Source organism: Natator depressus, chromosome 20 (assembly GCF_965152275.1).
Source record: "Natator depressus isolate rNatDep1 chromosome 20, rNatDep2.hap1, whole genome shotgun sequence".
NCBI classification, from domain to species: domain Eukaryota; kingdom Metazoa; phylum Chordata; order Testudines; family Cheloniidae; genus Natator; species Natator depressus.
The window spans coordinates 6033422-6104955 of NC_134253.1; the positions used below are offsets into that span (position 1 = coordinate 6033422).

General features: G+C 47.6%; 1 protein-coding gene across 1 annotated transcript; it reads right to left on the bottom strand.

The window, feature by feature from the left end:
- Nucleotides 1–30697: 30697 nt before the first annotated feature.
- LOC141975022 (maestro heat-like repeat-containing protein family member 2B) lies at nucleotides 30698–58461 on the bottom strand. Its single transcript, XM_074935155.1, has 22 exons — nucleotides 58374–58461; nucleotides 57249–57400; nucleotides 56564–56707; nucleotides 53745–53837; nucleotides 53201–53270; nucleotides 52970–53083; nucleotides 52150–52223; nucleotides 49233–49356; nucleotides 47671–47780; nucleotides 46693–46845; nucleotides 45366–45520; nucleotides 44067–44229; nucleotides 43424–43617; nucleotides 38427–38564; nucleotides 38095–38206; nucleotides 36237–36383; nucleotides 34873–35055; nucleotides 33836–33991; nucleotides 33204–33338; nucleotides 32820–32922; nucleotides 31646–31711; nucleotides 30698–30812 (listed from the first exon to the last, which is right to left on the bottom strand). The coding sequence occupies exons 1-22, from the start codon at nucleotides 58429–58431 to the stop codon at nucleotides 30715–30717; spliced, it is 2742 nt and encodes a 913-aa protein (XP_074791256.1). The 5' UTR covers nucleotides 58432–58461; the 3' UTR covers nucleotides 30698–30714.
- Nucleotides 58462–71534: the final 13073 nt, after the last annotated feature.

Consider the following 71534-nt stretch of genomic DNA (forward strand, 5'->3'; position numbering starts at 1 on the left):
GGGAAGTGACCTGTCATAGCAAGTCAGTGCTAGAATCTGTTTGGATATAGATATTCAGGCATGTCTGCAAAGGCCTATACTTTAAGAATTTAGGTGTATTCTTGTCACTTAGCTAGTTATAGAGGTATAAAAGCAAGAATCAAAATCACTGTCTGCCAGTGTAAGGGCCTTCTCTTACTGTGACAGTCTGAGGCCCTGTTCAGAGGCAGCCAGAAGCTGGGAAGCGAGCGGTCACATCCTCACCAGTCACACTGAAATAAGGTGCTATTGGGCTGTCAGGAATACAATTCTATCCTGATAATGCCTATCTCCTCCAGAGAAAGGGAAGAGCCTAGAAGATGTAAAAGAAAACTTAGTTTGATAGCATCCTGTCTGGCAAGAATTCACCTATCAATAGCTGGGATGTGAAATCCTCATTTCTTTGTTGTTCTCTCACTGTAGTCCCCATTTCCCTATTGTTTGTCTGTATAATTTCTGTCTAGTTCCGTGATTGTTCTGTCTACTGTATAATTAATTTTGTTGGGTGTAAACCAATTAAGATGGTGGGATATAATTGGCAATATGTTAGGATTGATTAGTTAAATTTCAGTAAAATGATTGGTTAAGGTATAGCTAAGCAGAACTCAAGTTTTACTATATAGTCTGCAGTCAATCAGGAAGTAAGGGGGAATGGGAACAGGGAATGGGGGTGGGGGAATTGGAATCATGTTTTGCTAAAGGGGGGGAATGGGAACAGGGACACAGGAAGGCTCTGTGGTGTCAGAGCTGGGAAGGGAGACACTAAGGAAGGAGATTGGAATCATGCTTGCTGGAAGTTCACCGCAATAAACATTGAATTGTTTGCACCTTTGGACTTCGGGTATTGTTGCTCTCTGTTCATGTGAGAAGGACCAGGGAAGTGAGTGGGTAAAGGAATAAGCCCCCTAACAGAATCCACCTTCCATCAGCTAAAGGCCAGGCCCCTTAATCACTGGACCACCCCACACACTGTTTAAGTAGGCTGAAGTCCAAGGACGTGGGAAGAGGTGACAGAGCAGGCAGCATCATGGAAGCTGGAGTTAGGAGGAAATCACACCCTGTACATTTTACCGGGGTAGAGAACATTGTGGCTTAAAACCCCCTCGCATCACCCCAGCCCACTTCCTCGCTCCCTGTCCCAGTAAAATTCTCACCCCCAAGCTGTACAGATTCAGATGAAAAAAAGTGAAGCAGCTGCTAATGTACATGGTGTTTGACATTATCCTTAAATGAATCTTTATGCTTTGGCATTCAGGATTATGACCCACAAATGAGAGTGTATAAACATGCCCGCATGGTGGCGCTGAAAGTTAAAAATAAAAGTGCTAATCGAGCTGTCTGTCCGTCAGCAAAGTATTATATACAGTGGTTGTCAGTAAAAGCATTCGAACCAAGGTTTTGCAAAGTTGGGGGTCCAAAATCATAGACTTTAAGGTCAGAAGGGACCATTACGATCATCTAGTCTGACCTCCTGTGCATCGCAGGCCACGGAATCTCACCCACCCACTCCTGTAACAAACCCCTAACTTATGTCTGAGCTATTGAAGTCCTCTAATCATGGTTTAAAGACTTCAGTGAAGCACATCCATCCATATTTAGATGCCTAAATAAGTGGACGGGAGCACTCAACACCTTAAAAAAAAATCAGCACATTGAATGAATTGCCTACATGTAGATTTTAGATGCCTTTGGTCACTCAAGTTTGAAAATTTTAACCTAGCCCTATTGCATGCTGGAGGATTTTGCCTTTCCCGTGAGATTCTGCATCGCTCCCTTGATTGATTTCTGTTTAGCTGCTACTTGTTTGGCACTGACAATGCGCTCGGTGCTATGCAAACCCAAAGATCAAGACAGTCCCCACCTTGAAGAGCTTAAAGGCTGAAGCCCTGATCTTGCAACCTGCTCTGTGCAGCTGAATCACTGCACCTATGCAAAAAGAATGAGGAGGACTTGTGGCACCTTAGAGACTAACAAATTTATTTGAGCATAAGCTTTTGTGAGCTAAAACCCCCTGATTTTAGTAGGGGTCTGTGCAGCTGTTGCACTCTGGCAGCGGGCAGCTGCTTGCAAGGCCTAAAAAGGACAGACAGTGCACTTGGAAATCAAAAGGAAGGAAGCAGTTAGGCCCCGATCCTGTGACTGGGCCCACATGTGCAGAACCCAGTGCCATGCAGTGGCAGAAGGAAGCGGCTTGCTAGAAGTTTTCCTTCTCGAAACTCCGTGGCTATGATTCTTTTTCAAATATATGAGTCAAGAGAATGTACTCCCTGGGGTAGGGTTAAATCTTGCTCCAGAGCAAGGAGAAGACTGGTAACTAATGCTAATTAATAATTAGTGGGTTAATTATTAACTAGCAAGGTAGCATCAGAGACTGGAGTTTCAGAGTAGCAGCCGTGTTCATCTGTATTTGCAAAAAGAAAAGGAGTACTTGGGACACCTTAGAGACTAACAAATTTATTTGAGCATAAGCTTTTGTGAGATGCATCCGATGAAGTGAGCTGTAGCTCACGAAAGCTTATGCTCAAATAAATTTGTTAGTCTGTAAGGTGCCACAAGTCTTCCTTTTCTTTTAGAGACTGGAGTGGATCTTGGAGCTCATTTCCTGTAAACACTGGAGCCTATGGCCTCCCACTTCATTTTGCCCAGGGGATAGTTACCGCCTCCTAACCAGGAAACATCTTCAAGTCACACTATGCTGTGTGGGAGAGATCATTTTTCCATTGCAGTGAGTGTGGGATGATTGCAATAGTCACAAGTGGAGAAAATGCAAGTGTGATTTCGTTGGGATTGGTCCTGCTTTGAGCAGGGGATTGGGCTAGTTGACCTCTTGAGGTCTCTTCCATCCCTAATCTTCTATGATTTTATAGTGTCAGGCAGGTCAACTGGCCTCAACCTAGTGCCAATTAAAGCTACATGGCATGCCACATAACCAGCTATTTTGTTTATGCCCCACATTTTAGAGGGATAAGGGGGTATTTCATGATTTAGAACCAGGGAGAGGAGAATTGCTGGATCCATTGTGGACAGAACTTTGCAGGCCTTGAACAGCTACTAGGATGAACCGGTGTTCTCGAAATCCGATAAATAGCGTAGAGACCTGCTTGAGTAGAAACAGCCCTCTGAATGTTGTGCCCCTTAATATTGTGCCTACAAAAAAAAAATCCTTTGGCAATTCAGCCCAATGGCTCAGATGGACAAGCCGTCCCTAAAAATATATTTACACCTTTATGGGAAGTTTCAGAGTAGCAGCCATGTTAGTCTGTATCTGCAAAAAGAAAAGGAGGACCTGTGGCACCTCAGAGACTAACAAATTTATTTGAGCATAAGCTTTCATGAGCTACAGCTCACTTCATAAGTAACTGATGTGGAGGTCAAATATCACACCTTACATTCACCGGGATCACTAGCAATGGGTTTGATCAAGAATGCCCATACAGCTGGAGAACCCTTAGCCTGGAGTTCTATGGATGGACAGTGCTACACAAGAGTTAGGTGTTGTCATGATGGATAGAGAACTACGCCGGCTGATAGAGGAGATGATCACCTTTGCACCACCAATGGAACTGGCAGCATTGTTAGGTCAAGGTCTTGCCAGCAGCATTCCTGTAAAATTACCAGCGGCTTTGCCAACATTATCCCATAGGTTCTGCAGCTCCACTTCTGGTGGCTTATGCCTGACTGCTGTAGGTCAGAGATGCAATAATAAATGACGGTGCAGTGCAGTGATTTTACTGGCCCGCACTTTGGGATTATCGCATTCCTCACCAGGGGCCAAGACACTAATTACTAGAATCATGATTTTATTATTGGTTATTTTACTTACGACAATACTTTTCGGGCACGAAGAGCGTGAGTGAAATTGTATCCCTCTGATTCAAAAGTCACTGGGAGGCCCAGATTTCAGACAGTCTGGGCAACCAGAAGACCTACCGAAGAGCAGGTCTCTACTACAGCTGGGATCGACGCTCTGAGACTGATCCACCGGCAGCCGATTTAGTAGGTCTAGTGAAGACCCACCAAATCGACTGCAGATCGCTGTCCAATCAACCCCTATACTCTACCCCAAACGAGAAGAGTAAGGTAAGTCGATGGGAGATTTTCTCCCATCAACCGCACGCGGTGTAGACCCCGCGGTAACTTGACCTAAGGTACGTCGACTCCAGCTACTTTATTCACGTAGCTGGAGTTGCGTAGGGTAGGTCAACTTATAGGCGCCGACTCTGTGGGTGCTCTGGGGCTGCAGCACCTGTAAAGAAAAATTAGTGGGTGCTCTGCACCCACTGGGAGCCAAGCTCTCCTCCCTAGTGTGTGTGTGTCTAGGAATCAGGACTCCTGGGGTCTATCCTGACTGCGAGCGGAGTGGGGTCTAATGGTTAGAGCAGAGAGCTGGCAGGTAGGATTCCTGGGTTCTAGTCCAGGCTATGCAATTGATTCATTCTGTGACATGGTTCGTTCTGCCTTGTCCTCCTGTGACATGTGGAGCGCAGAGACCTGCCCCAGCCCTTCCCTTCCGGCTGGGTGGTGCAGGAATTAATGGCCGTAGAGCCTGGGCTCTAAGATCCTGGAGCAAAGCGTCCTGGAGAAGGAATTTGTTCCCCAAGCTTGACTGGCTTCCTGCCCCATCCCTCCCTCCATCAATCAGAACGAATCCCTCATGGCAGAGCTGTTGTCTGGTTACCCGCAGTGCAGACCCAATCTATTGCGTCCTGGCTGCTGTTCAGCTCAGGTTAACAGCATGGTCTGTTTCTGTAAACTCCCCCAGAGCTTTCGAATGGAAGTGAGAGTCTTCTTCACATCCTGCTCTAAACTGTGAGTAGTGTCGCTCTGTGGCTGTTCAACAGCTGCTGCATTCCTACCCCAGAGGTGGCATCATTTCAGTGCTGGGTGAGTGATCCCTGTGTAGTGTTGCTGAGTGCTGTTGCACATCAGCTATGCTCCATCCAGAGATGTCTGCATTTCAATGCCAGGTGAGTGATCCCTGTATTGTGTTGTGGGGGGGAGGGATAGCTCAGTGGTTTGAGCATTGACCTGCTAAACCTAGGATTGTGAGTTCAATCCTTGGGGATTGAAGCAGGCAGCAGTATCTCCCGTCAATGTAAACAAACTTGTTTGTCTGAGCGATTGGCAGAATAAGAAGTAGGTTAGGTAACCAAAAAAAAAATCTGCATTTGTAAGTTACACTTCGAGGTCTAGTGGGTATGAGTGGGGGGGCTGGGGGTGGGAGTCAGCACTCCTGGGTTCTATTCCTGGATCTGTGAGGGAGGGTTGTCTACTGTTTAGATCAGCAGATGGAGAGTCAGGACTCCTCCTGGCTTTGCAGCTGACTCCCTGTGTGACTGAGGGCAATTCCCCCCACCCCCCCGTGCCTCAGTCATACGGGGATAATGACACTGACCCAGCTCCTGGGGGTTGGGGCTGGATTCATTCCAGTCTATACAGCACCTCTGAGGGAGGTGCTAGGAAAGGGCAGGACATAAGTAACCAACAGACACTAATGGGATGCACCATGTGATTCTCTTTCTGTCCCTAGCGCGTGTGACTGTGGACCCCAACACAGCCAATGCCTACCTGCTCCTGTCCCGGGATCAGCGGAGCGTGAGGGTGGGCAACAAGAGGCGGGACGTCCCCACTAACCCCAAGCGGTTTGACACATGCACCTGCATCCTGGGCTGGCAGCAGTTCACAGCCGGGATGCACTAGTGGGAGGTGGAAGTGGGGGACAAGCCATGTTGGACACTGGGGGTCTGTGAGGAGTGTGTGAGCAGGCAGGGAATATTCACACCCTCACCAGTGACTGGCTTCTGGACGGTGTGGCTGCACAATGGGGATGAGTATGCAGCGCTCACTTCCCCCCTGCCCGAGCTTATGCTGAGAGTAAAGCCTCGGCAGATTGGCATCCTCCTGGACTTTGAGACCGGAGAGGTGTCCTTCTACAACGTGACTGGCAGCTGTCACATCTACACCTTCAGTGACATCTTCTTGGAGCCCCTGCGGCCATAATTCTACCCGGAGGTGCGGGCAGGCAGCCTGAATGATGCCCCACTGACCCTCCAACAGGGAACACAGCAGCCATGAGCCAGTGCAGCCGCCTTGGCACCTTGGGCTTTCAGGACTTACCAATGAAAGGCTTTCTTAACAACACATAATGCACCGGCGGAACTTACTGCCACAGGATATTGAGGGGGCCAAATGTCTAGTGGGATTCAAAAAAGGATGAGACATATATATGGATAATCCAAATATCACCAGCTAGAGAGGGCAGGAGACACCAGGACTATAAAACCATCTCCACGGGCCAGGAGCCAGCCACTGACTACAGGGGGGCACATTCCCCAAAGAGAAGGGTATTCCATAATTACACACTGCAGGGTCTCTGGTACCTTCCTTGAAGCCTCTGATTATGGAGACAGGATACCTGGCTTTTGGGCACTGCAGTGAGCTAGCACAGCAAATCCTGTGTTCTCTGGGTGCTGTTAGAGCAAGAAATTGGTCAGTGAAGCTGATAATCAGCCACAGAGCAGGAGCACTGACCCACGATAAATGCCCCCACACTGCTAGACCTTCCTGCACAGCCCCAGTAGGGGAGTCTCCATCCAGCATTGCCATTCCCCAGCACTGGAATGCAGAGTCAGCAGCATCTGCAGGGAGGCCCAGGGAGCAGGAGGGGATGGGTGAGAGGACCTGAGGGCCTTGCTCAGTTTGCAAAGAATCCAGCTGCATCATCTTTAGTAGGTGGTGTGGCTGGTGGAGACCTTGGGTCTCTGGCATGTCCTGCTCCTGGCCTAGCCGCTTGGTTCAAGGTAGAGCATTGCTGCCTGTGTCCTGTAACCTCCAGCAGCCAAGCTCCTTGGGGCAGCCATGGAAACATTGCCTTTGGCTACCCTTGTTTTAAAGGGCTCGGGGAGCATGGACACGAGGATGGAGTCATGTGTCTGTAAAGGTCGGGGCCTGCCAACACGAGCGAGCCAGCTCCAATCGGCAATTCGCCTCTGACCTATCCCCCCTTCTAGTGAAATACCGAAGCCTTCCTTCCGCTGGATGCTTCTGAGCCCAGCCCAGCCCGTGGGCCAGAGCTGTCCACAGCCCTGTGCGTGTGCTGTCCCTGGTCTCACTGACGGTGTGCATCAGCACTCAAACCCAGTGTAGACTGCAAAGCCTGTTGGCCCATCAACTGCACCTCTCTAGGTCATTTTCTCCCACCAATAAACAATGCATTCCAATAGCCTTGCATAAGCTGGCAAAGCATCCATTGTGATCTGAGAGCTGCTCACCCCCATCTTCTGGGGGAAGGGGGAGAGCTAGGAGATCCAGTCCAGCTGGAGCCGTGGTGCTCTCAGGACTCAGCACTCTCATGGGCCCTTCGTGTTGCATGTGTGATTCAGGGAATACTATGATTGTCTGATGGAGCTGCCCATTCCCTAGCCCTGTGTGCACCTCTCTGTGATGGGACTTCATCCCAAGAAGCCAATGTGCTGCATGCAGCTAAATATTCCAGCCCCCCTCCAGCCCCGGTAATGAAGGCAGAGTGAGAGGAATTTCATACACAGAGAACCCTCTAGACTGTTCCGGAGCTAGGCAGAGAGGGTGGGACGAGGGGGTCGCTGAGGCCCTCAGGCCGGGCCTAGATCACTGCCATGCCCCTCTCAAGGAGTGGTTTTGCCTTCTTGACATATATTCACCCTAACCCAAATAATGACAGGTTTCAGAGTAGCAGCCGTGTTAGTCTGTATTCGCAAAAAGAAAAGGAGGACTTGTGGCACCTTAGAGACTAACCAATTTATTTGAGCATAAGCATCCGATGAAGGGAGCTTTAGCTTATGCTCCAATAAATTGGTTAGTCTCTAAGGTGCCACAAGTACTCCTTTTTTTTTTCCTAACCCAAATGTATCCCATTGGCTACAGGGAGTTCCAAGCTGGGACAAGTTCATCTTGAAGTCTTTCTCCAGCAGGCGGATGGTTGCAGAATCTCTCCTGGGTTGCAGAATCGCTGCTAGCCAGGGCTGGCTTTGATGCAGCAGCCTGGGGACAGTGCCCCATCCTAGCTGGGCAGGGCTCATGACCTCCTTGCCCGGCCAGTCCCATCGGGCTCCCCTTGAATATGTCCAGGACGCGATGGCTGCAGCCCTGCAGCCGCTGTACAGCCATGGGCACAGTAGGCCTGTGTGTGGGTGTTGGTTTGGCTCCAGGGCTGGGGAGGGAGGAGGAGACCCGGGAAAGAGCAGCAGCAAGCCGTTCGCTGAGTAGACAGGACTGGGCTGGCAGCTCCAGGCGCGTTCCCAGCTCCGCAGAGAGGGACGTCAAGGCTGGCTGGACTGGGTCTGCGCTTCCCTCCGAGCCAGGCTCCGGGCAAAGCGTTGGTGACTGGGAGACCCAGCGTGTGTGTGATTACCCCAAACCTTCCTGCAGGTCCCAGGGGACTGGGTGGCACCTGGAAAGACCGTGGAGGTGTTTCCTTTGGGCCAGCTCCAGCCTGGCCAGGCTCCAAGCTCAGCGCTCCCCTGCCAGCCTCGTGAAGGGTCCTGGAGGAGCCAGAACACAGGGTAGGGGAGGAGAACGTAACCCTGCCATGGGGCTGGGGCTGCTTTGCAGCCGAGGGCGGTGGGGGGCTGCGTGGGGGCTCCCGCATGGGCACTGCTGCCCGCCAGGGGACGGACGGCTGGGCCTGCACAAGGGGGCCTGTGTTTATACCTGGCACAGACACAAGCGCTAGCGCCGCACAGCAGCTCGTGAGGATCTGACGGGCTCCATCCCCAGCCGCGCCCTGACGTGGCCCAGCTCTGTGCCTCAGTTTCCCCCTCTGTAGAACGGGAGGATAGCGACACCAACCCTCCGGCTGTCCCGCTGCAGGACTGGGCCCTTGGTGGCATGGTTCTGGAGGATAGATCCATGCAGCCAGGGAAGGCTGGCATCAAGCTGTCTGTGTTTTTCAAAGGCCCTCCAGCTCCCTCCCCTCCCCCTGCACTCTGGTGCGGATTACAGGGATCCCGGGGCGGTTGTTGATTGGGAACGCTTCCCAGCCGCTGCTCCAGGCCCAGAACACGGTGTGTTCGCTTTCAAACCTCGCACTACGTCTGTTAGCGTTAGCCTTTCACAAGGCCAAGACAAGAGCTGGGGACGCAGCCAGGGCTGGAGCTCTTCTCCATGTTCCTTTCCCGGGGTGCCAACCAGACGGCTGCACCGTGCCACAGCCAGCAAGTTCCTTTCCCTTAACGCTCAGTGGAAACCCTTCCTGCTGCCACTTGCCAGCCACGCCAGCGTCACACCCACAGACCCTGGTCGTCGGCGGGTGGGGATCCAACCTGGGGCCTCTGGAGCTTAGTGCATGAGCCTCTATTGCATGAGCTAAAAGCCCCCTGGCTGGTAGTGGCGGCTGCAGAGCAGACTCATCTTCTCTCTCTCTCGAATGGTCTTGGTGCCACTCGATGGGACACAACACCACACCCAGAAGGTGCGTGGGTTACATCAGCTGGCGGAGGATTAACTTTATATCGAGCTTCAGATCCCCGTCTTGGGCTTTGATTGATTGGGGAGGGGAGTCCCCAGGCATGCTGGGGTGGCTGGGAGGAAATCGAAAGGAGCTGTTTGTGCTGAATTGCCCCCCGCCCCCGTCACCCCACATTCTTCATCACAAACTCCGGGGCAGCAGCAGCTTCCAGTACACTGGGCTCCCCACAGCTCCCATCGGGGCAGACCTCAGCTGGGGCAGTTTGTCCCAGCCCTGTCCAGGGGCACAGCACATTCTCCAGCCCCGTTCCTGGAGCTGTGGTCACTGACACGAGCAGTGGATCTGCCCCAGTGACTTCAGTGCAGCTGTGGGACTCAGCGCTGCAGAACAGGAGGCCCTAGGTCACTGGCAGCTGAAGCGCCAGGATGAGAACCTGGGCCCCAAAGTCGCCCTGTATGACGTCCCCAACCGCTGTCCAGAGGAGAGCGCTTGCCCTGGCTCTGGGACTAGGGTTTTTAATCCGCTCCGGGTGGCTCCGTTCCCCAGCGGCGCAGGCTCGTTCCTACCAGAGGGGTTTATTGCAGTCTCTGTTTGCCTCCCGTTAACAGCAGGCGGGAGGGAGGGAGAAGCTAGGAATTGCACACCCGCCCCGCAAGGCAGGTCAGTCTTTCCCGGAGGCCTGGGGAGAGGCTCTGCTTTCACTTTGGCCTGTTCGCTCCATCTGACGCTGTTGTGGGCCGGATGTAAACCAAGCTGGCTGGGTTTCAGCCCAAAACTTATTGCAGGGCCTCTTGATGAGGCACCAAGTCCCAGGGTTAAACAGGGTGCCCTGGGGCTCCCAGCTCCCTGCACAAACAGCAAAATCTCATATCCAGTGTGATAAAGTGGGACTATTCTTAATGTTTCCTCTGAATAGTGTGGGGGTGCCTCAGTTTCCCCTATGCAGTTCTTAAGCATCTAGGTGGTGGGGAAAGGGTGTATGATCATTGCAGAGCCCTAGAGGGCAGGTGTGTGCAGGGCTCTGGACACAGAGAATGGCCAACACCCTGTTTCCTGGCCACTGATGGCCTGGCCCTTCCCCCCTGCGAGGTGAGAGCTAAAGGGTTGGAGATCAAAGGAATCAGGTGGCCTTCTGGCCTGGGAAAGGGACAAAGCCCAGAGGAGGAGGGGCTGGAGGGAGTTTCAGTTTTGGGGCTGGCTGGAGACATGGAGTGAAGGGCAGATGTGGTTGTCTGGTTCACTGCCCCCCAAAATGGGCCCAGCTGAGGGGTCCGGTTCTCTGCACCTACAAGCTCTGTTTTAGACCCTGTTCTTGTCATCTAATAAACCTCTGTTTTACTGGCTGGCTGAGAGTCACGTCTGACTGCGAAGTTGGGGTGCAGGACCCTCTGGCTTCCCCAGGACCCCGCCTGGGCGGACTCGCTGGGGGAAGCGCACGGAGGGGCAGAGGATGCGGAATGCTCCGAGGTCAGACCCAGGAAGGTGGAAGCTGTGTGAGCTGTGTGTCCTGAAGACAGGCTACTCACAGAAAGGAGACTTCCCCAGTGTCCTGACTGGCTTCATGGGGAGCAGTTCCAGAGCATCGCCCGGGGACTCCGTGACAACTGGTGGCAGTGGTGGGATCTACAGCACCCCGTGGACGGCGCTTCCTGCAGTAAGTGCCTGGGGAGCAGTAAAACGAAGGGGGATTGACGGGGACCAGGCGTGCTGAAGATTCAGAGAGAGACGGTTTCAGGGGGCGGTTAACCCCTGGGAGTGTGTGACCAGAGAGAAGGACTTTTGCAGTAACAGGGTCCCTCGGGGGATTGCAGCGAGCAGTCCCGGGGCGGAGGAGTCTGCAGCTCGACCCTGGCAAAGAGGTGGTGACCTCGAGAAGGGCTGGCACACTAGGGGTTCTCCCTGGAAACTGTGGGGAGCTGAGAGCACACAGGCCTGTGAATCCACAACAACTTGGGAAGAGTGGAGTGATGACCTGTCACCATCTCCTTAAGAAGGACATTGTAACCCTGTGCAGAAAGAGAGGGTTGAGCATTGGAAAGTTCACCAAAGCACAGTTAATCGTGCAGCTGGAGGAGGATGACCGCTCTAAGAAACAGATTCCTGACCCCAAATGGGGCTATAGCAGGATCTGGGAGCAGCTGGAGTGGGACCAGGCATCGCCAAGACTCCTGTCCCCGACCAGACGAGGGTCTTCACGATCGGGTTCCCCATCCGGGGATCAGAGACGGACGGGATTGGAGCTGAGTCCGAGAGAGCAAGAGGACTGTAAGAGACAGCGAGAGTCCAAGAAAGAGCTGCAGAAGTAGCAGCAGCGTGAACTGGCGGTGGGGGAGCGGAGAGGCCTAGGGAACCTCCCAGGGGTGAGTGGGGATAGACCGTGGGGTGCCAGTTCCACAGGGAACCTCGAGACTAAATTGCTGCCCCTGATTAAGGGGCGGGGGATGTGGATGCCCACCTCACTGCCTTTGAGCAGGCTGGCGATTTGAACCAGGGGGACCCTGCGGAAAAGCCCCGGTGTCTAGCTCCCCTGCTGGGTCCCAAGGCCACAGACTCTGCCATCCAGATGGGTGGAGAGGTGGACAGGCTCCCACTCCTGACCCCAACCTATATGTCTGTGTGGAGTTTCCTTGGGCCAGGCCTCTCGGACCTCCAGTGGGAGCAGAAGGTGATGGTCAATGGGGAGACATTCCTGGGGTGGCGAGATTCTGGGACAGAGAGAATGGTTGTCGGGCCCCGGGTGGTGCAGCCTCAGATGCTGAGGGGCTGTGTGAGCTGGGTGAGGGTCCCAGGGATGAAGCCCCTCACCCTGCCTATGGCCCAGATCCCTGTGCAGACCCAGGAGGGGCAGGGCTGGCTGGTTGTTGGGGTTCTCCAGGATACCAGCTGCGAGACCCTGTTGGGGAGTGACTGTATCTCTTTGGGACAGGATCCAGGCCTTGCTCCTGTAATGGCCAAGGGTTTGAATTTGAATCCAGGGAACCAATCGGTGGAGCGGGAAATAGTCAGTGAAAATGCAGATGACCTGGCTGGCAGCAGGGAGGAGCTGCTAGGCTCAGGCTACCTGCCTGCCTGTAAGCAGACCCCTGGGGCTCCCCGCCCCCCCTTGCACACCGGAGAGGGGGCTCACGCTGGCTCTGATGCAGTGAGAAAAGCAGCGAGCTCGCTGCCTACCCCCACTGGGACAGCAAGGGCAGCGCTGAGCACAGTGGGAGCTGAGACCCCAGCTGAGTGGGGGGAGACACAGGCAGGGCAGGTTATCTGTTGGGAGTGGCAAGGTGCTTGGTAAGGAAAGTTTGGATGAGCCTAGGCAGCCTTGTGAGCTGATGGCTGTGTCTAGTCAGCAGGGTAGGAAGGCGAGGAGAGTGGAAGATGAGTGTCCCTGGACCTTACCTGTTAGCTGGGTGGAGAATTGGGACAGTGAAGGAAATGTGCCTGTGTCTGTCAGGGGTATTGACTTGCCTATGGAGGGAGCTACCCCAGTCTCCAAGCAGTTGTCTGTGACCCGCCCTGTGTGCTGGGACAAGGGGGATGAGATCCCAAGCTGGATGTCTGGGAAAGGAGAAAGTGTGTCCTGCTCTTCGTTGTCTGTGGAGCAGACAGAAGGGGCCTTTCAGCCTGTGATGGCTGAGGGTACTACAGTTGTCTCAGAGTTGGGGAGGGATAGCTCAGTGGTTTGAGCTATTGGCCTGCTAAACCCAGGGTTGTGAGCTCAATCCTTGAGGGGGCCATTTAGGGATCTGGGGCAAAAATTGCAGATTGGTCCTGCTTTGAGCAGGGGGTAGGACTAGATGATCTCCTGAGGTCCCTTCCAACCCTGAGATTCTATGATTCAGCTAAAGCCCAGGAAGGGAATGGCCCTAAGTTTGTGTCCGCTCGGGAGAGTGGCCCTGTAACTAGATCGCATCCAGTTAGCGTCTATGTAAAATCCCAGAGCCCAGACAATTCTGGTGCTTGTATTTTGCCTGTTGCTAGTGTGTTGTTGGAAAGGATGTAGCAACTCTGAGTAATCAGGATGAGATCCTAGCCAGGGCACAAGGAGAGCATGAAGGTGATGTGATTGTGTTACCTACTGAGGGTGTGGAAACCTGTAGCAAGAAGGAAAAGTTTCCTGAACTTGTGTGTGGCAAAGTGAAGGAGAAGGCTTCTGACCTTTTATCTAGGAAGTCTGTCAGTTTGTCTGAAAGGGGATTGTGTAGTAATCCGCCTGATGGGCCAGAGGTAATTCTGGATGTAAGGGAGACCCAGAAAGAGTCTGTTGTTGCTCAGGAAAGTGTTCCTCTAGAGCAAGCCCTAGGTGAAGAGGGTAAGGGCAGAATTTCTGTGAGGGGTGAATTGTTGCATAGAAAAGCTCTAGGGAAAGGAATCCTCATGGAGTCTTTGCAAGCAGTTTACTGCAACGGAAGGGTGTGAAAGTGATTTAATCAAGAAAGTTTCAGTTCCTAACAGCCAGAAATTTTCCGTTGTGAATGAAGCCACTGACTTTCCTGTTGAAAGATCCAGTGTGGATTGCTTTGAGAAGGTCTCAGATGGAGTGAAAGCTGTTAAGAAAGTTAAACCGTCCTATAACCAAGTGTCTGTGTTTGGCCAGCTTGTTGGGGAGAAGACCCAATCCCAGTTTGACCCCCTGGGGTTTTGGGGGTGGCCAAAGGGCACGGGCAGCATAAACCTTCCCACATGCAGTCTGCGAGCGCTATCAACCACCCCCGACCTAAGGGAGGGCGTGAAACTGGAAGGGCCTGGTGTACCTCCTACCAAGGAATGGGAGAGGTGCTGGGGCATCCATGGGAACGTTGGTGGCTTCGAACTTCCCCAGGTCACTGGCTAAAGTGACCCCGCTCAGTTCGATCTCGAAGGAGGGGGAGAAGTTGTCTCGGAGTCCCTGGGCAATGCTTGAAATCAGCCCTGGGAGAGGGCTGAGAGTGCCAGAGGGATGCTGCTGCTAGGGAAGCAGCAAGCCTCGGCTGATTGGGGAAAGAGCCATAGAGGCGGCCGTGCCCCAAGCAGGTCACAGCTGGCCTGTATGAAAAGGCTGGGAACCAGGCATTCAGAAAGGCTCTGTCCAGGCTTGGAGGACGTAGGGCCTGGCTGTCTGCAGAAAGGGTAGTGGGAGTGAAGCAGGGCTGGGGAAAGGCCAGAGGAGCTCCAGGCTGCTGTGATGAAGTGGGACTGTTCTTAATGTTTCCTCTGAATAGTGTGGGGGTGCCTCAGTTTCCCCTAGGCAGTTCTTAAGGATCTAGGTGGTGGGGTAAGGGTGTATGATCATTGCAGAGCCCTAGAGGGCAGGTGTGTGCAGGGGTCTGGACACAGAGAATGGCCAACACCCTGTTTCCTGGCACCTGATGGCCTGGGCCCTTCCCCCCTGCGAGGTGAGAGCTAAAGGGTTGGAGATCAAAGGAATCAGGTGGCCTGCTGACCTGGGAAAGGGACAAAGCCCAGAGGAGGAGGGGCTGGAGGGAGTTTCAGTTTGGGGCTGGCTGGAGACATGGAGTGAAGGGCAGATGTGGTTGTCTGGCTCACTGCCCCCCAAAATGGACCCAGCTGAGGGGTCCGGTTCTCTGCACCTACAAGCTCTGTTTTAGACCATGTTCCTGTCGTCTAATAAACCTTCTGTTTTACTGTGGGAAGCAGCGCGGGGCGAGGGATGTGCTGGCCACGGCTTCCTGCAGCCCCCGTTGGCCTGCAGTGGGGAACCGCGGCCAGTGGGATCCGCGATCGGCCAAACCTGCGGATGCGGCAGGTAAAAAAACTGGCCCGGCCCGCCAGGGGGCTAACCCTGGGGGGCTGCGTGCCAAACGTTGCCGACCCCGGTGCTGCAGCAATCTCCCGTACAGCAATGGCTGTTACAAGCCAGCGTAATTTAGAACAACCCAGAGTCTAAAGCTCGGGTGTATTTGAGGATCTGGGCCAGTACTTGGCTGTTTCTATAGTAATGACCCCTGAGCAAGCAGTGTAATGTACATGCTTATCACTGAGCGTGTCCAGAGGCTGCACGTCCATCAGAATGACTAGATGTCCTGATGTGTAATAAAAACACCTGGAGTCATAAAAAATCAACCCAGCCTACTTTACAGGGCCTGATCCTTCTCTCCCTTACAGCATCTGAGCAGTAGGAGAATGGCTAATACGGGCCAGCGTTATGGTTGCTGTATTCTATTTATAAAAGTATAATACTGGCCAGTATTCTAGTTGCTGTATTGTGTTATAAAACAACAACAAAAATAGAAAAATAAAAAATACAAACTAATGTTTTGAATTAATTTGGGGAAAAGAACAATTTAAACAATTTAAACAATTTAAACAATTTAAACAATTTAAAACATTTACACAATTTAAAAAATTTACAACAATTTAAAACATTTAAAACATTCCTTTCTTTCTCTCCAGTATTATAGTCTCTCTTGTTCCAATTTTAGGTAGCGGGAGCGAGTAGTATAAGAGCCCGACCATCAATCAAACGTTAACCCCACCCCTTGACCCCGTAAGCCCTGCACACAGGTCACTGGAAGTCCCACCTCATGGGAGTATTACTTCCGGGGTCAAGGCGGACACATGTCCGGAAGCAAGGTGTGTCATGTGACCCCTGTAAGAACTCCTCCCACTGTCCTCTGCTGATCAGGATGGATTTTGCCCCGACAGGAACGCCTCGAGAGAAGATTTGACCAATCAGGGGGAGTTCCGGGGTTTGTGTGACCCCTCTAAGAACTCCTCCCGCTGCCCTCTACCAATCAGGAGGGTTTTCAGCCGCTGGGGACCACCCCGAGAGGAGATTTGTCCAATTGGGGGGAATTCTGGGGCGGGGTGACCCGTCAGGAAGTGGCTCGTGTGACCCCTCTAAGAACTCCTCCCACCACCCCTACCAATCGCGATGGGTTTTGGCCACAGAGGACAGCCCCGAAAGGAGATTCGACCAAAATAGGGTGGGTTCTGGGACGGGGTCAACCGCCCAGAAGAGGGTCGTGTGACCCCTCTAAGGACTCCTTCCAACACCCTCTGCCAATCAGAGTGCAGCACCATCACCTCATAAGTCCCAGCGCTGGGAAGAGGAGGCCATCTCTTACCAAGAAGACGTGGTTTAGAAATTGTGGAAAGGCTGAGAGGAAACGTGGACTCCTTTACCACCCCTGTGAGAACTTCAGACTTTGTTTTAGCCCCGAGGACCTTTGGAGTTGTGTGGAGAAAGCGCTACAGCAGCGACAGTTCTGAAGAGGATGAGAGAGAAGCCAAGGGGATTCCTTTGGCCCAGCCATTGATGGATATGCCAGAATCCGAACCTGAAGCCCAGCTCTTCATGAGACACCCCGATGAGCATGGTGGCCTCTCGTCATCCGCCACCCTGGAGGAGGAAGGAGATCATGGCTTGGGGGAGGCACTGGCAGACAATGTGAATGGAAAAGACGTAGCTCAGGTAAATGAATGATTAAGAAGCGACGGTCGATGATTGGGTGTAATGGGGTTAGGAACCAGGGGTTGTGTAAATCTAAAAACAAACAGTGGGAACTTACGCTTGTTTCTTGTCTGAAAATCTCTCGACAGCTTGACGATGCCTTTCTAGAGGACCCGGAGGCCCTGGACGGCGTTGCATCAAGCAGCGAAGGTGAACCAGGCCCGCCTTGTTTTTGCTCAACGCCGCTAGAAATTGTTGAAGATGACTCCGAGGAGGACGGCTAGGAGGAGTTTAGGAGGAGGCCTGGCATGGAACTCGCTGAGCCAGTGCCACGTCACGAGCGTAAAAATGGTATGCGGACTATTGTACGCGTTGCCGTTTATGCTGTTCTTCATCACTGTCTTAGGGAAAAGCTTTTTGAAAATTGTGAGGGCTGTGTCATAGATGCCCCAGCCCAATGGCACCATGACTGTGACTTGGACTTCAATGGCTAGAAACTGCAAGTTCTGGGGCCTGTGTGCTGAGCTGTGTTTGGAAAGCTTATTGAACACTATTATTGCCATAGGTTATGTTATGCAACGTCTGTGCCTAACCCAAGAACATTTAGCGCAAGGGGTGACCTTGAGAAATGCTGTGCAATTCAGTGGAGACCCTGACCGTGTTTTAAAGAAAATGTCCAAACCGGAAGATGCCTGCTTACAGCGTTACATTGACCGCCTGGTCCACACAAAAAGGGACAGAACCCTGCTTAAGAAAAAGACTATTTGTAAGAAATCTAAAAGGATTAATTGAGAGAATGATGAGGGGACAAACATGCAATATAAAACTTGGTCGCTGTACATTTAAAAAAATCGAATGAAAAGGGCTTTGTGATTATCTGTGTTTCTGTTAGAAGGTCTCTGGCCCTTAAGTGAGCTAAAAGTTTTAATGGAGCATCTGGGTTTGTTTTCAAGAAGCTGTATGACTTTTAAATTAAAAAAAATGGTTTGTGAGAACCTAGGTCTTGTGTCTTTGTGTAAAAGAGACCCATTTACAGCAAAAAGCTGTGAAGTGGGAGGGGAACAAATCCTAAAAATGTGTTTACAGTGTAACCCTTCTGCCCATCAGAGTTGGCCACAACAGGGGCTGGATTCAGTATCGAGGAGTTCCATTCCAGTAACACGACGCAAAACCGGGTCAAGCCCCCACCAGTGGGGCACTGAAGCTCCCCTACAACAAGCTGAAATCACTGAATACTGTGTTAAGTAGTAGGGGGGCCTCAGAGCTGGGGCACCATGAACCCAAAGTGAATTCAGCTCTGCAGTCTGTAACCAAACTCCTAATAGAATCAAAATTACCTCTGACATTACACAATGGCGAGAAAGTGCAATTGGTGTTTGGGGCCCTCAGAAGGGGGCTCACACCACTAGGCACAAACCTCCAAACTCTCTCAATTCACTGGCTTTTGGAATCCTTGTCCCTTGCCTAGCGAGTGCTACTTAGTTGATGGCGAGTCCCTCCGTCATAAAAGGCCAAGGACAGTTCCACTGTCCTTGATTCACATCATCAGGATAACAACACTTTATTCTTCCTGCCCCGATAACAGAGAAACTAGGGATCCCACAGCAGCCAAAGTGACTATTTGGGCTCCTGTGGGCTCATGCTAGGTGGGGTGAGTGTCCTGTGCAAACGAGATCAGCTCCTGAAGTCCTTTTCCACAACTCACCACCAGATGTCAGGGTAGAGCTCATCCTGCCTCTGCTTACAACACGAAAACAAAACAGGGATGGTTCAGACATGTGTTTGAGTACAATAGAGTTGACTCATCCTGTTGAACTCAATGGTTTTAACCACACCCCCCACTGAATAGCGAAGGTAACTGTGATTCCTTACCCTTGTTGCTATAGGGATAAATTTGATGGGTGTGCACCCATAGTAAGGGACGTGGGTGGGTGAGTTCGGATTAATATGAAATGAAATAAAACCGCAGGCATTCGCAGATGCTATTGGGCAGTTTAAATATAATCCCTGGAGTTGGTAGAGCACTATTGGACAGTGAAAATGACCCAGGAACTGGCAGAACTCTACTGGACAGTTTAAATATGAGCCAGGAGTTGTTTGAATGCTATGGGTCACTCTTTCTAGCAATTCAAAGCCATTAAAAGTTTGAAAAACTTTGAAAAACCCAAAACAACCAACCAAAAAATCCCACCACACACACACACACACGGGTCTAACCCAAAACTGAAATGTTTGAAGGCTTCACAAATCTTCACCATGCTTTAGAACAATCATTTGCTCGAAAGACAAATTTTTAAAAGCTGTGGGTGCTTAGTATGGTTGTGATACAACCATTTTATTTCAAGCCCCCACCCCAAACTTTAAGCATGAAAGAAACATGTTTAAAAAACAAGCCCCAAAGACATTTACTGAGATCTGCAAAGGGTCCCCACTTGGAAATGGGTACAGTTACATTACGGATTGGTGATTTACTGTTGAATACTGTAAGAAGGCCCTACAGAAAAATGTATTTTAACTAAAAGGAAAAAAATGGGCCAAAAGCAGCTCGGTTGTGCAGACAGCTTCATTTGTTGGATCATACTAAAGAAGTTCTGTATTAAAATCACAAATGAGTTTGATTCCCCATAGTTTAAATTCCAGGGTATTACTAATTAAGAGGTCTCTTGGGTTTTGGTACTGTTTCTCTCCCTCGCCGTGTGAAAGTTGCAAGCTGCTAATTGTGTTAGTAAATCCTAGACAGAGTCTGTTCTCAAAGCAATACTTTGTAACAACAGAAACAGCACACAGAGACTCCCCGCCCTTTTGTTGTATTTATCTGGCTTTGTTAACGATTGTGCTTTAAAATAGAGATAGAGGATGTATGTGGATGGATGCTTGGTGTGGATAATAACTGAATGATCAGGGAGGTGCCAGCCTAAGAATCCAGTGTCCGTCGGCCAAAGAAGGCGTCAACCAGAGGACCCCCGGAGGGCAGACTGGAATCCACCCAACAGCTTCAAGGATGGGAGAACCGAAGAACAAGACGGAGCCGTCAGGAATGTGCCATCTGCTGATTGATTCAGCAACAGCATGATGAAGCAATTCCCATAGGCTGGCATAGGAATAAATTCCTATAAAAATGGACTCTAGAAACGGAAAACTTTGGGGTCTGATTCTGCAAACCAACTTCCAGGAGCGTCAGATGTGCATCAGACAAGGCCCTGCTCCCTCCTCGTGTCCAGGCCACCTGGCCAGTGGCTTGGCATGAGCAACTCTAAGGCTGGTAACTATGATAACAACCTTGCAGAACCTCTGTGTGTGTGTGTATGAATGAATGTGTGAATAAATATGAAATTGAATGGAATGTTATACCTATAACTAACTGCTTACTATGATTCTTTCTGTATTCACAATAAATGTGGCATTTTGCCTTTTCCCTTTTAATAAGATCCTGCTGGTTTTTATTTTATTGGTATAACAAATTCCCCCACCCCAGATCACAAAAGGGAATGTTAGGGAGGGGTGCCTAACGTCCTTAAGTAGCTATTATTTGAGAGCTGTAGCGATCAAATCAACCTGCTAGCTCCTATTTTGAAGTCTGTTTGAAACAAAGGCTTAGGATGGTGTAAAAACCTCAGGTATTTTGGAGACTCTTTCAACAGAAACTCTCTTGAATGGCTGCTGGACTGCAAAAGGAGCCATGCTCCCTGTTTTTAACTCTGAAAATATATATTCTATTATACCACTCATTGGCCATGCTGTCTTAGTAAATAATGGTGCCTATGTTTCTTGCAGTGTGATCTGTTTAGCATGGAACCAGTCACTTTAAACTGCATTTCATCACCGGGCCAAGGTAAAAACCATTTTAACTGGAGTTTTGCTTAATAACTTCAGGTATTACACAGGTTGGATAGGGATTTGGGGGTAATACTAACTAACATTTTTGCTTGTTCTTTAATTCAAAGGCCCAAACACACATGGGGGGGGGGGGCGTAACTTTCTGCAATTGGCTTTTAAATGCATGTGGGTTTATTGAAAAGTATTTTGTTGCAAACTGTGTTTTAAACTCTCTCTCTCTCTCTCTCTCTCTGTAAAAAAAATGATTGTTTTTTTTTTTAAAGTATATGGCTGCAAACTGATGGTAATGGTGTGTTTCAAACTAACAGGGTGTTTTTTTACTGTGCAAAATGTGTTTTAAACTGGATTTTAAAAGTTGATTTTAAAAGCAATTTGGTTTTTATTTTGCAAAATGAGGTGTATTTAAAAAAATGTTTGCGGGTTTGTTGTTTTTTGTTTTAAAGTGGTAGAAATAAACTCAAAACTCCTCTTTGTTATACAGCCTGAAATGGATTATTTTGTTTTAAAACTCTGACTTTTTAAATAGAAAAACACCCTAATGAATATTTTATTTTTAAGTTTACAAGACAGTTTCATGTAATTTATAATAATAATAATAATAATAGTAATAATAATAATAATAATATTGTCTGCTCCAGAGTAGGGTCAAAACATGAGAGACCCTTAGACCAGAGGGTAAACAAGCTTAAAAGAAAAAGAAAAGAGACAGCTGAAAAGAAAATTTCGCCAGATGGATGGATGAAGCCCAGTAAATATACTGTGTTTGTGAGGTTATGAGGTTTTGTATTTTAAGTAAATACATCGGTGTGGGTGAGAAAGATGGTAAAGTTAAGTTTTGTTATATGTTCCTTCCCCCCTAATCGGGTATGTGCAGTTCTCCTGACAATGCTGTAGTCAGAGCTACAGGGACACGTCCACCAGACCAGCCAAAGAACCAGAAATCTGCTTTGAGACCTTTAACAACTCAAAACAGCACAAGAGTGCAGATGTAGCATCAGGGCAGTCCAAATCTCAAATACGTCAAACCCAAGGACAAAACAAAAGACTCTGGTAAAAACCAACCACGCAAACACAACTCCAGTTCCTCAGCGGCCACCTCCACACCAAGCCCTGAGAAAACCGTGAGTGAAAACGCCCACCTATGATGCTTCGTTCAGAAGACTGAGGGACGCTGTATCCTCGGGGGTTCTAAAAGAACGGTATTCTAAAAAGGTTTGGGGAAAATATGATGCTTCGTTCAGAATACCGGTAAACGGTGTATCTTCAGGGGGTCTAAAAGAAAGGAGGGCTGGAAAGCACATCAACAAAGCAAAAGCTTTGGTGGGTGACTTTTTGAAAAATACTTCAATTTTTGGCTCTGCGCAGGCGTGACTAGTTGTGGAAAGGGGCCTGGGTAAAAGGGGCACCCTCAAGGATACACATCAGCTCAGGTGTAAACAAAAGGGGGGACAGCGCTTGGTGGACAAACAAATGGCTGCCAAAAAGTTCCAGGCCAGGGTCGCTGGAAAAATTTTAAAAAGGGCTAAAGAGGTAATGGGGAGGGGGGACAAAAAGAGATGCCCTCGACTGGAGGCTCTCAAACTGGCATGTCTGAAAATGGGGAGGTGGAATCAGACTCTCACACAGAATCTGGTTTAGAAAATTCCCCAGAGGGCTCTCTAGAATGATGGGTCCCCATCTCCTCCCGATGACCCTCACGGAGGCGCCTCAGAGTCTGACTCTCAAATAGCATCTGATGTAGAAGATGCCACTGATGGTCCCATAGAGGAACCCCCCAAGTAACCCTGAAAATGCAGAGGTGTGTATGGAGAGAGTGAGAAGTTGGCAACGTGAATTACCTAGATTTGGGGGGTCAGTGTATTGTGAGGAATTTCATTTTGTCAATCTTGAGTGAATAAATTCAGCTCAGCAGGCTGTTGAAGCCATACACAGGGGGATACAGTTAGTTCTCGATGACGTTAATGGTAGGGTAGGCCCTGATAATTATGTTCAGTTACATTTAGAGAGCCGTAATTTAACTAACCTGTTGTTTTCGGTCTGAAGAACTAGGGATGAGCTGTCTGCTGAGGATTTCTTCAATCAGACCTCAAAGCTGCCACAGAGCAATAGAGTTGCATGTCAATGGGACATTGCACCTCGTTGTGACAGCTGTAAAAAAACAGGGGTGGGGGCCGCTCGTAGAGTTTTAAATTCTATCCTCAGTAGTCAAATCATCCATAAAAAAGAGACAATGTTTAGTAGACCTGACTTACACGGCTACCAATCTGTGTTTTGCGCGTGGGCTCTTGGCCGTCATGTCCGACCATAAACCTACGGACGCGGAATCGTTAGCGGGGGGCGAGAAAGTTGCATGAGAAACTGGGCTGGTCAGATCAAAAAAAGATTATGCTCAGTGACGTAGCAATGTCTGAACAGCATTTAGGAGTCAACATACAGGTGGTGCTGTATGTGGCGAAAGGGGCTTTTTTTAAACGGGGCGGGGGCAGTTTACCCCAAGACTTATTTCATCCTGTTGCACGATGAGCATTACTATGGGGTTCTGGTTGTGAAAAAGTTGTTTGGAGCAAAAAATGATGGTGAGTTTTGCCCCACGGTGCACAGTCACGGCCACTCTCGCAGGTACAGCTGCTGCCTCTGCTTGAGCGTAACATGCTCAGACAGCGTGGACGTGCAGCTGAGGTGTCCTCGCCGTAGACTGTATTGTTAGTCCAGAGAGCGTTTAGACAGACACATTGACTGGGCATCGACAGAACAAGCTGAATGCCTGTCTAAAACGTTGTGCGATAAGGGTCAGTCTTACGTGGACAAGCGGCACAGGTGTAAAGGGAGGCGCTGTAAGCAGGGTCAGGGTTTGATCGCTGGTGATGTAGACGGTCACCTCAGTTTTATGGACAGTCTTAGAAAGTCCGAATCCTCAGAAAAGTGTATTTGTTATGATTCCGAATACACACAGGAGACTGGGTTGCACACTCCCAATTACATTTTTGCTATGTCCCTCAAGCCGGAAAAGTCCTGGGAATTTAAGGGTGATGAGTGTCTTTCTATGTTTGTTCAGACCTTTATTGGCAAAGAGTTCCGGGTCTACACGTTCCAGGCGCACAATTCCAAAGGTTACGATGCATACTTCATCATTAGACAGTTACTGAAGGAAAAGATGTGCCTAGAACTGATCACTCAGGGTAGTAAACTAATGTGTGTGGAAGTTAAGGCCCTGGGCATTCGTTGTATAGACTCTTTAAACTTCTTGCCCATGAAGCTTGGTAAGCTCCCGCAGGTGATGGGGTTTGAAGGGTGCAAAGGGTATTTTCCACATTTTTTGAACACTTTAGAAAATCAAAATGACGTGGAGCCTATGCCCGGTGTGGAGCACTATGGTGTAGAAAGCATGATGCCCAGGGAAAAAGCAGAGTTTCTCGACCGGTAGCAGGCCCACAGGGAGGAGACGTTTGACTTGCAGAAAGAGCTCGCGTATTACTGTCAGCAGGATGTCAAAATGTTGAGACAGCCTTGTATCCTATACAGAAAAGAGATTATGAAAATGATGGAGAAGGGAGATCTAGTAGAGAGAGAACCTGGTAAATTCACCGAGATAAAACTGGGTATAGATCCATTCTGGTACATAACACTGGCATCTGTCTGCATGGCTGTGTACAGGTTTATGTTTCTGGAGCCTAACACGGTAGCTCTTCTCCCTCCAGACAATGATGACAGGCAGAAAAAGATATTCGACCCCATCTATTCAGTGGCTGTTGTGTACCTCTCACAAAGAAACTATACAAATACGGCATGCTTTACAGGGTGGGGAATTAGAGGTAGGCTCCTACTCTTTAGAGGGTTATGCCAGTGTTGACAGGGTACACACAGCCTTAGAGTTTAACGGGTGTTCTTTTCCACGCTTGTGCCACCTGTCATTGTGAAAAAGCACAAAACCCTAGGACGGGGACAACCCTTGGGTTTCTTTATTACAAGACGCAGCTCAAGACCGACTATCTGAAACCACTTGGTTTTGTAGTGAGGACTCTTTGGGAGCAAGAGTGGGAAGTGATGAAAGAAACAGACAGGGAGCTTGCAGGTATTTAAAATGAGCCCAGTTGCCCTAGCCTCTCGTGCCTAGGGATGCTCTTTTTGGGGGGAGGACAAACGCTATCCGCCTATATTACAAACTTAACTCCGGGGAAGAAATCCACTATTCTGATTTTACCAGCTTCTACCCTTTTGTAAAGAAAACCAAAGAATACCCTATCGGACACCCCGATATAGTTTAGGACAAATTTGGACCCCTTGCAAATTATTTTGGAATTGCAAAAGTTAAAGTGTACCCCACACAAGGCTTCTTTTTCCCATTGTTACCTGTCAGAGTGGGTGGCAAACTTATGTTCCCGCTATGCCGAACCTGTGCGGAAACGGAGCAGCGGGAGATGTGCATCCATACTGACTAGGAGAGGGCCATCCTGGGGACTTGGTGCACGGTGGAATTGAACGCGGCCATAGCGAAGGGGTACGCGGTGGCAAAAATATATGAAATCTGGCTTTTTAATGAAAAATCTGATGAACTCTTTCCAGAGTACATCAAATGACACCTCCGCCAGAAACAAGAGGCTTCAGGGTATCCCAGCTGGTGCACAGACGAAGAAAAACAAAATAAGTACATGAACTATTTCTACCAGAAAGAAGGCATGCGTTTGTGCCAACACGAGATCAGGTTTAACCCCGCTAAACGCCAAATCGCTAAACTCTTTCTAAATTCCCTCACGAGCGAGATCCCGCCAGATCAACACATCACCGAGTTTGTGTTGGCAGGCCCAAAAACATACGGGTATAAGCTGTCGGGAGGAAAGGCCTGTATGAAAGTCAAAGGTATTACCCTGAACTTGGCAAACTGTCAAAAGATCAACTTTGACAGTTTGAAAGATCTAGTCCTGGACTATTGCACGGGCCTGCGAGAAAACACCTCAAAAAAGAGAGAGGTGCAGCAGCCCTCTATCGTAAGGAACAAAAATCAGTGGTAAATAGAGACCAAAACCCTTAAGAAAACACAGAAAGTCATTTACAACAAGAGGGTCCTAGGAGAAGGGTTTAAAACCCTGCCCTACGGATTTTAAAATGGATACGAGGTGGAAACACCCCTTTTCTGCAATTCTCGCGGGGCCTAGCAACTGTGGGAAAAGTTACTTTATAAAAAATGTGTTGGATAATGCCAAACAAAACATTGTCTGTTATGCCTGAGAATATTGGATAACATGGCTATAAAAAGCATTGCAAGATACACGTCTGGGCTTGTTGAAACACATTTTGAGCAAGGCTAGGCATGCCCAAGAATTTAAATGTATTTTTTACAAAATTCATCACCATCCGGTCCTTTTGCACTAAGTCGTTAGAATACAATTTTAAAATCCGGTCAAGAGATAAACCCTTGCTCTGATGACGTAAGAAAAACACTCAGTGATAGCCGCAGGCGACAGAGCGGGGGTCTTGTAATTGTCTATTGTGAAACACAATGCCTGTGGCATTTTTGTTTCAACATTTCATAATGCTTTTAGGAAACAACATGCTCTTCGGGGGGTGCCCGTATGAGTCTAAAAACTCTCCACGGTTACGCTCCGCCAGACACAAGGCAAGCCAGTGTTCACCAGGTTGGTTGTGTGGATGCGCGATACAAACCTAGGGGTCTCTGAGACAGCTTGTCGCCAGGGAGCCAAATCCAAGGGAACACATCTAAGAAATTCTTTTTTGTGTAAGGCACCTTGATAAGACACACGAGAGCTGCACGGTGTCCATGTTCACATATAGTCAAGCAGAACGTCTCTCTTCTGATTTCTCTCTATGATGTTGTCAAAAACCCCATGCACGATCAGATTGATGGTGATGGTTAAAGCCTTCCCAAAACGTATTTCTGCTCTCAGGTTCCTGATTTTAATCAGGGAATAGTCATCGGCGCATTCCTGGTCGGGAGACAGGTCAAAGGCAAACAAGGTGTAACCCTGTGGAAACTCCTCATGGTCGATTAACAGAGAACGATCTGTCATGTGTTTACCAGTGTCTGTACCAGATTCATGTATTCTCTCATGCAGCATCCTGCCTCGAAGTCTGGTTGCAGAGGCTTGGTTGGTATCTGTTCACCATCCACATACAAGGCCACAAAATTAATATCATAATGTTTAAAATGAAAGGGATTTTTAGTGTAACTTCCACTCAAGGCATAAGACAAACCCTAGGACAAGCATTTTGGGTAACTGTCCCAAAAAACAGGTTCTCCTGGTTATTGACCCTGCTGCCCACGGGGATGCTAAACACTCTCATTCCCACACGGTCCACGGGATATTTAGCATTTGTGGTAAGCAGGGACTCCGCGTGCCCCAGACGAACGCTCAGGGCCACCCGTACTTTCTTCACAAAAAGGGATGCTGATACAATGCGCAATTTAAAGCCTTCGGCTGCACTGCCCATTAAACAGAAAGCGTCTTATCTGCGCGTCAGTTTAAATTTTCACATCCACTCCGTTCAACAAATGAGACGTATCTGTTCTGATCTGTCTTCATTTCAATGGTAATGGTATCGATGTGGTGTTTTCTGACAGGAACGTGATGAGGTTTATCGTAGGTGATGGTGACAAACTCATTGTTCCTTCCTCAGACAGGGAGACAGTGTAACAGGGGAACAGAAAAGTCCCTCACAAACGGGTGTTCTACAATATCTGTGTGCAGATACAAGGAATTAACCCCCCTGTGATGTCTGCCCAGAAGGGGAATTTTTGGACGCTGCGCTTGGGGCCCAAACCTAGAATGTTAGCTAGCTCCCTGCTGGTAGAAAACATAAAAGTAAAATCAGCGGATTTAAGGCTAACTTTTCTACCTCAGGCGGTGGGGGATGACGAGCCACGGTACTGTTCATATGATCCAATCATTCGGGTATGGACGAGTAATAACCTCGTCGTAGGATAAAACTCTATGCCATATCTTCAAAGGTGATTTCAAAAGGGGTGTCCTCGTTGATAGTGTTCCAGCTGTGCGGGTGTTGTATTTCCACTAACCCCACCTCCCAGGCACCCGGGAGATCCAAGGGCTTAATTAGCTGTATTGTAAAGTTCGAGCTGGTGTTCTGAGGAAAAACTGCAGAGCTGGCATTGCTGGGCAAAGTCATGTAAAACCCGCTGTCGCTCATTTTTCGCTCCCTCAGTCTTTGCAGGAGGAATCTTTTTGTTTGTTTGTGTCTAAACGTCAGAATTGAGAAGCTTCCACCCAGCTGGTAAACTTATCGCCCCCCCCGCCCCCCCGCAAACCATTTCACCAGTAGCTGCTTTTTTCTCCCTTTTCCTTTCTCCGCTAGAACTTTTTCGATCCTGCAAATCTTGTCTTCTTTGGGGTTTACTTTTTGTAAATCTTCAGGGTAAAAAGATCCAGTAACTGTCTCACCCTCGTAATCTTTTAATCGGTATACAGGTCTCGGGCTCCTGGTTAAGGCTTCATCCACTATAAATATCTCATTGGGAAACGTCTGTTCACAACCTTTTTCAAAAGCTCCTTTGGTTTTAGATAGTCTCACGTGGTCGCCTTTTCTAAAAGGGGCAACAACCGGTTTTATTTTAAAACCGTCTCTATCAACCGGTTTCCATATCTTCAGAGAATTGGAAGGGTTAACATCAGCGGGTCTGGTACGTAGAGTTCTGTAAAAGCTCTGGTTGTAACTCTTCATAAAGTCAGGTAACAGGTCAATGTGGCGAAAGGCGTTATGGGCTGTAAAATATCGCCACATCCTCCACATCTTTTTCAAGTTCTCTTAAAATCGCTCCACAACCCCTGCTTTGACTTCATTATCAGTAACAAAAAGCGTTAACGCTGTGCCGTTTCAACAATCTGCTAAAAGGTTTGTTTCAAAATTCTTTCCACCGATTAGTTTGTCATTTTTGAGGCACGCGACCTTGGCTAAAAATAGCTTTAAAGGCCTTGGATTCCTCACCGCTCATCTTGTCTTTTAGGCCTAAGGCCCAGGCATATTTGGATAGAATGTCTATCACTGTTAAGATGTACTTAAAACCGCTGTTGTGTTTGGAGAAGCGGTGCATACGGACCAAATCTGCCTGCCATTGCGCGTCCACATCTGAAACAACAGTCCTGGTTCTTTTAAAACGTATTTGAGCTGGTTTGTGTAAAGTGTAAGCATCCTGGTGTGAAAGCCAAGCTCTTACCTGTCTTCTATTTAAAGTTTTATGATGCTTTTTGGCCACTTGAAAAAGAAGACTGACCCCGTCAAAGCCCCCAACTTTCCTGGGGGTTTAACAGATTTTCTTTAACAGAGCCATCTGTGGAGACATGACTGTTCCTGGGACCGTCTTTTACGAACACAAGTATGGAGGGGGACACGTTCATTCTGACACATTTAAATAAGTTTTATTAATCACCTGGTTTAACACAATCTTTTACAGCCGCCTGAAACAAAGGACGCCATGATCCCTACCATGAGGGAGTCTGAGCTGGTTCATTCTTCCATTTTTGTCCTTTTCTGGATTTTCCTCGTGAGATCTGGGTCTCAGACAGGAGCAAAAACAGCTGATGTGCGATGGATTTACTCCCACAGGGCTACCGATGTGTAACTTCTCAAAGGCCTCTAGAAAGGCATCGCCGAGCTGTTGAGAGATTTTCAGACAAAAAACAGTGTAAGCACCCCACTGCCTGTTTTTAGATGTATGCAATGCCAGGTCGATTCCTAACCCCATTACACCCCCATGATCAACCGTCGCTTCTTAATCATTCATTTACCTGAGAGCTGTCTTTCCCGTTCACCTTGTGACTCCCCCAAGCCACAATCGCCTTCCAACTTTAGGGCATGGACAATGAGAGGCTGTCACACTCATCGGGGTGCCTCACAAAGGTTTGGATTTTGGGGTCGGGTTCCGACGTATCCATCAACGGTTGAGTCAAAGGGCCCTCCTCGGAACTGTCACTGCCGTAGCGCTTTCTCCACACAACTCCAAAGGTCTTCGGAGCTAAAACAAAATCTGAAGGTCTCACGGGGGTGGTAAAGGAGTCCATGTTTCCTCTCAGCCTTTCCACAATTTCTAAAACATGTCTTCTTGGTAAGAGATGGCATCCTCTGCCCAGTGCTGGGACTTATGGGGTGATGGTGCTGCACTCTGATTGGCAGAGGGCGTTGGGAGGAGTTCTTAGAGGGCTCACATGACCCTCTTCTGGACGGTTCACCCAATCCGAGAACCTGCCCCATTTTGGTCAAATCTCTTCTCGGGCCTGTCCTCTGTGGCCAAAACCCATCGCGATTGGTAGAAGGTGGTGGGAGGAGTTCTTAGAGGGATCACACGAAGCACTTCCTGACGGGTCACCCCACCCTGGAACTCCCCCCAGTCGGTCAAATCTCCTCTCGGGGTGGTCCCCAGTGGCTCAAACCCCTCCTGATTGGTAGAGGGCGGTGGGAGGAATTCTTAGAGGGGTCACACAAACCACTTCCAGACAGATCACCCCACCCCGGAACTCCCCATGATTGGTCAAACCTCCTCTCGGGGTGGTCCCCAGTGGCTCAAACCCCTCCTGATTGGTAGACCGTGGTGGGAGGAATTCTTAGAGGGGTCACACAAACCACTTCCAGACAGATCACCCCACCCCGGAACTCCCCATGATTGGTCAAACCTCCTCTCGGGGTGGTCCCCAGTGTCTCAAACCCCTACTGATTGGTAGACCGTGGTGTGAGGTATTCTTAGAGGGGTCACACGAACCACTTCCAGACAGGTCATCCTGCCCCGGAACTCCCCCTGATTGGTCAAATCTTCTCTTGGGGCGTTCCTATCAGGGCAAAACCCATCCCGATTGGTAGAGGACAATGGGAGGAGTTCTTAGAGGGGTCACATGACACACGTTGCTTCCGGTCATTTGTCTGCCTTGACCCTGGAAGTAATACCTCATGGCTTGGGACTTCCAGTGACCGGTGGGCAAGGCTTACGAGGGCCAAGGGTGGGGTTAACGTTTGATTGACGGTAGGGCCCTTCTACTACTGGAGCGCCTTGTTCTCTTTGTCTCCCGCTTCATTCCCCAAGCACTCGGCCAGGACAGATGTCATTTAGGACCTCAGTTGCCACCAGCTGGACAGAGGGACTTGGGTCTTTCTTGAGGACCTGGAGAGCTGAAATGACAGAGGACAACATGTTAGTGTACAGACTGTCAAATCACAGCTAAGCGTGACCACAGAATCTTGAAGTACCAGAGCAGAATGATCACATGGTAAAATGTGAAACTGGGCTCAGTCCTTCTATTGGGATGGAAAATACATGAGAGATGAATATGCCTCACTTTTCATATTGTCACCTGTGCCTGAAATAGCTGGAGACTTACTACCTCTGAATACCACGCTACAGAAGCTCTCCAATATAAAGAAAGCTTTAGGTTCCTCCATTGGCTCCCTTCCATGCTCCCAACAAGCGGGGAGGCCCTGACTCGACCAGAAAGTCATCCACTCTGCTGTAAATGGAAGAAGGTCCATTGTTTCAATAGCTTCCACTTTTAAGTTTATTTTCCTTCTCTATTCAGGAGCCACTGTCTGAGCTCCAATAACCCTGGAATTGAACAGAGGCCAGGTCCAAGCTGGTTTGTGCAGGATGCAGGGCACCTACTGGAAGAAAAATTGCTGGTGGGAAATTGGGAGTAGCAGAAAGTGGCTACAATTTCTCCTCACCTGGGGAGTCCACAGAGAGCCAATAAAGCCCAAAGAGTGGATAGCACTGGCTGCGGAGGGGGCCTTGCCAGAACAACCAGGAGATGCACGGACTCACATCACACCCTCTGCAGCTGCCTCCTTCAGGGGAAATTAAAGCTGACTTTCTACTGGGCAAGAGTGAATTTGTCCTTTGGTGTGTGGCTGATGCACTTTGCACCAGTGGTATCGGTTACTGCTGCTTGTCAGCTAAATTCCTTTAGAACTCACGGATGAGCAGAACTTCAGCTGTATTTATTACTTACACATCAGCAGATGTTCCAGGTCTTGCCATTTCATATGCTGCCTGTCTATGTGTTCCAGGATGATGCCTAAATACACAATGGAAAACAAACAACAACCATAAAACCTTCCCTTGTTGAGTGCAAAGTGATATTAGCAGCCCCTAGACAGGTCTTTGGCCTCTCCTACTGTGGGCCTAAGGGTGAGCTGTGGGCAAGAGGATGCTAGTGCAGTTTAGAGTCCACACTGAAGAGAATGAGAAAGACTTTTTTTTTTAAGAATGTTTACACAAAACCCATTTGCTTTAAAGAGTCTGTGTTCCTCTTGCCACTGCTGTCAGTTATTGGAGACATACTAAGCTAGTGTCTTGGTCTAGTGGTCTGAGCAAAGGACTGGGGCCAGGAATAAGTGAGTTCTAAGCAGGGATCCCACAAGGTGACTGATAGGTGAGACTTAGGCCACAATGCCTGCCTGTCTCACCTGGGTATGCTTGGGAGAAGAGGGCACAGGGCCAAAGCGGAGGAACCTTTTGCCTCCTTGACAAGGTGGTGTGGCCAGGAACCTGAAACAGCAGGCGCTGAGGGCAGGTGGGCTGCATGCCTCCCAATGATGAAGTAGTAGTGAAGAGCACTGAGCAACACTGTGGGTGGATCTGCACTTTGAGCGAGGGGAATCACTCCCAGTTCAATGGGACAGGCCCACTCTAGCTCGGACAGCGCTCGCATGCTAAAATTAGAATGTAGCTAAAGCAGCACGAGCAGTGGGAGGAGCTAGCCACCTTGAGAATCGACTTTGGGGTTTGGATGGGATCATACTTGGGGCGGTTAAACCTCCTGCTGCTCCTGCCATCGCAGCTACTCTCTATTTTTAGCACTCAGGGCTAGTGCGGGTATGTCTCATCAAGCTGGGAATTAGACCCCCAGCTCCAAGTGTAAACATGCCCTACGAGACAGTGTCCCAGCCTCTACAACTAAATGACTGCACCGTGCTCTCCCTGCAACAATCCCAAAGCACTTTATAGCAAGTCATGATTTCCTCCGACCACCACACTGGAGAGATAGGGATATTAACATCCCCATTTATGTATGGGAAGCTGAGGCACAGAGAGATTAATGGCAGCTCAGTGCTGCACAGTGGGATTTTTTTCTCTCTCCCTCAATGGGAATACCAAAAGGGACACTGGGCATCATCTCTCACCAGCTAACTTGGCTGCAACTGCCCGGATCTCTTCCCAGCTGCTACAGAAGTATGTGATGGTGCTTTTGTACAAGTTCTCCAGCAGCTCAGCATTCTCTTTGGCCTAGAGGAAATCAGGGACACATGAGCTCTCTCTGGCTAGAAGTGCCCTTTGACTGCCAGCACATGCTTTTACGAGCCACAGGTAAATCAGAGAAAGAACAGGTGACTGGGTGGACGTGGGAAAAATGGGGATCTGTGGCAGATTTACATTTCCCGTCACCCTCAGTCATATATCCCACTCTGACCGTTATTTCCATTACCCATCACACATCCTCCCCACACCTCTACACCACCACATGCCACTCCAGTCAAGAATCTCAGACACTTCAACAGCTCACTCACAAGGTGTCTGCAAATGTCCACCTGGAGCTCTTCAGGCTTCAGCTCGGCTGTACCATCAAGGTGTTGATTCACGGCAGCTTGGAGCCTCTTCAGTCCCAAAAACGGGACACAGAGGTGAAACGTAGCTCTGCATTCCTGAAAAAAAGAAAGCATGTCACACCATTTCATTGTTCCCTACGGAGTGCTATGGTCATTCAAAGGGAACTCATCTGCTTGACTGCTCATCTATTCCAGGATAAAAAGGGATTCATCTGGATGTAATTGGCAGAAAACATGCAGGAATGACTAATAGAGGGGAGAGCTTCCACTGCAACCTGGAGGTAGCATCAATGTCTTTTTGGAACAGATCTACCTAGGAAAGCTGCTTCACCAGGTCTCTCTTCTGTTCTGGGGAGGCAGGGGCCTGGGATGCAGAGACAGACAGGAATAGAGAGCTGTCGGGCTCAGACCCATGACCTATCCTGGATTCTGGTGAGGCAGCCATGGACCAACCTGGCGGGAACTGACTCAGCAGGAGGGCAATGAACTGAGGGGAGAATTTGGGCCTCCACAGCAGGCAGGAATAGCAGAGCTCCCCTGGCATTGGGAGGAAAATTCCTTTGGCTTAGTAAATAAGTCACTCTCGGTCTTACCACTGAAACCCTGGGGTTCGGGTCTTGCAGGTGCAGCAGAAGTGTGACCCAGCTCTGTCTAACCTGCTCGGCGAAATAGCCCTTCCATTTTCTTTTGGTCAGGCGGGCCAGGATGCCAAATAGGACAAAGGACAATAAACGAAGAGCATCGTCCTCCTACAGCCAAGAAAGCCCCACAAGTTAGTAACTAAGGGACAATCACATCATGTTCCTCGCACAGCCATCTCTTCTACGCTAAAGTCGAGGGATTCCAACTACAGCTAGTCGGAAACACTTTCATGAACTAATTTTTGATTCGAATTTGCTGATTCATCAAACTATTTTAGCGACAGTTCCATTTGGATGAAATTCCTCCAGAAGCCAGGCAGGGTCCTTAGAAACCTGCCTGCTGTCTTGCCAGTGCACCCATTCAGCTCCTTGGAAGCCCATCTAGCAGGCTGACTGGGATCGTGGGCTTCCAAACCCCCAGCGTCTGGGACCCTGGCTCTCAAATTTGCAACTCCCTAGCACTTCTAGCTCCCACAGTTTCCTGGGTTCCCAGCACCGGGATAGTCTGAGAGCAGACTGCCCGGACCCAAGGCTTTCAACAGAGCTCGGCTGAGAATAGTCATTGTGTTTCACAAAGAGTTTTGAAGTTTGGGGAGAGGGATTCCCACAAATAGGAACAAAACCAAAATTTGAAATCTCAAAATTCTCTGCAAAACGGAATCATTCCAACCCTCTCACGTAAAAATGGTATAGAGCAGGCCCAACACTCTCTATTGTACCTTGGAACCCACTTTTCATGGTTATCTAGCTACCTAATCTAGTATTCAGACTTTCTTTGAGGTTCTCAGTGGCAAGAAAGAAGAACAGAAGGGGGAGACTGTGGGAGCAGGGATGTCATCCCCATCCTCCTAATGTTCTCCTCCTCCGTAAAACACCTCTCTTCCCTGGGGCCGAAACATCTCTTCACTCTGACATGAGCAATGCCCAGGGAGTAAATGGAGTCTAATCAAGATCGGTTGAACTGGGGCTGGAGAGTTCTGGTCACATACGTTGTCAAAGTAGGTCCGGATCTGTTGGGTGAGGTCTCTGAAGGAAGAACCTATGTCCTTCTCTTTCAGCTCCTTCAGGACTTTGGCCACTGCTTTCATGCTCTCGCCAATGACTTCAGAACTGAAAGGGTCACTTAAGGCCCTGATCAGTATGACCATAAGAAACTTCTTGTGCTTTTTCACCTGGACAAACATACGACATTAAAGAACACTTATCACTGATCACACTTCTAATACGTTTTCTTTAGCAGTTATGAAACTGTGGGGATTTCTTCTCCCCCTCCCACCCCCCGGAGACCTATAGCTATATTTCAGACCAGCTTCGAGCTACAATGAGCCAAACTTGGTGCCATAATACACCTGTGTCATCCTATTATTAGATTCCTAGTTACTTAGATTCCAAGGCCAAAAGGAACCCTTGTGATTATCCGGTCTGACCTCCTGCATAACATTGAACTTCCCCGAAATAGTCTCTGTTGGAACTAGAGTGTATCTTTTAGAAAAACGTTCAATCTTGATTTTAAAATTGCTAGTGACGGAGAATCCACTACAACCCTTGGTAAATTGTTCCAATGGTTAATTAAAATTACCATTAAAAATCAATGCCTTATTACCAGTCTGAATTAGTCTAGCTTCATTTTCCCCCATTGAATCTTCTTATCCCTTTGTTTGCTAATGGGAAGAACCCATTCTCAAAATGTGTTCCCCATGTGAGTAGTTCTAGACTGTCCTCAAGTCACTCCTTAACCTTCTCTTTGTAAAGCTAAATAGATTGAGCTCCGTGAGTCTATCACTAGAGGTATCTTTTCCAGTCCTTTGAGAATTCTTGGGAGTCTTCTCTGAATCCTCTCTAATTTATCAGCATCCTTCTTGAATTGTGGACACCTGATCTGGGCACAGCATTCCAGCCGTGCTCACATGAGTGTCATATTCAGAGGGAAAAGAACTTCTTTACTCTTAGTCAAGATTCCTCTCTTTATGCCTCTAAGGATCATTTCAGCCCTTTTGGCCACAACTTCGCATTGGGACACCTTATGTTCAACTGATTCTCTGCCATGACGCAAGTGGTTTTCAGCATCATTGCTTCTTGGGATAGAGTCTCTCATCCTGTAAGTATGGCCTGCATTTTTTGTTCCTAGATGGAGACATTTACACATGGTCATATTAAAGTGCACAGATTGTTTGCTTATGCCCAGCTTAGCAAAGGATCTAGCTTGCTCTGTATTGACTGCAAAGAGGTTACTCGGGTATGTGAGAGAGCAGAATTTGGCCTAGTGCATTGTGTGCAGCCTCTGTAAACTCCGAACAACTATTTCCCTTGGTTTCTCTAGTTATGCTGCATTCTAGTCAGTATTCTCTCTTACCTTCTCAGGCGCCCCATAGACTAAATTTCCCAGGCCTCTTACAGCCATCTGCCGGACAATGCTGTTCCTATCATGGGACTTTTCTTCCAAGATGTGTAAGACTGGCTTAAGGAACTTCTTCTCCCTGAGCATGGGATCACTCATTAGCTGAAAGAAAATCAACCTGTCCATTAGCCCCAATAGAATCATTAAGATTGGGAATAGAATTTGAGCAGACATGTCATACACTAAAAACAACAAGGAGTCCTCCTACAGCCCCACTCTTGAGGATACAGACAAATATGGCTACCCCTCTGATACTTGGCACATAATACACTCTAACTTTAGTATTCCACACAAATGAGAAAGGTCTACAAAACATGGAGCTTTCCTTTTGGGCACTAGAATAGGGATCCACTCACCTCTTGAGAGCCTCTTAGTGGCTGGGTATGGTATCACAGTCCTTTTCTCACCCCTGGTGCACCCTGCCAGCCGTCCTCAGTGAGTCTTCAGGGGCTCAGGCCTCTGGCTGAGTCCCAAAGTCCAAATGAACCCCTTCTGGGGTAGTCAAGAACAGTCCCATTGCCCTCACTAGGGTCTCCAGCCCCAACTCTGGGTCCTTTACATTCTGCCCTTTGTTCAAGCTCTCCATTAGCATTGTCCCCTCCATGGGGCTTAGGCCACTGTTGGTGGTAGGGGAACCTGGGCCTGCCCCTAACTCTGGGTTCCAAACCATGGATCCTATAAACAGGAGCTAGGCACTGCTTGATTTCAGTTCATTGTCGCTTCTTCCTACCGGCCACTTTTAGCTTCACCCTCACCTCAGGGTTAAAGTTCTTTGGGACTCTCTTCCTGAAAACCCAGCTTAAGTAAAGGCTGCCAGAATCAAACTCTGGCTGTCCCCTGAATTTCTGTGGCCAGAGAGCAGCGCCCTTTCTTGCCCCTCCAGTTCCTGCCAGGAACTGACCTGCTAAAGCCCTTCAGCGCCTTTTAGCCGAGCCTGAGGGGCTCGGATTGGCTGCTTTCATGAGGCCTCTCTAGACAGACCCAGATTGGGGGCTCTTTTCCTGGGGCAGGGTGTAGTAGGACCACGGGGCCTCTTGTAAGGAGCCTTAAAGCCCAGGTACAGCTCATCACAGGCACAGAGAGGTTGTTTTTCTTAGAACCAGATAAGCCCCGAAGATAGTTGCTTAGCTTAAGTGGGAAATATGATGCAGATGTTGGAGGAAGACTGTGGAAAGGGAGGATGCTCCAGCAGGTATCCCCACACTAGTCTAGGACTTAGGAGACCCAGGTTCCATTTCCTGCTCCCTCAAAGACTTCCTGTGTGACCTTGGGCAAGTCACTTAGCCCTTCTGTGCATCAGTTCCCTGCCTGTAAAATAGGAAACATAGTGCTTCCCTACCTCGCAGGAGTGTGGTGGGGATACAGACATTAAAGAGTTTGGAGGTCCTCAGATACTAGAGTAATGAGAACCTAAGATAGACATTAATGTAGTTGTAGGTTGCTTGGTTGGTAGTATTAGGACGCTCGGTTCATTCAGAAGATGTGCTGAGCTAAACCAAAATCAGGAGCTGTTGGTTAGGATCAGCACTAGGACTTGGCAGAAGAGGTCCACTCATCCAAACTCTGTCCGTATCTCTCTCAGCCAGCACCTGTGGCTGTGTAGCTAGTATAGGCAATGACGGCAATAAAAACCACAGAGAGGGAAGGACTCAGAAAGGTATCGTGAAGTTCCTGGTGAGGTTTCCATATAAAGGAGGACCTATTCTACTGTCTAAAATGACAATTCCTCCTATGAACTGAACTGTACAACTCCCGAAAGAAAGGCAGACAAGAGTCTAATGGTGAAACTGCTCTTCAGAGCCCTGTGTCTTACCTGGGCAAGGAAAGCTGTGCTGGTGACTCGGTGGTTTTCTGAGGGGGAATTCACCCAGGGGAGGAGGCTCTGTATGATCTCAGGTGTTATGAGTCCAGATCTTAGCAGAATACTGGAAGACAAAAGAAACTGCTCATGGGCTAGATTGCACACTTCAAAAACTCAGCTGCTCTGAGCATACAGCTCTGATAGCTAGGAGTGGGAGCTGTGTGTTTCCACCCAGGACACCCCCGCACTCCCCGCCCACAAAGCTATAAATGGGAGGTTCCCTCTCAGCCACTCTATTGGCTACTCATTCCCAAGGATAAAATGATGCCTCCTAGATCTCTTACCTCACCAGCAGACACACTCCCTCATGGTGAGTCTTGGGGTTTTCCACAAGAGTCCAAGTCCTCTGCTTCCTGAGCGCTCTCACCAGTCTCTCATTCCCACCCTTGAAAAGCACAACTTCTAATGCTTTGATAGGAAGCCTGGGGAAAGAGAGGCACAGAACTGCAGCAATCAGGAGGAAGGTGCAGCTTGAACAGAGAGTCAGGAAGCCCCGGTTACTTCTCAGGTCTGCTGTTCAATCGGCAGTTCATCCATTGGCAATGTCCTGGACACCAGTGTCCCTGGAAGGACTTGATGCTGGGAGGTAAGTTTCAGTCTCATACATCTCATAGGACTAGTTTTGCTAGGGACAAAATTTTGCAGTCCTTTTTCTCTTTCTGCAAGGAGTATGGGCACTAGCAGAGTACAGTGATATGGAAAAGATACATGATCAGGACCCAGAAACAGGGGGCATAGAGTGTGGTGATCACTAATGGACATTTTGGGGTCATATCTCCAGATATGAGGTGACAGAGTGCTGAGGGTTTGCACTTGAGTCAGCACTCTGGTCACTATTCGTACTACTTCGGTTCCTCACAGAAGGCCTAATTGGATAGAGGTGTACCTGATTACGAGGTCAGACTGGGGCTAGTGAGTCAAGGAACCAATCATTCCATTAACAGGGAAACTGTATAAAAGGACATGGGCAGGAGCCCTTTGAGGGGAACAGACAGAGAAAGAAACTTGGGTGACCAGATGTCCCAATATTTGGGGCTTTATCTTATACAGGTGCCTATTCCCTCCCCCACCCCCACCCCCATCCTGATTTTTCACACTTGCTGTCTGGTCACCCTAAGAGAAACAGAAAGACAAAAAGCTAGGAGAGCCTGACAAAGTGAGGTCTCTGAGTGGAAACACCTTACCCCCCACCTGACTTTTGGAGAAGAGTTTAGAAAGTTGAGATACAATATAAAGGTGCTATGTATTGGTAGGGGGATTAAATAGACTATACGTTGGTGTTTACAAGCAAAAAAGTCTCAACGCGGTCTGTGTTTGTGGAAGACATGGGGGTGTAACACCCCTCTCTGTCACAGCTGGGGGCTCATCAGGGATTTCCCTGTTATCTATGCAAATGGAGAGCCTGTTGGAGAAGCCGGTGTAGAGGTTTGGCAGTCCAGGTGATGGAGGGAACACTGAAATGGGTGATGAAGCAGCAAAGAGAAGTGTAGAACAGGGGTTCTCAACCTTTCCGTTTCTGAGCCTCCCCCCACCCTCAACATGCTAGAAATACTCCGTGGCCCAGTTCCAGGCCTCTGCCCCGCCAGGCATCAGAGTTTGGGGCTCCTGGCTCCAGATTTTAATCCCACAGGGTGCAGGGGCTTGGGGCTTTAGTGCAGGTGCTGGGCTCAAGGCTTCAGCTTTCTGCGCTGAGCCCCAGCTAGTCTAAAGCCAACCCTGCTTGGCAGACCCCCTAAAACCGGCCCGGTTGAGAACTGCTGGTGTAGAACAGTGGTCTCCAAACGTTTTGGCTCTCGCACCCCCAGGGTGACCTGCCGCAGACACGCCACCGATGGAAGACCCGCCGCAGGCGGGCCGCCAGAGGGGAGCACCAGCCGTGGACGTGCAGAGCTGCTGCCGAAGGAAAAAAATGGCGGAATGCAGTCCGGCGGCGCTACTGCTCCCACGCACCCCCCGGGATCATCCCGCACACCCTAGTTTGGAGATCACTGGTGTAGAGGACCCGACAGACCTTCCAACAATCCCAGCAGGCAGAAAAACAGCCTTTCCTTGCCTGGGAGGTTTAACAGCAAAAGAGTCGGCAGGAATTTATACGGGAGCAAGCCCAGGTCTGGCAACAACTCCTCCAAAGTTTGGTGAGTCCCGTGACAGGAAATGGAAACCAGGCACAGGAGATCAGACTGTAAAATGGGACCTGCGAACAACCCCGATGTGTTTTTGGTTACTCTTCAAGGAGGAGCAGTGAGACCTCCTAGGGACAGAACAATGTGGGCCCTTCAGCTGACACCCTATTTAACCGGGGAAGCACATATAGGGCTTTTAGTGATGAGCAGGCAAGAGATTATGACATGATTAAGGCAGCCATGCTGGACGAGGTGGGGCCTGTCCACAGAAAAGTACTGCCAGAAATGTAGAGTTGAAAGATGGATTGAGGGATTATGCCTCTGTGCATTTGGACAGAAATTAAAAGATTGGGCCACTCATTGGTAAGGCCAGATACTCAGACTGTGGGGGAGATCATGGACTCCATGGTTCTGGAAGTTTCTTCAGAGTCTCCCTGAGCATACCCGAGTATGGGTTCTGTGGCGCCAGCCAGTTCATCTGGACCCCACAGTTAAAGTGAGAGGAATTTGCAGAGGCGGACATTCCCAGAGTGAGTCAGTGGTTTAAGGGACTAGATCTGAGAAGGACCAGAGTGCCTACTGCTGGGAAGGGCAGCAAGAAGAAGAGGGAGGAGCCTCAAGGAACTGTAGTGGGAGCTTGGCCTACGGTGTGCTTCCGACATGGACCTGAAGGACATCTAAAAAGAGACTGTCCGAAAATGGACTGTGGGTTTGCCCAGTTTTGTGGTTGGGACAAGACTCCTAGGCAGGGAAGAAAAAAGAAAGTACCTACCGTATCGGTCTGGGTAGGGAGGAGCCACCAAAGGGACTAATGGACACAGCTTCATCCTGTTTGCTAATCAGGCAGGAGTTAGTGAAACCCCACTGGATACTTCCCAGAGGTAGGATCAAAACTGAATACCAGGTCCATGGGGACAATAAATTCTGCCCAATGGCAGAGGTGACTCTGAAAATTAAGGGGAAGTTTAGGCAGAAACATGTAGGGGTAGTGGATGGATTGCCCCACTGCCTTCTACTGGGCATAGGCTGGAATCCCTTTCTAACAGGGACACCAAGGCAGGTATGGAGGCCCAGGAGGGTGGAAATAAAACCTGAAGGGCCAGGTAAAGAGGAAATATACGTAAAGGGGCTGGAGGAACCTAGACACGAAAGTATAGACAAGAGGGAGGAGAAAGAAAACAAAGGTCAAGCGTAAAGGTGACTTAAGATCATCCATTGGGGTCAAACAGTCATCAAAGCCCTTACCACCAGCATCTCAGGAGCAGGCATCCCTAGAACACTTTGGAGGGACTCAGAGCAGTCTGTGTCCATGGAAGAGGCCGGGGCACAGCCTACCACCCCGTCACATATAGGTACCTAAAATGGGCCTGCACATGGGCCAACAGCATGAGCAGAATATATACTCGTGTCTGCAGCACCAGCTGGGTACCCATCCATCTGAACAAATTCAAGTTTTGTGGACAAAACTGAGGCACCCATCTTGAAAACCTGACCCACTGTGGCCACTACATAAGATCAGCCTTACTGGGTCAGTCCAATGGTCCATCTAGTCCAGTACACTGTCTTCCAACAGTGGTCAATGCCAGCTTCTTCAGCAGGAATGAACAGAACAGGGCAATCATGAAATGATCCAATCCCTGTTGTCCAGTCTCAGTTTCTGGCGGTCAGAGGCCTAGGGACACCCAGAGCTTGGGGTTGCATCCCTGACCATCTTGTCTAATAGCCATTGATGGACCTGTTCTCCATGAACTTATCTCATTCTTTTTTTTTTTTAAACCCAGTTATACTTTTGGCCTTCACAACACCCCTTGGCAATGAGTTCCACAGGTTGACTGTGTGTTGTGTGAAGTAGTACTTCCTTATGTTTATTTGATACCTGCTGCCCATCCGTGAACAGAGCTGAGATCCTGGTTTCCTAGGAAAATTCAGAGACATTATAAAACCATGAAGTCTGTAATTTGAGCACCTTGTTGGCATGGAATAAAGAAACACAACAAGAAGAGAAACTAATAATGTTGTCAGATTGGTGGGAAATGTACATGAATGTGCTACCAGAGCTGAAGTCAACTGAGGACTCAGGAATCTTAGTGTTAACTGGCGAGAGCACAGAGTGGGTGCCGAGGGGCCTGGTACGTACATTCTAGCTCACTAAAAGATTGCCCCATGAGTCTCAAATAAAAGCCCATGTCACCAATATCATTGTGAAACGCATGTACAGATGCTGTGCCAAGAGTCATGGATATGCATTGAAAATTACATTCTTAGGATCTGTGTCTTGGGACTAGTCACCAGGAAAGGTGACAAAATGGTTTTCTTTCAGGCAAGAAATGTTTATCCATCTCTTTGTTTACATGTACATTAAGCATGTAGGGTTCACATTCAGTTGAGAAGGACTGTGAGAACTTCAAAGAAAGAAAAGTAGCAGGAAGTAGACAGGGGGTGGGGACCCAATTTTGGGGTATACATCAAAGGTTTGCTCTAGTCTATTTGGGGGACATCTTTCACTTAGGAAGTAGATGGACCGCGAATTTGCTTCATGAAAGAGGGGTTGCGATCAGGCTTGGTTGAGAACTTTGGGTGAGAAACATCTTTAGACAGGAGGTTAACCTGTTGGTTAAGTTTAGTTTCTAGGAGCAGGATATGATTTCATTTGAAATGTAACCATTTTTGGCTTGCATTCTTACTCACGGTCACTGGAATCTCTGTTCTTTGAGAATCTCGGTTCTTGTTTTCACTAGAAATATATCTAGGTGCTGTGAGTTTTGCAGTACAGAGTATAAGTATCTAGTGTAGAGTCTAAAGTAGAAGTAATAAACTGGTGTGTCCTGTTCCATTGGGAACAGCAGGCCTGATCATTCTGTGGGAGTTCAGTGGATAAAGGTCTGGACACTCTACGGAATGGTCAGAAGACTCGGGGGTTGGTGTGTGCCTGTCATTAACCTGTACAAAGAGACTGAGGTCTGAGGAGGCCTGGGTGGCAGCGTTTGTTTTGCCGGAGCCTGGTAGTTTCAGGGAACTGACCCACAGCAGGCACAGACAAGACTTCCTCACTCGAAGGGCATGTGATGGTAAGGTGCCTCGTAACCCTGGGAACTCCTGGGGAGCGTCACACAACTCTACTGGAATTCTCTTTGTTTCTCTCCCTTCCTTCTAATTACCGGCAAGGGTTGCCCTCCGTAAGTTGTGGCCCTTCTCGGATTTTGCTCGGGCTGCTTCTCGTTGGCAAAGGCAGCTTTTGTCCGAGGGTTTGGCTGACCTGCTGCAGGAGAACAGGAAACAACTCTGGGAGCAGTTCCTGCACAGCTTTGCTCGACTGCAGGGCTGACACCACCTCAAAGATGGCACATGTTGCCTGAAAGGAGAGCATGGTAAAAAAGGAGATCTCTTCCCAACACCATCACACCCTCTCTCCCAGTCTGATATCTGCTGTACTAAATTCTCCCTTCTGCCAGTAACTTGAATGACAGCGAGCAACTTGCTTAACTCGTGGCTCACTTTCCCACATCTGTACAAATGTGTATGACCTCCCAAGGCATGCTGTGAGTCCAAAGGAAGATTTGCAAAGCACTGTGAGAAACCTGCTCCAAAGACTTTCTAATGGCCAGATAGTATTAAGGAAATGAGTAACGTAGCTAAAACTGCCGTATTTGGTCCACAGACAGCAGAGCCGGACTCAGGGAAACAGTCCATCAGAGGAGAAGTGCCCACACACCAATATTATACCACACTTCCCGCTTTCCATCAGCAGGATTATCACAGGGCACAGGAAAGCCTGAAAGACGTGTCTGTCATCTAACTTACTGAGAGAGGTTCAGCAGCTGCCAAATGCCTGTCAATTTCTGTCTCTGAGGTGATGCTGCCTTCTGTTCTTGTTGGAGTCTTTATCTTCTCTATTAGGGCTCGTAGGACTTGAGTGGCAAGCAAGGGGTCTCCCCCCAGAGATCTCCACAGCTCAGCGGTGTCACTGCAGTTTAACAGAAGTTACAGGTGAGCCCTGGACACTTTTGTGGCTCACACTGAATGCGTCATATTTTAGTAAAGACCAAATGTTCTCCTTGCCTATGATGAGAGAGTTAGGAGTCCTGTCCTCCTTTAACTCTCCTCGTGTTTCAATATTGAGTTTCCAGTTACAGAACTAAGTTAAGTGACCTAGTCTTCCTGCAGCCTAACCATTAATACTAGACTTTAGAAGGACAGGACGCAGAACGCCAACCTCACTTCCTGTTTTCTCCACTTCCCAGTCAATATGGAATCATGAGCATGTGGCTCCCAAAGATCTAGGGTTTGGAAGGCAAGTGGATGAAAAAAAAGCCAGATTCCTACTCGATGGACATACAACTATGAGAACGAATATTCACGGCCATCCTATGTCCCCTTCACAAATGGTGTCCCTACCCTCTGTTTGCCAGAAGCTGGGACTGGGCAACAGGGGATGGATCACTTGACAATGACCTGTTGTGTTCATTTCCTCTGGGGCATGTGGCACTGCTCACGGTCGCAAGACAGACTACTGGGCTAGATGGCCTTTTGGTCTGACCCAGTATGGCTGTTCTTATGGTCTTAGATTCCAGCACTGATAACTGATAACTCAGTTAGGGATCTTTAAACGAAATGATGGATCTGCTTCCAGTCCACTTTTAAGTACCAAGGATGGCAACTCTGCTCTAGCAGCCACACCCTCACTGATGCCAAGCAGAGGTCTGATGATAATATTGGCCCTAGTCTTTGCAATCGGCCAGGGATTTGCACTTGAAGCTGTCATGCTACCAGGAAACCAACAGCCACTGCTCATTTCCAGAGTGAGCTCAATTCAGGCGTCTAGAGAGGTAGATGTTTCCAACAATACACTCCAGTTATGCCAGTAAAGATAGGTCTTTAGGATGTCAAAGCAGCTATTAATGAATGGAAACAGAATGACACTTAATTTCTCTCCGCACCCCACCTTAACATGTTCTTGGACCTTCCTGCAGAAAGAGCCAGGCTATTAACCCTTAGGAATGATCCCAAACTGTCTGCTGCTTAAATGAAGCCCTACATCTCCTAGTAAAGCTGTGGGATCCATGTTTTACCAAGATGAATGCAATAGGTAGCGGTATATACCTGTCCATCGGCAGACCTTTGCTGAGGAGGCTGGAGATCATTGCCTCTTGGTGATGGTGAGCTAGAATGGACACTGCCTCCACCAGGAACTGCCTCAACCTGCCCTCCTGGATAGTAGGCATGTGGCGATATAGTATAGCCAGGATATCGGGCACCTGGAAGGAACAAAACCAGAAAGAAATGTCCCTTTTTCTTTCTCTCCATTCAGTCTACAGAACCAAAACCTTTCTTTAGCCATTTGCTGCTTTTTTAGAAATGCCTCACTTCAAGAAGCAAATGTTCAAATACGTCTGCGTAACTTGAACCCACACAAATTGCCCACTCACGGCTGTAAAAATTAACACTGACACACACATAGACATACCAGGTAATTTAATGTGGTGGTGCCCAGCTATGCATTACATAAACCAGTTCACATGCACAAAAGGCGGCTTTGCTTGCCCAGATTTTGCAGGTGTGATTTAAGCAGCCAAATCTGACCATTTGCCTCGAAGAATGCAGAGCTCATCAACAACCACAAGCACAAAATATGCAAGTGCTTTAAAGACAGTGTGTAAATGCCTGGGACTATGAACAGGGGACTACCTCTCATATTCATTCCTAGCCCTTCACATCTTCAAAACACTGTGCAAACATGGCAGTTCTGCTGCGAGGGTTCCCTGTCCTGAGGCCTTTCACCAGCCTTGTTAGAAGATTTGTGGAGTGCTCCTTTCATCTAGCCCTAATGCACTGGGCTCCAGAATAAGGCATATAAATAATGGATCCCAAAGACACTAGAGTTTTCTCCCTCCCTCCTTCTCTTCTTAAAGGGTAGGTCTACACTGCAAAAAAAATCCCACAGCACTGAGTTTCAGAGCTCAGGTCAACCTGGGACTGTGGGGCTTGCACGATGGGGCTAAAAGTGGAGCTGTTCCTGCTCGGGCTGGAGCCCAGGCTCAGAAACCTGGCAAGAGGCTGGCAATAGTCCAGTGCTCTTTTTAATCCATGTAGCCCTTAACCATAGGCCTCCTAATACCTGGAGGCCTCCAAGTGCCAGTCATTCTGTCTTCTTGTATTTTCCCCAGAGTCTGTTTTCTCAAGCCTTTCTTGGCTGAATACTGTGGCAACAAGCTAGACCAATAAACAACCAACCATCTTCCTTTTCCCTTGGATTATCTCGGTCTACTGCTATTGATTCTGCCATTGCCTATCTTAGGGTAGAAACAGAGATGGAATCGACTCTATGTCCGAGGGGGAGAAACAGCAAGATTTTTCTTCCTTACACATGAGGGCAAAGATCAAAAAGCCTAGAGTTCAGGCAGAAAAGCTCTCCAGTTCCCAGTTTTACCTTGTCCAGCATGGCATCTCCACACTCCATCAGGATGATCTTCATCCACAGTCCAGCTGCCGCGGCACAGGTGGGGCTAGCAGACAGCAGACCACCCAATGTGGCCTCAATAAAGTCTGTGGCCTGTTCCGAGGGAAAGTACTCACTAACAATCTGGGAACAAATCAAAAACAGGAGAGACCGCAATGATGTTTGGCTCCAGCACTTTTAAAAATGGAAAAAAAGATACATGCATCAGCAGATGGTGAATTAGCCTCCTGTCTAGCTCGCCATTTGGGATTACAATTCTCTCTCTAGTCTATAGACTACATTTTTGTCTTCTACACTAATGATATCAGGTTAGAGGCAAAGACTCTGTTGCACAGTGAGCACAACATTGTACTGGATATGCAGGAGGTAAGATTCCCCTTTGTAGTCTCTTACATACACTGCATCTTTTTACAGCACATGGAAGTCAGTCAAGAGAGGCGTGCACACAAATATCGGCGAAGGCAAACCCACAAGGTGACAGAATGAATCCTGGGTGGTTTCTCAGCTTGATGTTCCACTAACACAGTTTTTCTCCTGGATGGCTGGATGGCAGGGCTGGCTCCAGGCTCCCGCCGAGGAAGCTCATGCTTGGTGCGGCAGATTGCAAGGGGCGATGTTCCAGCCAAGCTTAGGGCGGCATGGGGGCTCTTTTATTTCATTATTTTTTGTGCTTCACTGCTCCGGATCAGTGAAAAAGCAAGAGTCGGCCCTGCTGGATAGGTACATGTGTGCGTGTGCATTTTCATGGGCGTGCAACATTCTGTGGAATCTGGTTTTTACGTGGCATTCAGAGCACACATCTATGAAAAGCATCTTGCTGGTTACGAGCAACCAATGCCCCACTCCCACAGCTCTCTCCGAGTATGGAAAGGCATCATGAAAGAGCAAATGTCAAATGAACGGTGGCCGGTCATTCGCACATCCGCACAAGCTTTTTGAGTCAGTTACCCTGGCCATTTTGGAAGATGCCTGAAACAGAGCCTCGGGGTCTGGAGCTGTTACTGCTTCACGGAGACATCTCAACTCCTCCTCTGCTGAGCCCAGGTTTATGGACTGGCCTGGAGTGGAGAAAAGGAGAAAAAGTACTGTAACGATTAAGGAAACTGAACCCCTACTGCATGGTTCTTCATACGGGAGGATCCATGTGCTATGTTGTCATCAGCATAGTGTAAAATCTTGGCCCCACTGAAGACAATGGCAAAACTCCTGGTGACTGGAATGGAGTCGGGATTACACCCTGAAATGTCTGAACGTTACCAGTCGTGGTATGTTATTGTGAATGATCCAGGATTGAACAAGCTCTGTGTTCAGCTTGGAGCAGCTTTCTGTGGGTGCCTGGTTTCAGTAGTCTCTCTGCTCTCACTATTTACATCTCAGCTCCTATTCAAGTGCAACTCATGCAGGTAGATCAGAGGTTCCAGTTCAGAGGTGAGTCCCTCCCCCAAACTCTCCTTGTAAAAGAGACGGGGATAGACAAAAAACTTCGGCAAGAAACCCAGGCTCATCAGTCACTTCTAAACAATGCTGGGATTACTATGTTGTACATTCAAAGGTTGGAGTCCCTTATTCTGTTTCTGAATCACCAACACTGTTTTTAGGACTGATTAAGAATAATTGGAAATAGGGTGACCAGGGGTCCCGATTTTATAGGGACAGTCCCCATTTTGGGGTCTTTTTCTTATATAGACTCCCCTTCCCCCCCCACCCCCTGTCCCGAGGTTTCACATTTGCTGTCTGGTCACCCTCATTGGAAATGGCCTTAAACGATAACCAAGCTCTATCCTTTAACATCTAACCATTAGGTGAAAAGAATATCCTACTCTTTCACAAAGGGGAAAAATGGCCTCTACTTACTCCAATAGCTCTGAATGCTCATGACAGAGGGCTGCTGGAAGAACTTTTTGTTTACAGAATTATTCCAGGAAACTTCTCCAATACAGTCAGTGGCAGGGGAAAGAGAATGAAAATGTTTAGTACCAAGGGCTTGTCTCCATGGAGATATTCAAGAAAGCTAATCCACATTCATTTTCAAAATGCATTAGTTAAACTTCATTCAACACCTATGGGGACACACTTATTTAGAATTAAAGTGGCCTTCATTCAGGTTAGTTTCATTCATGGAATTCACTACAATTAATAAGGCCCATTTTAATTCAGAATCCGAGCACCCACACATGTGTTTAATGCCATTTACCTCATGCACTTTAAATGGACACCTTTAGTTCATTTGGATTAACTTTCCTTAGTGTCCCTGTGTAGACAAGCCCTAAGGAATTTAGCGCTTATCTACCTGTATGCAGACCATTGATTAGTTGTACAGTTCCCAAAAGTGTGCTAGGCTCTTTACACATCAGAATCTTCTCTTCTAATGAGGTATTTACAAGATGCCCACCATTCTGTTATCTAAGCAACAACAGACAGGACAGAAAGAACTAGATAGGCAGAGAAATGGACATTACAACAGTGAAAGAAGGTGAAGAATTCCTTATACCTGCTAACGGTCTCCTCACCTTGTATACAGAGAAGGCAGCTGATACAGTCAACCACCCACTGACGGGACGTGGCCAGCGAATCACAGCTGAATGGTGCTATTTTTCCAATCAGAGATCCAAACCGATCAAAAGTTCCCTGAGTCTAATGAAAAAAGAATGAAGAACGAAGAATGAATGGTCTCCAGTTGGACTAGACTTCACTTGCCATCCTTATTGTTCAGACCAGTCAGCTCTGTGTTTTTGGGGAACCAGGGCGCAGTATCTAGCCTGTCTGACTCATGAAAGACACCCCCCGCCCCCACCAGTCTCTGTTTGAACCAAAACCCATTAGAGAAAAGGCTTGCAGAGAACAATGAAGGGTGTTGGGAGACACACCTAGACCCCTCCGGAGAAGGGTGACAAGATTAAGACATCTCCATTTGCATACAGAATGAAGAACAGAGACAACTCCCCTAGCCTCATCTGCATGAAAGATGGGATAGGAATTAGCATGAAGAATGAGGGACAGAGAACCGCACTCAACTCTGGGACCAGAAAAGCAGGGACGCACTGCATCATGGGAATCCCTGCTCCAGATGCTAATGAACCTACGCCTGCACACACCTAGCTCAGCAATTATCAGACCAATTCTAGTAATAAATCTTTGTTATCCTAAAATACTGAAGCAGCCTAGTTGCCTTTTGAGCTCCCTGGAAAAAACCACCACCCATAGCCAAGAGCGATCAGCTCCTATTGTCTAGCCTAAAGAAAACCCTTGAAAACCCATCAGTTTACCCATAAACAAATCTAGTGTTCTCCCTTGAACCGTTGTATTTTCTCTACAAAACCCCCTACCTATGCCCAAGTAACGGTTCTGATGTATAGACCCAAACTCTGCTTCAGTTCCACTGGGATTCCATCTCCTGACTGATTGTGCGGGGGGCTCTGCCTGTCTCCAGCACTCAGGACCCTGAGCTACCACCATCACCTGGGAACCCCAACCAGTTCAAGCCTCGTGGAGTGGGTGAGATTCCCCCCCCCCGTCCCTCCGTTTTTTTTTTCTTCCTCAGATATTAACCTTTCAAATGTAACCATTATGTTTGTTTAGCCCTCCTTGTGTAGTTATCACTATTATTCAACAAATAACTTTTATGGTTCAGCTGGTTGCTTCTCTCTCTCTCTCTCTCTCTCTCTCTCTCTCTCCAAATTTTACTCTGTATTTTCCGCTTCCCCCATTTACTCTGCAGCAACCCTTCTTTTACCTAAGCTAAAGATCCCAGTAGTGCCCAAAAATACCGTGGGGTTTGCTCATGAAGTGGGTCACTACCAGTACAATTGTAACGTGAAAGTGGGATAGGGATGTGTTAAACTTGGGGCACATAAGAGGGGAGCAGCTGGAAGTGCTGCGTAACCCAGCCCAGTGAGCACAGGGACATAGGAGAGGATCAGCTGGAGAGGGCTGATGGACCTGGTCCGCTCAGACTTGCTCTGCTAGTGTGTGCGTGCGTGCGCGCGTGCTCATCTAGTTCTAGGGCGGGAGGGACCCAGCCCTGGGGAACCGAGGTCCTGCAGGGTAGCTCCATTGGGAGGGCACTTGCAGAAGGAAGGAGTAGAGCTCCATAGGAACACACAAGTGACATAAGCAGCACAGTAATAGAATTACAGACCCTCCCCCTCTCCCCAAGAAGAGTAACCCTAACCAATGAGCCTACCACAAAAGTAACAGGCACATCTGGTAACACTGTGCCCCTGATTCCTGTACTGTACTGGGTAATGCACATTGGAAAACATAATCCCAATTGTACATACAAATGGATGGGGTCTAAATGAGCTGTTATCACTCAAGAAAGAGACCTCAGAGTCATCGTGTGCAGTTCTCTGAAAGCATCCGCTCAACATGCAGTCAAAAAAGCTAACAACATGTTAGGAACCCTTAGGAAAGGGATCGATAAGAAGACAGCAAATATCATTATGCCACGATATGAATCTACAGGACCCCCACACCTTGAATACTGCGTGCAGTTTTGGTCATCTCATCTCAAAAAAGATGTGTTAGAATGGGAAGAAATACGGAGAAGAGCAACCAAAATTAGGCCTATGGGATAACTTCTCACCCAAGGGAGATTAAAAAAAGAGCGACGTTTCAGCTTGGAAAAGAGACGACTAAGAGGGAATATGCTAGAGGTCTATAAAATCATGACTGGTGTAGAGAAAGTCAATAAGGAAGTGTTATTTAGCCCTTCACCTAACACAAGACCAAGGGGTCCCCCAATGAAATTAATAGGCAGCAGGTTTCAAACAAACCAAAGGAAGCATTTCTTCACACAATGCAGTTAGAAGACAGGATACTGGGCCAGATGAACCATTCTTTTGCGGGAGGCAGGTTAGCCATTCTTATGTTTTATGTTCTTAGCTAGTTAAATAGAAATTTTCCTTTACCATCCTGGGAGCCTAAGAACCAAGAATGCATTTGTGACACTGGCAGACCAGGCAACCTGTGTATGACCCATAATAACTTAACAAGAGGCACTTCCACTGTATCAAGACAAAAAGAAAAGGAGTACACCTTAGAGACTAACCAATTTATTTGAGCATAAGCTTTCGTGAGCTACAGCTCACTTCATCAGATGCATACTGTGGAAACTGCAGAAGACATTATATACACAGAGACCATGAAACAATACCTCCTCCCATCCCACTCTCCTGCTGGTAATAGCTTATCTAAAGAGATCACTCTCCTTATAATGTGTATGATAATCAAGTTGGGCCATTATGCTTTTGATTTTGTCTCCTTGGATTAGAAACATGGATACATTTAACACCGGCAGGAGAATGACATGCCTTCTCTATTCTGCAGTCTCTCATCTGGATCGGAATGAAAGCTCCACCCAGATATCCATTCATCCCATAACACTGAAAAAATTGAAATAGTTCACTGTTCCACACACAATCTTACCGTAGCATTCTGATCACTGAGAGTGGATTTCACTGCCTTCACAATCAGAAGCTTTTTACCTCTTGTCTCAGGCACTGAAAGATAAGGAGAGGTGTACAGTACTTCTTTGTTCCACACACACTCACTTTCCACACTGGAATTAATCCTGGATTTCAAAGGGCCCTACTTAAGAATAGTACCAAGCTTCTCTCCTCTACAGAATCAGTGGGGAAAACGTAGGACCAGATTCTGGTCTCAGTTGCACCAGTGTAAATCTAAAGTCATTCCATTTCTCTAAATAGTGCCATCCTACTACCATGATGGAAATATTATAAAGGGGTTTGATAGACTGAGGTGACTGAAGTTAATCTGTGTTTACACCGGCATAACAGGACTCAGAATCTAGTCTAGAGTGTATAATACTTAGGATTCTCGAGTCAGGAGTATTATTCTATTTTTATCTGATTATTATTAACATGCATTAGCCCCAAGTTAACTTCTGTATTTGAAGTTGAAAAAGACCTTGACAAATATCTTGGGCTACATTCAGCACTTAGTTGAACCTGTTGATTTCCATATGGGGCCATATGGGAGTAACTTAGGGCAGCATTTGGTCCCTTAGTGGATCTCCAAACCACTGGTGACTGTGTGTTCTAGAGCCTTTGTGCCCCAGGTGCAGAGGTGATGAGTCTGTTGCAGCCCTGCCGTGCCGTGCCTACAGAGCCTTGGTTCTTTAGCTCAATCTCTAGTAGCTCAAGCTTTTAGCTCTGGATGTCCTCAACTCAACCCTCAGCATGTCGGCCAAGAGGGCAGCTGGCACAGTTGCTCCTGTGTTACTTACAGTGAGCCCCAACAATAGCTCTCAGGAGCTCTAAAGACGCCACACGAACGGCCTCATGCTCAATCTCCTGCTGCTTGTGTAGAAATGCCAGCAGGTCATCAGGAGAAGAACGGGCTACAAGGGAAGAAATCACATCCTCACTGTCTGCAGAACTCTTCTTCTTACCGTGCCTCACAAAGGTAAGGAAGTAACAAAGAAACCACTGTGTAACTCAGAGTCTCTTCCCCTTACCTAGCAGAAGTACACAATGGAACAGCTCTTTGTGGTTTTCTATGCTGAGCTGCTTAGCTGGAGAAGAGATCTGGGGGAAGAAGGGAAATGGTCAAAGAAAAACTAATCAGAAGCAATGGAAAAGAAAAATGTTCAATTAATTTCTAAGCTTCCACTTCCTGCTGGTCCAACTAGAGGTCTGAACCCCAGGGAGATGGTCCTGCATGCACAGCAAGACTCAAAGACAATGACCACTACATTAGATAAGAGAAGCTAAAGTGTTTTGAGCAGCAGAGCTGACCTAATCAAGACCCAGCCACAGTTTTTACTTTACAACTCTGACTCCCCCTGGTAATCGGCTTATGGTGAAATTGCTTTACAAACTGAGCTGGATAGTAGCTAAGAAAATGAGAGCGCTCCCTGCTTACTCTTGAGCCTGCAGAAATCAGTAAGGCATGAGGAGGTCCCCAGGCTCTGCACGATCATTCCATCGATTTTTCAGTGTTAATATGCTTCAGATCTGCTGTGCCTAAGCTCAAGGGATCCAAGCAAAACCACTCCTCACCTGGTTGTGCAGAGCACTGCAGATGGCTTGAAACTTCCCTTTAGGTAGAGGGATCTTATATTCACCAGAGACCTCCAAGAGCTGGCTCAGACTCTGCAACAGAGGGCGAAAGTCAGATGGTGGGCACACAAAGGAGCCATATGTAGTGACTGAAGCAGATTCAGGGGATTCCTAGATTCCAAGGCCAGACCGGATTCTTGCCATCATCTAGTCTGACCTCCGGTCGGTATGACACATGCCATAGACCTTGCCCAGAATAATTCCCAGAGCAGAGCTTTTAGAAAAACATACCAATCCTGACTGAAAAATCGTCAGAATCCGCCTCGGCCCTTGATAAATGGCTCTAATGGTTAATTATCTCACCATTAAAAATGTACGCCGTATTTCCAGTCTGAAAGTGTCTAGCTTCAGTTTCTAGCCATTGGATCAAGTGACATCTTTCTCTGCTAGACGGAAGAGCCCATTAGATAATAGGAGTCCCTCATGTAAGATATTATATAGACTGTAATTAAGTCACCCTGTCACAGGATAGGTCCACCCTGTCAGGGTGGTATCAGGTTGAGGAGGAATTGAAGTAGATCTGGAGTGGCCCAACTGGCCTAGTCTCCCTAGCTACCACAGCAGTCCGGGCTCCTAGGGCAGCATCGCCTAATGGTCAGGATCAGTGCAGCAGCCCTTGGGTGAGGGTCCGCAGCCCAACAGCCTGAGTCACTCGGGCTGCCCTTCTAGGGATGGCAGTGCGGCCTAGTGGCTAAAGTCAATAGACCCACCCTTGGCTGCAGGGCAATGCGGCCTAGTGGCCAGAGTCGATAGAACCACCTTTTGTGGCAGGGAAGTGTTGCCTAGTGGTGAGCCCTTCTCAACTGGGTCCTACCTATTCCACAGGGCCCCAGCCCAGGGCGCAGGGGTATCTGCCACCAACTCAGCGGGGATCCTTCCAAAGCATGCTGAGTCAAGCCCGCTACCTCAACTGGATCAATGCTTCGTCCACCTAGGCTGCTTCCCACCCGTTCTTCCGCAGCTGGGAGTCTCAGGGATTCTGGGGTCTCTCCTCCATCTCTGGCATTGGGTGCCTGGGGGTCAGCTGCAGCCACAGTCCGGCTGGCCTCTGAATCCTGGAGCACTGGCAGTCTCTCTGCAGGAGCCTGCAATGCGCCTCCGCTCCCTTCGGCAGCCATCCCAGCCTGAGCTGAGCGGCTCTCTTTTGTATCCTGGGTCCAGCTGAAGCATGCCCAGCAGAGATGAGGGGGCATGGCCTCCTCCGCACACAAAGCATGATTAACCCCTGCTGAACCAATGCGGGGTAGGTAAACCCCATCACACACCCTTTTACTTTCTGTGTATTAAACTAAATAGATTGACTTCCTTGATTCTCCCTCTGTAAGGCATGTTTTCTAATCCTTTCGTCACTGTGGCTCTTCTGTCAATTTATCAACACCCTTTTTGAATTGTGGGCACTAGAACTGGACACAGGATTCCAACAGTCGTCAGACAAGTGCCACATTTAGAGGTAAAATAACCACTGTGCTCCTCCTTGAGATTCCCCTTTTTATGCATCCCAGCTTTCGCTTTTTTGGCCACAGCATGAGTTCATGTTCAGCTGATTATGGCCCATGACCCCCAAAATCTTTTTCAGAGTCACTGCTTCCCAGGACAGCATCCCCCATCATGTATGTGTAGCCTAAATCCCTTGTGCCTAGACGCATACATTTACATTCAGCCGTATTTAAAGGCATATTCTTTCTTTGCGCCCAGTTTGCTAAGTGATCTAGATCACTCTGAATCCATGAGCTGTCCTCTCCATTATTTACCATTCCCCATTTTTATCTCATCTGCCAACTTTATCAGTGATGATCTTATGTCCTCTGCCAGGTTATTGATTAAAAAAAAGGTGAAAATCAAATTCCTTCCTGCATCTAACACACTTTTCTCCTTTGCTGCTTGAAGCTTCCAGGATGTCTCGGATGCCATCTACATATTTTACTATGTTTACACAGTTGTGTAGTGCCCTGATGCTATCAAACAAGTCCATGATGCATTGGTTCCCTCCAAATCATGGGTATTTCAACCCCCAAAGTGACCACATACTCTGTACTAGAAAGCTTCAACCAACATAGACGGTGAGTAAATATCACTACCAAGAAGTTAGAGCTGTCTCTTGACTTCATTTACAACTGTGTAGCCCCACTGAAGACAGAATATGGCCCCTTACTTCTCGCTCATGTGGTACTGAGGGGGGATGAAATAGAGAGACAAGGTGAGTGAGACAATATCTTCAATTAGATTATCACACCCACCTTGTCGCTCCAATATCTTGGACCAACATGGCTACAACAGCACTGCATAGAACGGTAGATGAAACAGACGGGCAATGATTTTATATCTATTGAGTTATGCAATGCAAAGCAATGACCCTCAAGCCTCCTTATTATTAATTTTCAACCGTTGACAGTTGGCTTGGTACCGACAAGAGACAACATATGGTAGCCCCTGCTCTGAGGAGCTTATGATCTAAAAGAGAGACACAGAGTTGACAGGATGTTTTGGGAAATCACAAGGAGGGAGTATCTTGTTGTGCAGGTGTTTTGTTTTTTATCTCCTTCTCCTCCTCCCCAGGAAACAGAGGATGCTTTTCATCAGAGGCAGTTACCTACAAATCTTGTTGCCTGGGTCACCATGTGTATAAACCCAGAACTTGTGTGCCTATTTATTATCTAACAAGTCACTATCTAGACCAGGAAACCCCACTGGCAGCAAATTCCTCCTGCAGTTCATACATGCACACACAGAGACAGTTACCTTAATGAGTGGTACCTCACCTTGGTGACGTGCAAAACATCAATTTCCTCCTTATATTGCTCAAGGAGCCATGAGATCTCTTTAAATATCGGATTTTGCGGCCCCTTTTTGTGTAGCAGGATGCCCATCATGGGACCAAGGGCTTTGATGATGGCCTGCTTGAGCTGCATAGATGAGACACAGAATTTATGTTCCTACGAATTCATTTAATATCTTCCAATAGGCACACCTTTTCTACTTCTAATGAGTGCAGTTTCCCTTGTTCCACTGTCGGAACGGTCCTATCCCAATATTTCCTGGTAAAGAACCAGGACTCGTAGGGTTGGTGTCAGGATTATATTCTAATGCACCTCACAACTAGACCAGGTAAAATATTTCCCCAGATTAGTATGCATTCTAGGCCAACTCATCCCTGCTGTAACTCCACTGGGGCTGAATGGACTTAGACCAGGAATTAATTTAGCCCACTATCCCGGGTTCATCTGCACATTAGGTGCACAAAACTAGACTCCATGTACACTGGGTACAGACCGAATTTCCATGATGTGGTGACATTATAAACGTATGGGTTTTCGATGTTTTACTTGACAATCTGTTCCATCCAAAAGGACCTACCCTTAAATGCCATCATCACAAAGAGTGCCAGACACACAGAATGTAACATCACAATTTCCGCTAAAGGTTTAGAAAGCCAGCAATTCTCACCTCCAGCTCCTCACAGGTCAGCCAGTTGCTGGTCACATGACAATATAAGGGAAGAATTTGATTGCAGAATTGTGATTCACCCATTCTGGGGAATGGGCACTTTTCCCAGTTCATAAAATATACATTCACTGCCCTTGACCATTTTTCCAGAACTGCACGGAAGGAGAGAAGACAGGCAATGTGAAAAGGACATAGTAGTAATGAGGAGAAGTTGCTTTCTCAGAGAAGACACCCAGGCCTATCGTTTACTCCAATTCCATGGCAGCTACTGCTCAGTTCAGGACTAGATGCTGAAATCCCATATCAATTTGGAGCTATTTCTCTTTCCCCCATTCCATTTCTTGTTTCTTAAAAGGCTTTTTTCTTTGTACATCTCTCCATCTTTTTTCAATTACCATCATTTGAAGACTCTCGTCCCCTGCAGTTATTGTTTATTCAACCCGAACACTGTATGATTTCATCCTGAGTTACAGTTTGTCTGAAAGATGTTCAGTGCCCCTAACTGCCATTGGCTTTCCTGGGATTTGAAGGTAGTGGGGAGCACTTTGCCCTAAAAGTAGGTGTGTCTAGTGTCCTTGCTAAGACAAATTAGGGCCCAATCCTGTTCTCTATGAAGTGGATGGCAAAATTCCCATTTCCCTCAAGGGCACAGGATTAACCCCTTAGTGAGCATCACCTGAAAAGCAAAGGAAGAGAGAAGTGGAGAAGACAGAGAAAGAGGGTGAAAGGAGATGATGATGATGAAGAAACTGAGGAGAGAGAATGGGTGGAGGAGTGGGAAACAGGGGATTTTTAAATGTACAGTAATGAAATCTGCTCCCTTCACCTCCTCCCCCAGGAGCCTCCTGGCAGAGGGGCAGCTTCAGCCTTTGTGTCTGTTTATTTTAAACGATATGTGTGAGTCATAAAGGGCCTGAACTTACAAATGCTCAGCACCTCCTGCAAAGTAAGGAGCACTCTCAACTTCACTGAGTGCCATGGGAGCCAAGGAACGCAGCACCTGGTGCAATCCAGGGAAGGGAGCACAGTTCAGGGCCTGTTTGCAAACTTGGTCAGTCACTTAAATCTGTACCAAGACCCCCTAAATATCCATTTGGGGCACCTACAGGAAGTGCTGGCACTTACCACCACAAAATGCTTGTCTCATCCTGCTGTCCTTGACTAACTCCAACATGGAGATCATGTCGTTCAGGATCACTCCCACAAAAGGGATACACTTAAGTGCTGCAGAGAAAGGCCAGAAGAGAAGGAAGACAGACAATCAGCTGCTCTCTGCCTTCTGACAACACACTTAGAAACACTGTGGGGCAGGATGCTATGGGTTCCGAGGCCATTGGCGCTGCGTAAGCAGAGCAGAATGGCTTTAAAGCACCCATTGAAAGCCAGTGGGGGATTCACCCTGAAGAGGGGAATCCTCCACAAGTGTACAGCTGTGCCCAATGCCCAACTCACTCCCAGAGTAAAGGGAGAGGGCACTGGGGCGGGATGGGAAGTGGGGTGGAGAAGAGCTCCACTAGACCTGATCTTCCACTCATTCCCATCCTTAAGGTACTTCACTCAGGGGCATAAGTTAGAGCTTGCACCTCCATCTGGATCGCTCATGATCTGGAGGCCAGAACTAGCAACAGCAGTTAATCTTGTGTTTCTACACACACACACACACACACTCACACTCAAACAGAGCTCTGTTTAGCGGTAACATTTTTAGGTAGAGAGATAATCCCCTGTCCTTAAATGAAAAACAATCACTTTGAAAGAAAAGAGGGAAGTGACCATACCATAGGCGGATGACAGGTTGCCCAGTGTAATGAAAATAAACTCTTCAGGCAGCTCCAGATGATACACCAGCTTGAACATGACATCATTGAAATAGCAGCGTGCCAGAGTCACTAAGGTGTTGCTAGCTGCCACTTTTAGTTCATTTCTTGCTTCCTAAAAACAAAAACCAAAAGAGAGAGACTGAGGTGACTGAAGCCAGTTGTGCTAGCCAGAGTTGTTTACATGAGTCAAGTCCTTATTTCTGTGCACAAGTTGTGAATGAACCAACCCAACTTTCTGAGGGTAGAGTCATTCATCATAAATATTCCTTGAGTCACTTGGCTAAACAGTTTTCAGCCTTTGAGTTGCTTGCAAGCTGCTTCGTTAGCCTATTCGCTGTTAGCTACTTGTGGTGGGTGACTGGTCACCATAGTCACATGATATTTTCCCTGCCCTTCCCTGAGGCGGTAAGTGAGACACAGACTGGGCAGCTTCAAGATATTCCGAGAGCTTTCCTGGAATAAACTGTCCCCCAAAAGCAGGCTGACTTCCTTTGGAACAAGAGAGGGATTTTTCCATGGGTTTTCCTGCTGGCAAACTATAGTCTAAATCCAATGCTGCTTCTTTTGGAGATAGCTCAGATTCTGTCTGTCTTGGGGCTTTATACTGCCACTTATCGCTACAGTATCAGAGCGCCTTCCACATAAAATCAGTATCAATAATGAAATCCCGAGTAGACTTCGGGAAAGACTTGCTCCTTAAGACACCATAGGCCTGTCTCTGGGTCTCAGTTCATGTGTCTCAGGTCCTGATCCTGCAAAGCACTTAAGCACATGTGTAACTTTCAGCATGTGAGTTGTCCCATCTTATGCATGTGCACAAGTGCTGTCTAGGACCTGGGCTTTGGTCTGGAGGAAGGTGTGGACCTCTAACAGAAGAATACATTTTCATTTCAGTATATAGTTTATCCCCCAAAAAGAGAGTTTGAATGAGTTAAAGCTTTGGATCCTTTGATTGGTATCTCGGGAGAACTAACTTACCTGAGTCTCTGTCATGTGGTTTGAGGCTAGTGTTATTATTTTCTGCAGAAGCCGTCTCTCTAGGCCCTGGATGTCCTGCTGTAAAACTTTCTCCAGGACACAGTAAATGTCTACTCTGTTTTGCTGGGGACAAAACATAAAGGAGAAGAATTGGGAAAAGTTTTTCTTGACGACCATACAGTAATTTGGCTAATAAGCCCCTGCCCTAATTGGAGGCTTAATTGGTGTAAAACATGCCCTGCCCTCCACAAGCACCGCATTTAGCAGCGCTTCAGAAGCAGCCGAGCAACTGACATCGTTTAATCTTCCTGGAGAGAAAAGAGCCAGAAGAAGCGCCCTTCACTGCCCCCTTCTCTAGTTTCATTTATTCAGAACAAACAATAAAAATGAGCACCTTGCCCTTGCTCTAGCCACTCCAGGCAGAATTTGTAAATGTGGAATATAAAATACCCAACTCCTGCAGTAAGTCCTCAACAGCTCCCAGGGGCAATGAGCTCAGCTGTTAGATCTACACTGACAGTAGCACGCTCGAAGGTGTCTTTTATGCGGCCCATCAGTGTAGAACTTCACAGATGAGACTCACTATGGAGGAGTTGTGGGATCAGTTGGGACCGAGAAAAAATAAAGCGGGACACAGAGAAATTAAAAGCCTGAGGAGAGAACAAGATTCATTTCAGAAAACTGCAAACTAGGACCTCTGGAAAGGAGGTAGATGTAACTGACAGAATGGGAGGGAGACAAGTGGGAAGCAACAAGTGCCCTGGGGGTGACAGTGGAAAACAAAGTCAACAGGTATATTGCAAGGTGTGATGGCTACCACAAAGAGCCATGTGGGTTGGGTCTTTTACACACAGGGATCATGGCACAAAGCAGGAAGACAACAGTTCCTCTCTGTTCAGCTGAGCTGTGACTGCATCTGGATGAGTGCCTTTTCTAGCACCACATTCCCAGAGAGATCAACAAATGGGAAGTCATTCCTGGGAGAGCAAAAAAGAATGCAGGGGGCTGGCAGAAGTGACTTTTGGATAGAGCCCTGCAACCTGACCCAAATCCTAGGGGACCTGACCACAGGCGTCCGGGTCAGGTTGGGTGAGAAAACAACTGGACCCTCTTGGGCTCGGGTCAGGTCGGCTCTCCTCCTTTAGCCCCTGGGATCGGCACAACCGTGACTGCGTGTTCCTGCCAGCCACCACCTCCTTCCTGCGCTGCACGCGCTGTGGAGCGAGGATGCCGAGGAGTCACAGCGTCTCCCTCTCTCTCTGCAGCGCAGACCCAGCGCAGCAGGGGCCGTGTCAGAGGATGGAGCCATCGCTGCACACAGTGGCCGCTGCACCAGCCCCATGAGCAGGATGCAGCGGCAGGATCCGGTTGGGGGGGAAGGGTTGGGACCAGGATGGAAAATGATTCAGCCCTCTCAGGGTGAGGTGAGTGGGCCGGGGGCCAGTTCAGGTTGGGCTTAAAAATTGGGCCCGAGCAGACCCCTACTTCTGCAGACAGATGGAAAGAGCTGTCTGTGTCCGATGCGGCCAAGGGATGACTCTGAGGGAGAGAGGATAATACCATACAACTACCTGGAGGGTGTGAACACCAAGGAGGGAGAGGAATTTTTTAGGATAATACATTTCGGTAAAAGTAGCAGTAATGGGATTAAGCTAAAAAAGGACATTCAATTTAGACTTTGATAACAGGAAAAATGCCCCAACTGTGAGACAGGGCTATTAGGTTATGACATAGTCTTCCTAGGAAAGAGGCGGAAGTTCAGTCCTTAGGAGCTTTTCAAATTAGTTTGGCCAAAACAGTGGAAAATGGCTGCTGGGAATGCTCCTGCATTAGCAGGGAAATGGACTGGATGATCCAATAGGTCTTTTCCATCTCTGTCTCCTGTGAGTCTAGACATCTGTGTGACCTGCATGCCAAGGTCATAACCCACTTTGCAATGTTCAAAGCCAATCAGATCTCTGACTGGGAGAGGTGAGGGGTCAGACAGGGTCTGCATCAGATCTCTTGATTGGCTATACGTTCCAGTGGTTCTGCTTTAAAAGGCATGCTTCTGCAAACTGCAATCATAACAGACAGCTCCACTGGGGAGAAGCCCCTTCCATTCATTTTTAAATGTAAGGAGGATTTTTTTAATTGAAAATTGTCACTGACAACTTATCAATACATAAGCACTACATAATTCAAGTAATTCAAGTAATTAATCACATGAATTAACATCATTAATCACTCTCCTTACAGTGAGTATAACACCCATTTTTTCATGTTCTGTGTGTATATAAATCTCCTCACTGTATTTTCCACTGAATGCATCCGATGAAGTGAGCTGTAGCTCACGAAAGCTTATGCTCAGATAAATTGGTTAGTCTCTAAGGTGCCACAAGTCCTCCTTTTCTTTTTATAATTAATCAAGTAATTCAAATAATTAAAGGAGTCGGAGGCCAAGACAAGCAGTTCAGTTGGCCTCCTAGTACTTTAATGGAAACTAAAATGCCTTCTGTGTTGGCTCTTAATAGAGAAATGGACTTTGTCGGATGCAAGTATTAATCAATGGAAAAAAGGGGTCTGAATATTCCTCCTGGGGCAATTCTGCACTACTGCACAGGTGCATAATTAATGAGCCCCGCCTATTTTTATTTTTTTGCACAGTAAAAAGCTTCTGCTGAAATGCTGCTGCCGTTCCATCTCTTGCCCACCAAAGGGTGCTGGGCAATAGAACAAAGCAACAACTCCCTATCAGCGAAGGAAGAGAGAGAGCCTGTCTTCTTCACAGCAAGCCAGTCAGGAGACAGGGGCTCTGGGGAGACAGACAGTGTGGGATGCTGGGGTGGGGTCAGTCAGGGGCTCATAAGGGCTAGTGGGGGAGGACAGACTGGGGCAGGGGCTGAATGGGAGTGGAGGCACAGAGTTAGAGGAGGAGGGAGGTTCAGGGCCCCATAGTGATGGGGGAGGAGGTGCAGAGTTACATAAGGACAGGGGCTGGTTGGCTGGGGGCACAGAGACACATGGGGACTGGGGGAGGGGGTACAGGGACACATTGTTAGGATATAGATGTTCAGGCCTGTCTGTAAAGGCCTATCATCTAAGAATTTAGGTGTATTCTTATCACTTGGCTAGTTCTAGAGGTATAAAAGAAAGAATCAAAATCACTGTGTGCCAGTGTAAGATCCTTCTCTTACTGTGACAGTCTGAGGCCCTGTTCTTAGGCTAAGGCCTTTGACTAAGCAGCAGAGGCAGCCATAAGCTGGGAAGCGACCGGTCACCTCTTCACATTCCCAACTAGTCACATTGAAATAAGGTGCTATTGGGCTGTTAGGAACACAATCCTGTCCTGATAATGCCTATTGACTCCAGAGAAAGGGAAGGGCCTAGAAGATGTAAAAGGAAACTTAGTTTGATAGCATCCTGTCTGGCAAGAACTCACTTATCACTAGCTGGGATGTGAAATCCTCATTTCTGGGTTTGTTCTATCACTGTAGTCCCCATTTCCCCATTGTTTTGTCTGTATAATCTCTGTCTGGTTCTGTGATTGTTTCTCTCTGCTGTATAATTAATTTTGCTGGGTGTAAACTAATTAGGGTGGTGGGATATAATTGGTTACATAATCATGTTACAATATGTTAGGATTGGTTAGTTAAATTTCAGGAAAAGGATTGGTTAAGGTATAGCTAAGCAGAAGTCAAGTTTTACTAGATTATCTGCAGTCAATCAGGAAGTGAGGGGGTGGGTGTGTGGGTGGGGGAAATGGGAACAGGGAATGGGGGTGGGGAAATTGGAATCATGTTTGCTAAAGGGGGAAATGGGAACAGGGAATGGGGCTGGGGAAATTGGAATCATGTTTGGCTAAGGGCAGGAATGGGAATAGGGACACAGCTGTAAGGCTCTGTGGTGTCAGAGCTGAGAAGGGGGACACTAAGGAAGGAAACTGAAATCATGCTTGCTGGAAGTTCACCCAATAAACATCGAATTGTTTGCACCTTTGGACTTCGGGTATTGTTGCTCTCTGTTCATGCGAGAAGGACCAGGGAAGTAAGTGGGTGAAGGAATAAGCCCCCTAACACACATGGGGATGGGGGGAGTGGGTTTCTGAGTGGGGGTGGAGGGACACATGTGGACGGGGGTGCAAGGACCGTGGGTGTGCAGGAACACATGGAGACAGGGGCAGATGTGCCTTACTGAATGGGAGAGGTTAGGGGTCAGACAGGGTCTGCATAGGGGGAGCTGCCTAACAATTCCTCCCCGCCCCTCCCAAAAAACCTGTTCCATACTTTTCCCACCCATACCCAGCAACGCTCCAAGTTCACACCCAGGCTCCTTCCCAGCAATTTACTTCCCTCCATTACCCCTGACTCTACCAAGCCTTTGCACTGCGCCTAAGGGGTGCAAAAAATATGGTTCTGTATTGAGTTTAAATGAATTATTACTCAGAGTTCTCTATTAACATGCATAGTAAGGAATTGGTTTGTCAAAAAACATTTCCTGAATCCTTTTTGTTGTCTGTATTCATACAGACATACTTGCTGACAGGTATTTTGAAATAAATAATCAAAAATAATTTTAACGGGTGTAATTATATTGTATTATTTTGACAAACAAAATATGCAGAATTTTGCAGAACTTCTAAAATATTGTACGCATCATTTTTATTTTTTTCTTGCAGAATTCCCCCAGGAGAAAATATATAGATAAGGGTCCCTTCAATGCTATAATCTCAATAATATGTCATCACAATAAAGGAGTGTTGGCTAGGATTTAGAGCAGGGAGTCAGTTCACTTGGGTTTTATTCACATTCTTTGACTAACTTGCTAAGTGGTGTTGAGCAAGTTACTTAATTCCTTGTGACACAAGTCATCCGTAAATGGGGATAATGCTTCCCATTCTCACAAGGGTGCTGTGAGCCTTAATTCATTAGTATTAGGGAAGTGCTTTGAGATTTTTGGACGAAGATGCTAAAGAAGGGCAAAGTATTATTAGAAGAGATTACTGCTAGTCCGATCGTGTACTTTTACTGTCTACAGCCCATGTACTCCACTGTGTGTAAAAGGACAATGCTCTCTTTAGAGAGCATTATATCATCCTGATCTATAAGAACAGCATTTTGCATGATGAGTTTACGCCTGAGGACAGAAGGGCGAATACTGATTCTACTGATGGTGCGCCAGGCCAAGTTCTACACTGAATTACCCCCGTGCAGTCCCCTGTACCCCCATGAAGTCAGGCAGAATTTGGTGTGGACACCTGGAAAGCAGATGTAATTTCATGAAACTGCCCTACCTCATCCTTTTGCAGTTTCTCGAGCAGAACTGTCAGAACGATAGCCAGCTTGATCTTGGCTATAAAGGCAATCCTGAGGGCAATTTTGCCCTTATTTTGGTCATCCATATGTGCCAGGAGGGAAACAACCTCATTATAAACACCTGAAATTAAATAAAAGGATTCGGCTGGTTACCACTGATAGCAGAAATTGGTGCTGGCCTCTTTAATTCACTCTCCAGTAAAGATTCTGCAGGAGCCCAAACACTGTGAGAAGTAGACCTGGGAATCCTGGAAATCCTCTTCCTTCCTCCTCATGACCAGGTTTGTTTGCTGAACTACCCAGTGTGCTTGGGGGGAAATCATAATGCAGCAAATTTGCTCCTTTCAAGTAGGTCCCCACGTAAAATAATCTTCCTTTCTCTCTTTACTGTCAATTGATGAGTTTTGATAGCATACAGAGTAATAATTTAACTCTAAGCCAAGAAATAGAGCTAAAGTTAAGCACATGCTTAAGAGTTTTGCTTAGTCAGGGCCTCATTTTCAAAAATCCTGAGCACCCAGATGTACCTATTAGCTATGCTGGGAACTTTTGGGGCTCGGTATCTCTTGAAAATCAGGCCACTGTTGTAGACCTCAGTATGAATTTAGAAGCCTAACTTTAGGCCCCTTGTTTTGAAGAAAGCCTTTAATCTTCTTTTATGGTCATTTAAATACTTGCAGAGAAGACTCATGGAACGGAGTTCATCCAGTTCATAGAATATCAGGGTTGGAAGGGACCTCAGGAGGTCATCTAGTCCAACCCCCTGCTCAAAGCAGGACCAATCCCCAACTTTTGCCCCAGATCCCTAAATGGCCCCTCAAGGATTGAACTCACAACCCTGGGTTTAGCAGGCCAATGCTCAAACCACTGAGCTATCCCTCCCCCCTGTACAGTTGCCTGTAGAGGTCATAAAGGAATTCCCCCACCCCCCCTTCTACCCCTATGAACAATTGGCGAGGTGTACGCTGTGAGTGGGGTGGGGTGGGGTGGGTCCCTCCAACCTTCATCTGAAGCGTCAGGGATTGACCATAGCAGGAGATGGGACACCTGCTAGGGTGGACCAGTGCTCTAAGATGGTTCAGAGAATCTGTTTCCTTAGCTGTCCTGCTCACATGCTCAGGGTCTAACTGATCTCCAGAGTTGTGGGTGGGAAGGAATTTCCCCCTGGTCGGATTGGCAGGGACCTTTGAGTGGCAGGATGGGGCACTGATCACCTGCTAGGATAATCTGAGTATATCTGACCTAATCAATTCTCGACCACGGCAAGGGCCTCAGGCATTGGTGGAACCCCAAAAGACAAGTTTTGGGGTCTAACTCAGGGTCTAACTGATCTCCAGAGTTGTGGGTGGGAAGGAATTTCCCCCTGGTCGGATTGGCAGGGACCTTTGAGTGGCAGGATGGGGCACTGATCACCTGCTAGGATAATCTGAGTATATCTGACCTAATCAATTCTCGACCATTGCAAGGGCCTCAGGCATTGGTGGAACCTCAGTCTCTCCTGTCCTCTGCCGATGGCACACAACAGTTTTGTCTCCTAAAGACTGAAATGTTTTCGTCCAAGACAACTTTTGGGGTTCGGTGTAGGGTTGCTAGGTGAAATTTAGTGGCCTGTGAAATACAGGAAGTCAGACTAGATGATCTAATGGTCCCTTCTGGCCTTAAACTCGAGGAAACAATGAAATAGCTGGTGTATGAAAAAAATCAGGATTTGATCTCCCATGGATCTCTTCGCTCTGGGCAGAAATTCTCCAGGAGACTTAATATTTCACAAGAAATCTGAAATGCCGTATTTATCTGTCTCCATTGTAACAGCATTCCAAGCATGAAGGAGGAACTAACAAGATTTCCCCTTCCCAGGAAAGACTGCTTGAGGTTAGGTGATTGCCCATCCGTTATGCAAATTGCATCCTTCAGTTGTAACACCCAGATGCAAATGGAATCATAACTGTAACCTACTCTGCCCATCTGTGTGGGATGAGGAGCACTAGTGTTGCTAAGAAATGTGACTCCATGCTTTGTTCTCCCTCATTTAAGATATTAGCAGAGCTTCATTTAGACAGCTAGAGGAGAAGTCCTTCTGCCTTTTTTGTTCTCATTTCCCCTATCTCTGATGGAGTTGGCTCCATGGATGCGGAAGACACAAAATGAGGATCCATAACAAACATAAAACAACTGGGAGAAAAGAAGGAAGCCCTCCCCCATAACATTCCCTAGAAACTCAGATTCTCAGGAAAGTTTCCAGGTCCAGAGGCTGTAGGCCAACGCCTCAACTGGTGTAAATCAACACAGCTACAAGGAAGTCAACAGAGGGACACTGGTTTACAGCAGCTGAGGTTCTGCTCATACAAATGGAGAACATTACAGCTAATCTGTATGCCTATGCTTTCTAAATGTGTGTGTGAATATAGAATGGATATAGAGAATACAATGCTGACCCTTACCTCTGTCGGTTACCTCCTGCTCACTCACAAATTTATTCATGTTTTAATCTTTCCTCAACACTTCCTCCAGTCCTTTCTCCAAAGAGCTCCAGTACTGATAGGCAGCTGGCCTCTCAGGCTGTCCTGTCCAGGATAGCCAGTTCAAATTATGCAAGCACTATTATGACATCGCTGTGACTGTGACATAGCACATAAACTGCCGCTGACCAGGTAGGTTCTGTGATGACATGGACAAGAGCCTCAAAGGTATTTAGGCTCCTAACTCGCACTGAAATCAATAGATGTGAGGAACCTAAATACATTTCAATATCTGGGCCCATCCATGTACGCAGTCCAATAGGTGGCTAAATTTGCTCCAGTGTAGAATTTCTCATTCGCTCTAAATCCTTTTGAATTTTGGTTCCGTCCCTCTCTCAGTTTGCCACACTTTCCAATATTGGTTTTATTGGAAAATCTGCTCCTGGTTGAATTGATAGAAAATAAAAGCACCGAACAAAGAAAGAGAAGAAACTGCCTTGGAGAATGCACAGTGACACTTGAGTGTGGTTGGTTGGTTGGAATGCACAGTGACACTTGAGTGTGGGTGGTTGGTTTCCTTTGCTTTTTAATTCGGTTGATTAAAAAGCTTGATGAAATCTTATTGGACTGTATTACAAATATTGATTTTTATATTGTTTTACAGTGAATTGAAATTGATTCTTCATTTCCATGTCCTGCCAAACAAATGAGCTAAATTATTTTTGGTTGTGTTTAATACAGCGTGGTGTCATATGTATGGCCATATGTAGAGCCCACACTTGATTTTGGAGATGATGTTGCCTTTAAAGCATTCAGAGTGATGACACTCTTTGCAGTAAACCATATGGAAAAAGAATTCCAATTACATGTGTCCTTTGCTATGTATAACTGATTTTGTGCCTTACCCTTTCTGATTTTGCCCTTACACGCACACACTATTCTTTTGTACTCCTCCTTAGTAATTCGTCCATGTTTCCCCATTTTGTAGGATTTCTTTTTGATTTTCAGGTCATTACAAAACTTCTGATGGAGCCATTGGCCTCTTACTATTCTTCCTCTCTTTCCTTTGCATTGGCAGTTGTGCCTTTAATATTGTCTCCTGGAGAAACTGCCAGCTTTCCTGAACTCCTTTATGCCTTAGACTTTTTCCCTGTGGGTCGCTACCTACCAATTCTCTCAGGATGTTAAAGTCTGCTTTTGGCAGTCCTTCTCCTGTCATTCTCACTCCTTCCTTTCCTTAGAATCATGAAATCTATCATTCATGACCCCTTTCACCCAAATCACCTTCCACCTTCACATTCACCACCAGCTCCTCCCCGCTGGTCAGAATCAAGTCTAAAATGGCTGTCCCCCCCCGCTTACTTCCTCCATTTTCTAAACAAAGCATTGTCCCCAGTACATTCCAGGAACTTATTGGGTAATTTGGGGTTTTACCATATTCCTTTTTCAGCAGATGTCTGGGTAGGTAAAGTCCCCCATTACAATCAGGATTTGTGTTTTGCATATTTCTGTTCTTTGTTCTAGAAATGCCTCATCTCCCTCCTCTTCCTGATTTGGTGGTCTGAAAAAGACCCCTACCAGGACCTCACCCCTGTTTATTCCCTCTTTTATCTTTACTCAGAGACTTTCAACTGGTCTGCTTCTCACCTCCTTCTGGACCTCAGAACAGGTTTACAATGCAATATGTCCTCTCTTTTTTTTCCTGCCTGTCCTTCCTCAACAAGCTATAGTCCTCTATACCAATAGTCCAGTCATGAGATTTACCCCATCAAGTATCTGTGCTGCAGTTAAGCTCAGTTAAGATTTATGTACTAAAACTCCCAGTTCTTACTGTTTATTCCCCATTATTACCTTTGAGTGGCAGGATGGGGCACTGATCACCTGCTAGGATAATCTGAGTATATCTGACCTAATCAATTCTCGACCATTGCAAGGGCCTCAGGCATTAGTGGAACCTCAGTCTCTCCTGTCCTCTGCCGATGGCACACAACAGTTTTGTCTCCTAAAGACTGAAATGGTTTCGTCCAAGACAAGTTTTGGGGTTCAGTGTAGGGTTGCTAGGTGAAATTTAGTGGCCTGTGAAATACAGGAAGTCAGACTAGATGATCTAATGGTCCCTTCTGGCCTTAAACTCGAGGAAACAATGAAATAGCTGGTGTATGAAAAAAATCAGGATTTGATCTCCCATGGATCTCTTCGCTCTGGGCAGAAATTCTCCAGGAGACTTAATATTTCACAAGAAATCTGAAATGCCGTATTTATCTGTCTCCATTGTAACAGCATTCCAAGCATGGAGGAGGAACTAACAAGATTTCCCCTTCCCAGGAAAGACTGCTTGAGGTTAGGTGATTGCCCATCCGTTATGCAAATTGCATCCTTCAGTTGTAACACCCAGATGCAAACGGAATCATAACTGTAACCTACTCTGCCCATCTGTGTGGGATGAGGAGCACTAGTGTTGCTAAGAAATGTGACCCCATGCTTTGTTCTCCCTCATTTAAGATATTAGCAGAGCTTCATTTAGACAGCTAGAGGAGAAGTCCTTCTGCCTTTTTTGTTCTCATTTCCCCTATCTCTGATGGAGTTGGTTCCATGGATGCGGAAGACACAAAATGAGGACCCATAACAAACATAAAACAACTGGGAGAAAAGAAGGAAGCCCTCCCCCATAACATTCCCTAGAAACTCAGATTCTCAGGAAAGTTTCCAGGTCCAGAGGCTGTAGGCCAACGCCTCAACTGGTGTAAATCAACACAGCTACAAGGAAGTCAACAGAGGGACACTGGTTTACAGCAGCTGAGGTTCTGCTCATACAAATGGAGAACATTACAGCTAATCTGTATGCCTATGCTTTCTAAATGTGTGTGTGAATACAGAATGGATATAGAGAATACAATGCTGACCCTTACCTCTGTCGGTTACCTCCTGCTCACTCACAAATTTATTCATGTTTTAATCTTTCCTCAACACTTCCTCCAGTCCTTTCTCCAAAGAGCTCCAGTACTGATAGGCAGCTGGCCTCTCAGGCTGTCCTGTCCAGGATAGCCAGTTCAAATTATGCAAGCACTATTATGACATCGCTGTGACTGTGACATAGCACATAAACTGCCGCTGACCAGGTAGGTTCTGTGATGACATGGACAAGAGCCTCAAAGGTATTTAGGCTCCTAACTCGCACTGAAATCAATAGATGTGAGGAACCTAAATACATTTCAATATCTGGGCCCATCCATGTACGCAGTCCAATAGGTGGCTAAATTTGCTCCGGTGTAGAATTTCTCATTCGCTCTAAATCTTTTTGAATTTTGGTTCCATCCCTCTCTCAGTTTGCCACACTTTCCAATATTGGTTTTATTGGAAAATCTGCTCCTGGTTGAATTGATAGAAAATAAAAGCACCGAACAAAGAAAGAGAAGAAACTGCCTTGGAGAATGCACAGTGACACTTGAGTGTGGTTGGTTGGTTGGAATGCACAGTGACACTTGAGTGTGGGTGGCTGGTTTCCTTTGCTTTTTAATTCGGTTGATTAAAAAGCTTGATGAAATCTTATTGGACTGTACTACAAATATTGATTTTTATATTGTTTTACAATGAATTGAAATTGATTCTTCATTTCCATGTCCTGCCAAACAAATCAGCTAAATTATTTTTGGTTGTGTTTAATACAGCGTGGTGTCATATGTATGGCCATATGTAGAGCCCACACTTGATTTTGGAGATGATGTTGCCTTTAAA

Excerpts from the sequence above, each read along its gene's own strand:
- LOC141975022 (XM_074935155.1), bottom strand. The coding sequence starts at position 58,431 with ATGATCTCCATGTTGGAGTTAGTCAAGGACAGCAGGATGAGACAAGCA. Across the intron at positions 45,521-46,692 it reads GAGATGCCATGCTGGACAAG|GTGCCCGATATCCTGGCTAT; the intron begins GTAAAACTGGGA and ends TGTTCCTTCCAG. Across the intron at positions 38,565-43,423 it reads ACGGAGGGCAACCCTTGCCG|GCTTCCTATCAAAGCATTAG; the intron begins GTAATTAGAAGG and ends CTCTTTCCCCAG.